The sequence below is a fragment of the Lagopus muta genome, chromosome 20, assembly GCF_023343835.1.
Source record: "Lagopus muta isolate bLagMut1 chromosome 20, bLagMut1 primary, whole genome shotgun sequence".
Taxonomy (NCBI): Eukaryota; Metazoa; Chordata; class Aves; order Galliformes; family Phasianidae; genus Lagopus; species Lagopus muta.
This window is the reverse complement of record NC_064452.1, coordinates 9,597,873-9,656,791: the sequence shown is the minus strand read 5'-3', so window position 1 is coordinate 9,656,791 and position 58,919 is coordinate 9,597,873. Positions and strand designations below refer to the sequence as shown.

Sequence of the window (58,919 nt, the reverse complement as noted above, 5' to 3'; positions counted from 1 at the left end):
CAAGGCAGGGAGGTCATCCTCCCCTCTGGTCTGCCCTGTGCAGGGAACATCCATAGCACTGTGTCCAGTTCTGCTCCTCAGCTCAGACTGGGAACTGCTGCAGAGAGCCCAGAGGAGGGCTGGTCAGGGCCTGGAGCATCTCCCTTATGAGGAAAGGCTGAGAGCCCTGGGCTGTTCACGCGGAGAAAGGCTGAGGGGCGATCAGTGCCTGTAATGGGCAGGAGTCAAACGGACGGGGCCAGGCAGGGACAGGACGAGGGTCAACGGGCGCAAAGCCACACAGCTCCACACCGACACGAGCACCAACCTCGCTGTGAAGCCGCCACCTTCCCACAATGCCCCGCGCGCCGCGGCCCCTTCAAGCGCCGCGAGGGAAGGGGGGAACGCGGGGGAGGGTAGGAGCCGAACGCGGAGGACAAAGCCCGGCGCCCGGCCGCGCCGCGGTACCCGGATAGGCGGGGGGCGGCGACGCGCCGCGATTGGCCGCCGCGGGGAGTGGGCGGGCGGATAACGGAGCCACAAAATGGCGCCGCGCTCCCCGCCACTTACATAACGCGACCTCTCACCTTCCGCGCAGCGCAAGGCAGCTTGCTGCACCGGCGGGCGGGGCGAGGAGGCGCGATTGGCGGATCCGTCGACTAATCGGAAGGCGGCGGTCCCGGCCGTCCTCCAATAGGCTATCGGGGCGGCGAGAGGGCGGGCGGCGCGGGGCGGCGGGAGGGTTGGGGTGCGCGCGGGCAGGCCGGGCCCGCCGCCCGCCCGACAGGGGGAGGGGAATCTCCCGCCATTTTTCAATCCTCCCGCCCGGGCCCGGCGTCACCGCGCGGATCCGGCGGCCGCTGCCGCCATGGCGCCGTTGCTGGGCCGCAAGCCCTTCCCGCTGGCCAAGCCGCTGCCGCCGGGGGAACCGGGGGAGCGCTTCATCGTCCCGCACACGCAGGAGGCTTTCCGCACCCGCGAGTATCCTCACGGCCGGGGCGGGCGGAGAGGGGAGGAGCGGGGCGGGCGGCTGAACGGCGGTGGGTGCGGGGGAGCACCGGGAGGTCGGGCCGGGCGGAACAAAGGAGCTGGCAGTCCTCGTGGGGCGGCGCGGGGCACAGCTGCGCTCCTGCGGGGTTTGGGGTCACGGCTGCCCCCGCCGGGGATGGAGATCCCGCAGCTCTTGGCGGTTCAGACGTTCCGTTTACGACTGAAAAAGCTGCCAGAAAAAAAACAAAAAAATGTGGGGGGAAAAAAAAAAAAAAAAAGAGCCCGCTCTCATTCTCCACGAGGAAGCGGGCGAGAAGGATCTGGAGGAGCTCAATTCCTGTCGCTGTCGGGCAGCCCCGGCCCCCGGGCGCAGCTCTGAGCGGGGCCGTAGCTCCGGCTCGTGGGGGGCAGCGGGGCTGCCGGCTCTGCGCCTTCTGGAAAGTTCACGTCGCCAGAGAGACGTCACGGGGCTAAAAAGAGAAACTAACGCCGGGTTTGTGCCGTACTCTGCTGGCGATGCGTGCGATGGAAGCTAGGCCAGAGGTGGAAGAGAGAAGAGGAGGAAGAATGCAAAGGAGTGTCGGCTGCAGGGAGGTGTTGCCCAGTGAGGGCAGCTGGGGTTCTGTTGGCCCCGGCTTTCCCAACTGGAGGAGCAGTGAATCAGCACTTGCTCTGTGCGGGCTCCTGTGGTGCACGTCCATGAGTGAGGTGTGTGCATGGCAGTGGGTTCACACAATCGGAGAACGGGTTGGAAGGGACCTCAGGGACCATGGATCTCCAACTCCCCTGCCATAGACAGGGCCACCAACCTCCACGTTTAATAGTAGACCAGGCTGCCCAGGGCCCCATCCAGCCTTGAGCACCTCCAGGGAAGGGCACAGCGCTCTGTAAGGCTCTTTAGATCTTGCAGCTGTAGAATAGGGTGAAGAAAAATAGGGGTGTTGTGGCATTGTCTGGTAAATGTGAGTAGACGCACCTGTCCTGTGACTGAGCGTTCAGGTGTCTGAGGGCACTGGGCAAGTGGGTAGAGTGGACTGGGGATTTATTTGGCTGTAGTGTTTCCTTGTGGCTTCCTTCTGCAGCCATACGCCTGCAAACTCATTAAGAGGAGCCGTGCTGCCCATGGTCCCTGGTGCCAGGTGAAGCCCACGGTGCCCAGAGTGAGCAGGCGTAGTGTGGGTGAAGTGCCAGCATCTGGAGATGGGCTCCTTGCTGCTGGAGCTCTGCAGGGACTGCTGGGATCACGTGGGCTGCAGAGCAGATAAATGCTCCCTGTGTTGTGCGTGGGATGGGCTTGTCCTGTTACTTCCTCACGCACCTGGAAAAGCCAAGTGTGTGTGTGTGTGTGTGTGTGTGTACATGTGCTGAGGGCTTCGTGTCAAAATACAGAGTTCTGTTGACCAGCTTATCTCCCTGAGCGTGTTGGCTGCTGTGTGTGACACCAGTCAGGCAGTGTGAGAGCATGTGGTCGCCAGGGCTGACCCTGAGCTGGCATGGCTGTGCTGAGCAAAGCACCCACAGGGTCTGTTCTGGGAGCACTGCTGCTTTTCTTCCCAGGCAAAACCTGCTGCTGTTGCACCCATCTTCAGTTTGTGCTGTGAGCAGCAGAGAAAAATACCGATCTGGCTGCGTTTTGTGCGCATGTTGAAGACTGTAGTTTACATCTTCAGTGCAGTATCATCCAGTTTAGATCTGGCTGAAGGATGGCAGTGCTAAAACATTACGGTGCCATGCTCAGTAATTGTAGCAGCAAGCTTTGCCTGCCGCCTTGGGAACTGTGCTTCCTAAATACACTCCTGGGAGTTTGCCCCTTTAGCTGGTACATGTGGGGCCAATTATGACACAATTAAGCTATTTTGGAGCTGGCACTCATTTCTGGGAGAGTTTCACTAACCCACGAAAGAGTGAACTGTCTGCTTAGTGCTCCTCCTGTACAGTGGCCAGCTTGTTTGCTTTAAAACATTTTTCTTTGACCCAGTCTCTTGTTTTTAATTTGGTTTTGTTCTCTGGCTTTCGACAAACATCTAAGCGATCATTGCTGTGATACAATCTGTAGATAGCTAGTTTCATGCAGCGTGTGCGTTACGGCTTTCTGGGGATTGACTGCACGGAGCTGTGTCCACAGTTGGTTATTTATGAGGTTTGTGGCAGCTCTGGCTCTGTGCTGCTGGCACATCCCACGTGTAGCCCCACGCCAGACCTGCTGCATGGTCTGAAGTGCACCGCGCTTCTTTCCAGTCCGAGTGGAAAGGGCGGGCAGTGTGCATGTAGTGGAAAGTTTGAGCTATAGCGAATTTACAAAAACATTCTGCTGCTGTTTGCCTTTGTGCTCGTCCTGTGGCAGCAGGGTGGGTGGTCATGTGCCTGCAGCGTGCAGGAGGAGCAGAGGGATGCGCAGTGCAGGAGGGAGCTGGGAGCTGCTCTGCCTCTGTTTGCATCCCTGCCAGTGAGGGCTGGGCTGGCTTTCCTTATGGGGAAGGCACAGGAAAAAGCAGAGCTATGGTGTCAAGTTGTTCATTACTAAAGCGGCCAACTGCTGTGATGCGTGCAGGGCTGTTGGTTTCCTGTTTTATTTTGGCTGTTTGGTATCACTGCAGAGAAGTGCCCAAATTCCCCTTTGATTTGGTTGTGGTGCCTTATAGGCAGGAGGCCACAGGCAGCTGGGCTCTCTGTTATGTCTGCAGCCACAGGGAACACTGGGAAACGCCATCAGTGTGGCAGCTGTGAGCTGGGCTAACTGCAGGGCTGCTCTGTGGATGTACAGCGTGCAGCAGCAGCCACCCCTGGGATGCGTCTGGGCAGCTGCCTGGCAGTGCTTACACTCCTGCACCTCCTGCTCTGACTCAGGACTGGGGAGAAATGCCCAGGGAAGTGGGCTTGTTGGAGTTGTGACTTACCTTCCTAATGCAAATTTAAAAAACAAAACAAAACCAACAAACAAAACAAAGACAAAAGCATATAGCAAATGAACAGGCTGGATGAGTAACGATTTGCACTGTTACATTTTCTGATGGTTGTTCCCGTGCAGTCTGTAGAAAGCTTCATGTATGTGTGTGACCCCATAAGGCACGGAGCAGCAGTTGCCAGTGGACGGGCAAGTGGTGAGGGTCCTTCTGTGCCTCTTCCATGTGCCTGTGGTGCCGGGGCTGCTTCCCCACAAGTCTGCCTGGGAAAGCTGGAGTCTCATCAGACCCAAGAAGTGCTCAGCCACACGTATTTCCTGGTGCATTCCTCAGCTCGGTTGATGGCGTGCAGTTTCCGTAGGGCAGCGCAGAAGAGGACAGGCTGTGGAGAGCTCTGGTAGTTCCTGGTCTGAAAGCATTCAGATTTAGTGCAGCAGAGATGCAGGGTCAAACCTTGCTGTAATGTGGCCTTTATGCGCTCAGACAGAAAGAGTCTAATTGAATAAGACTGTTTCGTGCTATTGTGGTGGTGCCTACTGCATAACTCCTGTTTTCCTGAGCTGCTGCTGCTACAGGGAGTATGAAGCGCGATTGGAGCGATACAGCGAGCGAATATGGACGTGCAAGAGCACAGGAAGCAGCCAGCTGACACACAAAGAGGCCTGGGAGGAGGAGCAGGAAGTTGCTGAGCTGTGAGTACCCTGCAGAGCTGGTATGTGCCTGTGTGTGGGCACTGGGGCAGGGCAGGGGGTGTGCAGGGAGGTGTGGGTGCTGGACGGGGAGGTGGCTGCCTTCCTGCTGCCTGGCAGTAGGTCTGGGGCTTTTGGAGTCAAAAGCAAAATATCTGAACTTGATGCTGTTGCTAAAACAGGATAGTAAGGTACTTTGCTGTAGCTTGGTGTTACTGAACTCAAATAGCTCAGTGTATGTATTTGTTGTGTTTTAAAGCTCCCTGAGTAATGGGAGTTCTTTATAGTGAGGGGAAAAAAAATCCTGATGTAAAAAATAGAGCAAGATGCTGTTGGAGCATTTTGTATCAGTGAGATCTGCAGCTGTAATTATTTTTGACAGATCTGTGGTGGAATTGGTCATTCAGCTGTTCTGGAGTAAGTGTTTGGGCATTCATTCTACTTGAAATGATAGAGAACAAAGGGAGAACAGCAAGAACAATTACTTTGTTCAGACCAATGGTGTTCCTCCTTACTCATGTGTCCCCAGCTTGCCCTTGCAGTGCTCAGCATCGCCCTGAGTCTTTGGTTGAGATCCAGCACGGCCCTAGAGCCACAGGGGAATTGTCTGTGAAGGTACTTGCCCGTGGCTGAAGTCACATCTGTGGTTTGGTACTCATGAAATAAACTGTATGAATAATGCCAGACGAAGGGCATGTTTCTCTGTTCTGCAAACTGATTACTTAAATTTGTGACTTTTTTTTTACCTGGATTCAAACAGGGCAGATAGTGGTACCACCAAGGCAGGAGAACTTCTGTGTTACTTGGCAAATAGTGCAAATTCCTGATTGGTTGGTGGAGGAGTTGATAGCTTCACCTTGAGGAGAAATGCCCCATAATTTAAGGTTTAAACACGTTCTTAAAGGCAACGAATAGGAGACCTATTTCTTGCTGGTCCTTATTTCAGTGGAGCTTGAAGTGCTGCTGTCACCTTCCTCACCTGTGTTTGTGCTCAAGAGGAGGGCGTGCAGCTGGCAAAGGTTGTGTTCTGTTGGGTGGTGAGGTTGGATTGGCTGGGCACTTTGGAGGAAAAAAAAAAAAAACCAAAAGGACCAAAGTGTGACTGAAAGGTTTGTTGATAACTCTAGCTGCAGCATCTCTGAATGTCGGCGGAAAAAAGGATTTGATGAAATTTTGTGTGTCTCTAAATGGGTCTAAAAGCTGTTCAGTGGCTGCTGACAGGAAAAAGAACGAGATTGTTTAGTTTGCTGAGGGGATCAATCTGTTGGTGGCAGTTGCAGAACAGCAAACAGCAGAGGAAGCTGAAAGGGTTTTGGAAAAAGCAGAGCATTTTGTGCCTTCTTGCAGTAACGTGGCACAGATCTGACTTTTTTGCAGCTCGGAAAGCTTTCCACAGTGCACTTCAAAGTACCCTGTCAAATCCTGGACTTGACTGGTTCAAGAATAAGTGAACTTGTAACAGTTTTTTGTCTCTGTTGAAAAAGTTGTAGAATCTTGACATGATGAAACACAGAACGTTTTCCTGTGGAAAGATGAGATTGTCTAAGCCTGCTTTAGCTTTCTTTGTTGTGTTTGGAGTGGGTAGGGCCAGGGTTTAGGAAGCAGGAAGCTCTCAGTGTTTACCAGCATCATCTTATGGTTTGTAGGAAGCAACAGTTTTGAACAGGTCCCAGAATAATGACAAGATCTTGGTGTGTATTTAACATCAGTTCAGGAGGCAATAATTACCAGCAGGAAAGGGTTTACCAGCAGTGCTGCTCTTCCCAGAACCCCCTTCAGCGTTCCTTCTGGGAAGGACAAGTACAATTAGTGTTGTCGTGCCAATTAACACTTCATGGGCTGGTCACACAGGGCAGCGCATGAAAAAACTGTCTCTGCATTCCAGTGTGGCTTCTGCCTGGAACATTGTGCTGGCTGTGGCTGCTGCTGGATTGTGAAATGGGAGACTGCTTTGCATTTTGGCTTTTATTCCCTGAATAACGAAAGCTTCTTATGCCCTCGCTCAGCTTGAAGGAGGAGTTCCCCATCTGGTATGAGAAACCGGTGCTGGAAATAGTTCACCACAACACCGTATCTTTGGAGAAGCTGGTGGATGCAGCTTGGGTGGAGATCATGACCAAATTTGCAGTGGGAGAGGAGTGTGATCTTGAGGTACGGATGTGTTTTCTATTTGATCCCCTGCTTTTGCACAGAGCCGATCTGGGATATCTAAAGGCAGGAGTGGGAAAGGATAGATCAGTCACTTGTGTTATCAGAAAGGTGGTGAGAATTTCTTTTCTGTGGAAGCCCGGGGGCAGCACTGCTCTCAAATGCAGAGCAGTTCCATAAACAGAAGTGTATGGATGCACCACACTGATGTCCTGAGAAGGACTGACTTGTGTGTGCGTGGGGAAAGTGAGGATTCCTTTGTTATCGGCTGAAGTGTGTGATGCTCTGTGTGTATATATTTAAATATATACAATAATTCGTATTTGTTTTAATTGGAAGTGGTTACAGTTCATAATCTGCTGTGACCTTTTCACGTAACGTGTTCCCAGAAGTGGGAGTCTTAAACTGGTATGGATTGAAGTCAACCGCTTGGATGTATTTAGTGATGTTCTGATAATTAGAAAAACCCCTCTGCAACAAGGATTAATGGGAAAAACTCAGGCTCATTTAAACTAGGGAAAGTGATGAAAAACAGCTTTCTGCTAACAATCTGTTTAGGACCTCTTTTGGAGCTACCAAAGTAACTCCTTCCTTAGACTGAGAAAGCAGCATTGTGAAATGCTGGAGAAACTTGTGGGTTGGCAGTTCTTGTTCTTAAGAATTTGTACAAAGTGTCCTGATAGGAGTAGGAGGGGAAAGCTTGCAGTTGTTTCATGACAGAGATGATGAGCTTCTCTCAGTCAGGCGTCCATTAAGTGTTTTGCCAAACCACAGTTTAGAAGCCCATTTATTTATTGTGAGTTGTTTGTCTATTCGGTGGGGTGACTTCTTTCTGCCTTTTCATAGCATTAGAACTCATTCGCAGGTCTTGCTCAAGCTTACTTTTTGTTGATAATCTGATGCAGGTCGGTAAGGAGAAAATGCTGCCTGTGAAAGTTGTGAAAATACATCCCCTGGAGAAAGTTGATGAAGAGGCCTCTGAAAAGAAATCTGAAGGAGCCTGTGATTCCCCATCCAGTGATAAAGAGAATTCCAGCCAGGCAGCCCAGGACAATCAGAAGGAGTCTATCCTGAAGGAGGAAGACAACAGGAAGGAAAGTATGAGTAAGTAGTAAAACAGCATGCCACCAGGGAACAGCTTGTGTAACCAGGGTCCTGAAATTGTCTTTGTTAGTGGTGGCATCAGTGCTGTTGCCTCGCTTATTTGAAAATGGAAGCCATTCTGTATTCCAAAGGTGCAGTGCAGAATGCTACGTGTGGAACGTGTAAGGTTTGAAAGTATAACAAGTGTACTGAAAAGGGTGAGGGGAACTCAGAAGTTGATGTAGAATCATAAAATTCTGCTGCCATATCCCTGTTCCATCCTTTGAAAAACCACCTCTGTCATTCTGTGATCAGATGCAAGTTCTCATTTTCTTTCTGCTATCAGAGAAGCTCTTTTTTTTCATGTCCCTATTTGACATAAAAAGCAAACATTGGGTTTTCCCCACTCCAGTTTTCAAATGATGAGCCAAAGTTCCTGCAGAAACGTACATACCAAACTCTTTTCTAAGGGTTCAAGGTAAGGTGTGCTTTCAAGTATTGTTCCCTGATCTTGTATCTGTTTCTCCTTGCTGTGGATAAAGCAGTGGATGTCCAAGTCTTGAATCTGAAAAGTTTTGACTGAAAGAAAAGAAGCAAACAAAACCAACAAAATAGTTTAATCTCCTGTATAACTTCTTGAAAGTGGAATTCTAATACTCTTTAACAGATACAGAAGTGTTTGTTAACCCAAGCCAAGAAAATCCATAGCATATTAATAATCTGGATAGGCTGAATTTTAAAGACAAAGAGATGCAATAAGCTGCTTCCTTGTTGTAAGTAGTCAGTCCAGCATCTAAGAAAGGTGTACAGCCTCCTCTGGTACAGAGTAGGGGGAGTTCAAAGGCAGCGCAGCAAGCTAGCTGTGGAATCAGGAGCAGAATACAAGTTGTTCCAAGCTCTCTTCTGGGCTTAGTAATTGTCAACTGTTTCTGATTTGTACTGGAAAAAGTTACAAACTGTTTTGATTTACAGCAGCTTTTTTGGGCTGAGATCTTTCATAAGGACCGCTGTGATAATTTGCTCAGTGGTGTGTGGTGCTCCAACCAGCTGCGTTCAGCTGCAGTCCTGTACAGGCTGGCAGTGTTGCTGTGCAGCATGGCACATCTCTGTGGTGGAGCAGGGATCCCTGCACCTTTCTCAGGCCATGGCTCATGTTTGACCTGCCTTAAGTTGCCCCCTGGTAAAGTGGGGTTGTCCTTCCCTTTCTGTAGAAGATAAACCCTGCCAGCTGTCTCATACCATAATCACTAGAAGCAGTGAGCGCTCCAACTCTTCTTGTATGTAGGCCTTTATTAAAAGGTATGTAATGCTATGCTTTTATGTCCCAGGTTGTAACAGAACATCATCCATAGGCATCAACTCATTCCGAAATATGTATCCCAGAGTCTGTTACAATAATGTTGTATTTTTACAGCATACTTTTGCAGAAGTAATGAAGACCCCACTCCTGCAGTGCTCCCTTGACTGCAGCTGCAGGAGACAGCATATAACCTCTGTGGGTCACCTCGCCATGCTTACTTGCACTTTTTCTTTCCCGTGTTACATATTTGAACCACTGTTGATGTGTGTTGAGGTCACTGAACAGGAGTGAATGGTGAGGCTTTGCGTCACTGCCTGTTGTGGGACTGTGTCGTTCTCTGAGCTCAGCAGGGGGCACAGTTAACCCAAGTGTTTCACTGATGTCAAACTTGCAGATTCTGTTGAAAGACAGCTTTGGTTTCCTTGATTGGGAGATTATGGTGCTTATGTTGGGGAAAAAAAATGCAGCTGCATACAGGAATTATTGTCAGATGTGCAGTCTAAAGTAGCTTTGTGTCTTTAGTTGCTTAGGGAGTGAAATCTGGGAAGTCTGCAGAACCGAAAGGCTAGCTTTTCCTGAACGTGGATGATGAGCTCCTGAAGGCAAGTTCTGCAGCTTGAGCTGCACATAGAGCTAATACTGCTTTGGAAAATCTAAAATAACTGATGAATAGGAGACAACAACATGTGGGTGTTTTGTAAGGTTCCAGGAGTGTGGCTGATGTAAGCTTTGTTCCAGTACAGTGCATCAAAAAATGTACTTAAGGTATGCATTTTATAAAAATAACTTCAGGAAGGAGTGTGTAGTGATTTATTGCCATCTTCTTTTGGATTTCCAGCTGCTGTTTGGTGAGCTGCAATTCAGTTATGCCTATTTCTAGAGTGTAGATATTAAATCATAGAGAGGTCACTTGCAGGCCTATTGCAGAGTGGTGTGTGTGGCCAAGTCCTTCAGAGTCAGAGCCAGGACCGAGCAGCGCCATGTCAACTGTAGGCGCAAGTCTGTCATGTGTGGTACACATCTGCAGCAGAGAGAGCACTGCCAGTTAGGACACTGAACCAGATTTCTAAAAGCAGATCCTTTACACAACTTGAAGTGTCTTGTGTGCAGCTTCCAGTGTGCTGTTGAGTGAAAAAACATGGTTTGGTGTTTGTTAACTTACCAAGACTTCTAATACAGATGCGGAACAACAGCAGGTCCAAGTCAAGGCTTGTGGGGAGCTGATGAGTCACTTTTCATGCATACTATTACAAAACTCAGGGTGCTTTTTTTGTTTACTCAGAACCTCTGTAATGAGTAGCACTTGGAACAGAATTGAACCTTCACTGTGTGGAGTACATGGCGAAGGCAGGAAGTAACTACATGTTTACATGGATGGTGTAGGCAGCCCCTGGCATCTGTGGTCTGTTACCTTACCAAGTCTCCTGATTTTTGGAGGAGATGGGTGGCAGAAATTGGTTGTGATATACATAAGCTGCAGTTTATATATACACTGCTGAAGTTTAAATGCTGTAGGACTTCCTGTGCGACAGTGATACGCAAATTAAAAAATCTGACTTAATCTAGCATCTTAGAACTTGTGTTCTGTCTATACTTAGCAGGCAATTATTTTCATCTGTCAGGCTTACTTTAGTGCTTTCATTGAGTCATAGCCACAAGTGTGAAAAGCATCTGGGGATTGCTTTGTTCAATAAGCTTGGGTTTTTGTCTTGAGTGATGAAATGTGCGACCTGAATGTGGAAACAATAGGCCTGGTGTCAGCTGGCGAGGAGATGTGATTCCTTTGTGCTCTTGCAATTACATCTCTCCTGAGAGTGATTTAGGGAAGTTGTATGAATATATTTAAAATCCACAGCTAAACTAGCTCACATGCACGGTAGCACATAGCTGGAAGTCACTTAGTGACCAGGGAAGTGAATTACTGACTTCAAATTAAACTCCTGCAATAGAATTATGCAGTAGAATTATTTGAAATATGTTATGACAGAGCCAGTTGGCTAAGCAGCAGCCAGCTAAGCAGGTTGCCAGTTAGATCATAAAACCTAGTGTCAATTTGTAAACTTCATACGACTTTTCTTCCTCTTCAGAAGTAGTTGCAGCTTGGCTTCCTTAAGGAGATGAGTTTAAGTAGTGCTAGTAGTCCTTTATGCTCCTTGAAAACAGGTGTGGTCACTGATTTCACACCTATTTTGGGATTTCCCTTTCTGCCTCTGTCTTAAGAACGTTTCTGAAAACTAATCTGGGGACTTTTAACCAAACACTGTGTGGGTGGTGAGGGTGCACAGCTCCAGTTAACATCAGAGTTCTTTAACTTCTTAGAAGTCTAGCACTGAGACACTTAGTGTCTTATCTTGGTTTATCAGATGATCGAGCACGTCGGTCTCCTCGGAAGCTTCCTACTTCTTTGAAAAAGGAAGAAAGAAAGTGGGTTCCACCAAAATTCCTGCCCCACAAGTATGATGTCAAGCTGAAAAATGAAGACAAGGTGAGATGACTGCTTGAATCCTTCCTCTTATAACATGAGCATGGAAGCTCAGTTTAATAATCTATAGGTAGTGTATGTAATATGACATAATACTTCCTGATGGAGTTGGTGTTGGAAGCAAGATGTCTGCAGTTACCAGCAGGGCTGACTAGTCTCACTGTTCCTGTATGTAGTTTGGTTTTGTGTGTGGAGACACGTGACAATCCCCTGGTACTACACAGAGCTGAGGCAGTGCTGCACTGGCTTTAGAGATGCTGCTGTTTCCTGGCTCACCTGCAATCAGGCTGTGAATGAAACATGGTGGGGGCTGGGGTGCTGATAGTTGCAAGCAGGAGCAGCTGCTTTTGTTCTAACAGAACCTCATTGAGCATCACAGGGAACTGTGCTTGTGGAAGCTCTGCGTAGCTGCATCACTGCTGCATGCTTTTTGTCATCTGTTTGCCATTTTGTTGGAGGCAGCACTGACCTCAGCTTAATGAGTACTGTTTGCAGAGTCTGGTATCAGGGCAGAAATCGGGACAAAATAAACACTAACGTGTAAAAGTTTCTAGGTTAGTAGCAAGCATGTGTGAGGAAAGGTCAGAGACTTCTGTAGTTGCCAAGTAAAGCAATGGGCTTTGGCAAGAAGTCTGTAACATAAAATAATACTTCTAAGGATTTTTTGGCTAACTGAGTCCCCTACTCATCTCTATTATGTATCTCAGTTCTGTTTCTGAGTCTTTGTGTAATAGTTTGTGGACATGAGGCAGTGTACCAGCCCGTGCTCCTTTTAGCCATGTGATGTCTGTCTGTCATGTGCCTAGATGTTAGATGCTAACAGCATGTGTGCTTATCTCCAAGATCATCAGCAACGTGCCAGCAGACAGCTTGGTCCGTACGGAGCGTCCTCCCAACAAGGAGATCCTGAGGTACTTCATCCGGCACAACGCGCTGCGTGCTGGCATCGGTGAGAACGCCCCGTGGGTGGTGGAGGATGAGCTGGTGAAGAAATATTCTCTCCCCAGCAAATTTAGTGACTTCTTGCTTGACCCGCATAAGGTAAGAGTTCCTAAAACTATCTCCTTCAGAAGGTGGGGAGTGGATGACAAAACCAGTTCTCAGCATGCTGGTTTGGTTCTGCTACTCCTGAGCTGAAATTCAAGAGGCCTACAGAGCAGATGCCCTGCTCTTGTCATCTGTGACATCTGTATGGAGTGACACGCTTTAATTGTCTAAAGCAGTGGTCCACATTAATCACAGAATCACAGAATTGTAGGGGTTGGAAGGGACCTCCAGAGATCAAGTCCAACCCCCTGCCAAAGCAGTTCCCTGCACCAGGTCGCACAGGTCGGCATCCAGGCAGGTCTTGAACATCTCCAGAGAAGGAGACTCCCCCACCTCCCTGGGCAGCCTGTTCCAGTGCTCCGTCACCTCACTGTAAAGAAGTTCTTGCACACATTGGTGCAGAACTTCCTATGCTGCAGTTTCCGGCCGTTTCCCCTTGTCCTGTCTCCACTCACCACTGAAAAGAGTCCGGCCTCGCCATTCTGCCCCCCACACCTTAGATACTGATAGACCTGGATCAGGTCCCCTCTCAGTCTTCTTTTCTCCAGGCTGAACAGACCCAGTTCACTCAGCCTTTCCTCATAGGGGAGATGCTCCAGGCCCCTCATCATCTTCATGGCCCTCTGCTGGACTCTTTCCAAGAGATTCCTGTCTTTTTTGTCCTGGGGAGCACAGAACTGGACACAGTGCTCCAGATGAGGCCTTACCAGGGCAGAGTAGAGGGAGAGGATCACCTCCCTCGACCTGCTGGCCACGCTCTTTTTAATGCATCCCAGAATGCCATTGGCCTTTTTGGCCACAAGGGCACACTGCTGGCTCATGGCCGACCTGTCGTCCACCAGGACACCCAGGTCCCTCTCTGCAGAGCTCCCCTCCAGCAGCTCATCCCCCAACCTGTACTGGTGCATGCAATTATTCCTCCCCAGATACAAGACTCTACACTTGCTTCTGTTAAACCTCATCCGATTTTTTTCTGCCCAGCTCTCCAGCCTGTCCAGCTCTTGCTGAATGGCAGCACAGCCTTCAGGCTGTCAGCCAATCCTCCCAACTTCGTATCATCACAAACTTGCTGAGGGTGGCCATTATCCCCTCATCAAGGTCATTGATGAAGATGTTGAACAAGAGTGGACCCAGCACCGACCCCTGAGGAACACCGCTGGTTACAGGCCTCCAACCGGACTCTGCACCACCAACAACGACCCTCTGCGCTCTGCCAGTCAGCCAGTTCTCAACCCACCTCACTGTCCACTCACCTATCCCACAATTCCTCAGCTTTGTTATAAGGATGTCTTGGGGGACAGTATCAAATGCCTTGCTGAAATCAAGGTAGACTACATCCACTGCTCTCCCCCCATCCACCCAGCCAGAGACAACATCATAGAAGGCTACCAGGTTGGTCAAGCACGACCTCCCCCTGGTGAACCCGTGCTGACTACTCCTGATCACCTCCTTTTCTCCCAGTTGTCTGGAGATGACATCCAGTACAAGCTGTTCCATCACCTTTCCAGGGACAGAGGTGAGGCTGACTGGCCTATAATTGCCTGGATCTTCCTTCTTGCCCTTTTTGAAGACTGGAGTGACGTTGGCTCTCCTCCAGTCTTCAGGCACCTCCCCCATCCTCCAAGACCTCTCAAAGATGACAGAAAGCGGTTCAGCAATCACCTCTGCCAGCTCCCTCAGCTCCAGTGGATGAATCCCATCGGGTCCCATGGATTTGTGAACATTGGTGTTGCCTAGGCGCTCTCGGACCACCTCTTCCCTGACAGAAGGGGGGTCTTCCATTCCCCAGATCCTCTCTCTAACCTCCAGGGTCTCGGATTCCCGAGGGGGAGCTTTTTCACTGAAGGCAGAAGCAAAGAAGGCATTCAGTATCTCTGCCTTCTCAGCATTCCCCGTTACCAGAACACCCCTGTCACTTAGCAGGGGAGCCACATTCTCCCTAGTCTTCCTTTTACTGTTAACATAATTAAAAAAGCCTTTTTTATTATCCTTCATCCCCTTTGCCAGATTTAATTCCAGACGGGCTTTAGCCTTCCTCCTTGCATCCCTGCAGGCCCTGACAACATTCCTGTATTCTTCCCAAGTAGTCAGACCCTTTTTCCACATTTCATGGGCCTTCTTTCCTTTGAGTTTGCGCACAAGCTCCTTGCTCATCCACACAGCTCTCCTGTCACCCTTTCCCCATTTCTTCCTCACAGGGACGCACCAATCCTGAGCTTGGAAGAAGAGCTGCTTAAATGCCGACCAGCTCTCACAGGCCCCCTTCCTTCTAACACCCTAGCCCATGGGATTGCTCCAAGTAGGTCTCAGAAGAGATCGCTGTTGGCTCTCCTAAAGTCCAGGATAGCAATCCTACTTTTTGCTTTACTTCTTCCACTCAGGATCTTGAACTCCACCATCTCGTGGTCACTACAACCCAAGCTGCCCCCGACCTTTACTTCCCTGACAAGCCCTTCTCTATTAGTGAGAATAAGGTCCAGCAGTACCCCTCTCCTTGTTGATTCCTCCACCACCTGCATCAGGAAGTTGTCTTCAACACATTGCGGGAACCATCTGGACCGCGCATGCCTGGCCACATTGCTTTTCCAGCAAATATCTGGATGATTGAAGTCCCCCATAAGCACCAGCGCCTGGGATCGTGACATTGCTTCCAATTGCTTGAGGAAGGCCTCATCAACCTCCTCCTCCTGATCAGGGGGCCTGTAGCACACTCCCACAACGGTGTCAGCCGTACCAGCCCGCCCCTTGATTCTTACCCACAAGCTCTCCACTGCTACGCTGCTTTCCCCCAGGTGGAGTTCAATACATTCAAGCTGCTCTCTCACATAAAGAGCGACTCCACCACCCCGCCTCACCGGCCGATCTTTCCTAAAAAGCACACAGCCCTCCATGACAACATTCCAGTCATGCCAGCTGTCCCACCACATCTCCGTGATTGCAGTGAGATCATAGCCATGCGACCGCACGCAGATCTCCAACTCTTGCTGTTTATTTCCCATACTGCGTGCATTAGTGTATAGACACTTCAGGGAAGCAGCATTCCCCTGCCACACTCCATTCCTTCAAACTCCACCCATCAAGTTCACTTTTGAACCTCGAACTACCCGCACAACCTCAGCAGCCCTCATTTTGTCCCCTTCCCCCTTCTTATCTAGTTTGAAGACCTTTCGATGAGGCCCGTCAGCTCCTGGGCTAGGATCCTTTTACCCCTTGCAGACAGGTGAGCTCCATCTGCAGCCGTCGTACCGGGAGCTGAGTAAATTGCCCCATGGTCAAAAAAACCAAAGTTCTTGTGCCTGCACCAGCCTCTAAGCCATTTATTGATGAGGAGGATTTTTTGGATCCTCTCAGTGTCCTTCCCCACCACTGAAGGGATAGAAGAGAAAACCACCTGCACTCCCTCACCATCCAGTACCCTCCCCAGACCCTTGAAGTCATTCTCGATAGCCCTTAGGCTTCTCTTGGCAGCATCATCACTGCCAACCTGAACTACCAATAAGGGGTAGTAGTCAGAAGGGCGAATAAGCCCAGGCAGCTTTCTAGAGATGTCCCTGACCCATGCCCCAGGGAGGCAGCACACTTCCCTCCAAGTGGGGTTGGGTCGACATATTGGGCCCTCAGTTCCTTTTAGAAGGGAATCTCCTGCAACTATCACCCTCCTTTCTTTACCGGAAGAGGCAGTTTTCAAGCGTGGAGCTGACCGCCTCTCCTTAGGAAATCTCAGTGCCTGTTTCACCACCTCATTCTCAGCCTCCTCACCCTCAAGTTCCAGGGTTTCAAACCTGTTACTCAGAGGCACCTGAGGAACCGAGGTTGGTCGGGAAGGGCGCCGCCTGCGTCGCTGAGATGGGACCTGCTGCCATTCCTCTTCTCTCAAGTCAGCTCTCTCGGTTTGACCACGGCAAGGGAGAGAGTCCACTACAGGCTGGAGGTTGCAGTCTCTGCTTGTTTCTCACAGAGAGTTACACTACCAGTCCATCTCCCTCTCGCAGTCTCTAATGGATCTTAACCTCTCCACCTCTTCCCTAAGCTCCACCACAAGAATTCACATTAAGAATTCAAGTTGTTCTGTACTCTAACTTGACTCTTCTTAACCTTTCCAGGTCTGCTTCTGGTGTGGGAAAAAGCACACAGCTAACATCTTCCATGTGATTTCCAGGGGCCCCTAGCTTTGTGGTTCAGGATGGCGCTTCTGCCATGTTTCCCACTCGGCACGGAGATTGAATTTTAAACCAAGAAATGATTGGAGAGCTTTTTAATCCAGTGTTCTGGCAAAGTAACTGTTGTATAACTGGCAGTTTAATACACAGCATGAGCTGTGGATCTGTTAACTTGCAGTTACGGTAACTTGTTAACACTGGATGCTTTCAATAGAGAAGTCAACACCATTTTTGTAGAATGAAGTTATGCTTGGATAAGCAGATTCAACTTTGGTGCCATCTTTAGTAAAAAAAAAAAAAGTCTCTAAACAGCTAATGAGGACTCTTAAATTGGAGTAAGGCCTTCAAGAGTGAACACGCAGAGACCAGAAAATCTGATTTTTTTTTTGACAATCTTGATTGCATGTGTGAGCTGGTTTTACCTAAGTCTGTTCTTACGAGTACCTTCCTGTGAGCTTCCATCTTTATCTATGATAACTACTGCAGAGTTTTTTATTGCTACGTAATTTTTGACTCTTCAGCTGCTGTTTTCTGGTCATTTTATCCATAACCTAAATGTCATATTCTTATAAGTGTGTAATATTTGATTTTTCACTTATTGAAATGGCTTTCTGAATTCCTGAAACTGAATTGAGTTGCTGAAATCAGTTTCTGACTCTGGGTTAAACTGTTCTATGCTGAAAGTGTGCTGTCAGGTGGATTATTTCAACAGCTTAAAAACAAAATTCTATTACATGAATTCAGAATTGAATTTTCTTTCTTCAGTTTCATTTGTGACCTCATCCTTAAAGTGCAAATGTGGATCGTGAAACTTCCAGGCAGTTCAGAGGCAGGTCTCTGAATTGCTGTTAGCCATCACCTCTGTGCTCCATCAGTTTTTACCTGGATGAGGTCAAGACTGGACCCTACAGGACTTGCTAAGAAATCTTGAAGTGAAACAGCTTCTGAAATTCACCTTTTGAGAGGAAACAGTGATTTTATGCAGTGCAGTGGAAAGCATTTAAAATCTTTTTGTGTGTGTATGCAATACTTTCTTTTACAAAGTTAAATGTTAACTTTCTGGAATGAGCTGCTAATCTCATAATCAACCTGCTGACTGCTGTGCATTGTAATGAAAGCTATTGCAGAAGCCTTTGTTACCTTAAGGTACTGTGTGCTACTTGCCCACGGGGAAGAAATATGTAAAAGCCATCTAGATCCTTCATATATCTTCCAATATTAATATAAAATCACTTTCTTTTAATCTTAGTATATGACTCTCAACCCCTCAACCAAGAGGAAGAGCTCTGGGTCGCCTGACAGAAAACCTTCCAAGAAATCCAAAACTGATGGATCATCTTTGAGTCAGCCACTGAGCCCTACCTTGTGGTGTCACGTGCATTTGGAGAAATCTATTATTGGCTCCCCACTGAAGATGAAAAACTCCAAGATCTCAAAATGTCCCAAAGAGGAGTTGGAAGAGATGATGAAAATCATGTCGCCTGGTAAACTTGATTCTAATTTTCACATTCCAAAGAGGAGCCGACTGGGAAAGGGCAGCAACAAATCCTTGGACAAAAAGCAGAGAGGCAAAAGGGTTTTAAATGGGCAGAAAACGTCCGGGAAATCAAAGTCTCCTGGGAAAGGCTTGAAGACCCCTAAGATGAAAATGAAGCAGATGACGCTCCTGGACATGGCTAAAGGTACCACCAAGGTGTCCAGGACTCCCAGGAGCTCTGGGGGCACCCCTCGGTCTTCCAGCAAACCGCAGAAGCTGCCTCCTGCAGCACTGCATCTGATTGCCTACTACAAAGAGAACAAAGACCGGGAAGACAAAAAAAGCGCACTCTCCTGCATCATCTCCAAAACAGCCAGGCTGCTCTCGAACGAGGATCGTGCCCGACTCCCTGAGGATTTACGAGGGCTGGTACAGAAGCGCTATGAGCTCCTCGAGCACAGGAAGAAATTGGCCACCATGACAGAGGAGCAGCGGAAGGAGTATCTGAAGAAGAAAAGGGAAAAGCTGAAAGAGAAACTGAAGGAGAGAGCGAAAGAGCGCAAGGAGAAGGAGATGAAGGAAAAACTGGAAAAAAACAGAAGATTTGAGGACCAAGATCTCAAGGGGAAGAACTTGCCCACATTTAAACTGGTTGATACTCCAGAAGGGCTTCCTAATACGCTCTTTGGGGATGTTGCCATGGTTGTGGAATTCCTGAGCTGTTACTCAGGGCTACTGATGCCAGATGCTCAGTATCCCATTACAGCAGTCTCCTTGATGGAAGCTCTCTGTGCAGAAAAGGGAGGCTTCCTTTACTTGAACCGGGTACTTGTCATTCTTCTGCAGACCCTGCTGCAGGATGAAATTGCTGAAGATTATGCTGAGCTAGGGATGAAGCTCTCTGAAATACCACTTACGTTGCATTCTGCTTCTGAGTTGGTCCGCCTGTGCTTACGCAAGTCGGACGTACAGGAGGAAAGCGAGGCCTCAGATAATGTAGATGAAAGCAAGGATTCGGCAACTTTTGAAGATAACGAAGTACAAGATGAGTTTCTGGAGAAGCTGGAGACGTCGGAGTTCTTCGAGTTGACTCCTGAAGAGAAATTACAGATACTCGGGGCGCTCTGCCACCGGATCCTGATGACCTACTCGGTGCAGGATCACGTAGAGGCCAAGCAGCAGGCCTCAGCCGAGCTGTGGAAGGAGCGCCTCGCTATCCTGAAGGAGGAGAACGACAAGAAGAGAGCGGAAAAACAGAAGCGGAAAGAAATGGTGGCCAAGAACAAGGAGAATGGGAAAGATGAAAATGCAATGGGGAGAAACGAGAAGAAAAAAAATGAGATTGTGAAAATTGAGCACCGGGTAGAAATAGAAGCTGATGATATGATCAGTGCTGTGAAGAGCAGACGCCTTCTTGCTATCCAAGCCAAGAAAGAAAGGGAGCAACAAGAAAGGCAAATGAGAGGTAAGAAAAAGAACGGAGACTGGGGTATTTCTGTGTTGGGGGTGGGGTGTAAGGCAGAGTACGTTAATGGACAGTCTTTCCAAAAACTTCATCTGCCTTTAAGGAATTTGCTTAAAGGAAAAAGGAAAGACACAAATATTCTTTCTTACAGGCTGAGGAAAGCTTTAGGTGTTTGTATGGTGGCTCAAAATCTGGAATGTTAAAAATGATAACTGGTTTTAGTTCTGCCTGCGGGCATCTTTTAAACAGTACCTTCTAATTCTGTCAGACTCAGGAAAGCTGAAGAACAGAAAAACTGTTTGGAGGACAGGAGAGGAGGGAGAAAAAAAACACAATGTCTAAACAGCTGTGATTCTGTGATCTTCTGACTCTGCACAGGGAAGTCTCCTGGCTAATGGCAGGCTCCTGCAGATGCTCCACGCATGTTGTCGGATTGATGCTAGCAGGCTTCTCAGAGAAGGATATGGGCAACAAACTTTTGTTCGTGGTTTCTCACTTCAAAGAAGTTGTAATGGAGTTGTATAAATGCAGGCTGTCCCCTCAAGACTCTATAAATCACCAGTTACTCTGAACTTGGGATGCCTCTATTAGCGCTTTTTGCTAAGGAGCGTGGAATATGAAGAGTGAAGCACTGCAATGTGCTTCTGGGTTTGTTTGGTGTTCTTTTGGTTGGTTTTTCGTAAACTTGGAGAGATGGAAGTGGACAGCATGACCCCACCTGGGTTATTTCCTTTGTGAAACAGTTGAGGGATGAAGATCTCGCATGGAGCCTGGTTTATGTGACCTTAGTGGAGTCTGGAAATATTTGTTCTAGAGATCGAGGATAGGTAAATTCTATGGAGTATCCCAGGGCTCTGAAGGGAAGTATCGTACTGGACACAACCCTAACTTGCACTGAAAGTAATTACACCTTTTAGATCGTCTGGTAAGGGATGCAGGTGTTGGAAGTCTCACTAGAATCAGTCATCAATCTCAGTGTCAATTAAAAACTGGTAACTATTCACTTGATGCTCAGCCAGAGGGCATTTGGTTGATGCTTGTTCACAGGTGTCACGCCTTGTGCTGCTTCCCCTGCAGATTGGTTTCTGTTTGACCAGGGGTCTCTCACTGAATACAGTACTAATAAATCTCACTGGTCTGGCTTAGATCTCTTACTCCCACATCATAGACATTCTGAATATTGTGGGTTTTGCTTTTTTTCTTCTTGTGCTGTGAGCTGTGGCTTTTACCACGCCCACAGATTTTCTGCATTTATTTATATATATGCAGATATATTATAGATGTATTTCATACAGTTAACCTCTTACTGACTGATTTTACTTTGGTTTCCCTTTTCCCATGGAGCATCTGGAACATTGTCTCACTAATGCAGAAAAACAAAGTATCAGGTGTCAAATAGACTGCAGCTGGATGGCTGCTTGGCCCTGGATCTTGTTGTGTTCCAGTTGTTTCATGGCAAGTTTGTGACAAAGCCTTACTACAAAATGAAACACAATCCAGACACTACTGCTGCTTGAGCTGCTTCATGTTGTTTTCACTTGGATAGTTTACACTAGTGAGATGTGAAGGAAAAACAATGCTGTTCTGAAGAAGATAAGATTGTGTGCTGGGTAGATTGATTCATTCCTGGAGTCCAGAAGAAAAACAAGCTCTCTCTGGCAGAGAAGGATGCACCCTTTCATCGAAGTTTGACTTCGTATTACTTCATTTCCATCCAGCAAAGTCCAACATTTCAGTTATCCAGGACTACATTTACCTGTTCAGTGGTTACTAGCAGACATAAAGATACCCTCATAGCAGCAGAGTTCTGGGTTAATGCTGATGGTGCAGTAGTTGGGCTGTGGGGTCAGTGATGCTGAGCCAATCTGCTCAGAGCTTCAGACTCTGGGGGTTGTGTCATTGGAACGTGTGAAAAACAGAGCTTCGTTCCCACTGTGGTTACCATCTCAGCATGCTCCTTCCATCAGACAGACTTTTTGTGTCTTTTGCACCCTGTCAGTTGCATTTACTTTTAATAATGGTAATGTCTTTTGGAAGTAAAGCAGTTGCAGACAAAACACCTGAGTGGTTGAGCTGGTGGATGAGTGTGTGTGTTGCAGCCAGAGGTGTCCTTGTTGCTGCTTGAGTCACATCTGTGGAGCTGCAAGCTCCAACTGCTTGAAAGTTAAGCCTATGAAGATCGCAGCCAGTACTCCTAAGATGGTCTCAACTTTAACAGAAAAGAAAGTAACGGGAGGACTCTCATGCTGCAGTTACTGAAAGTTGGTTAGTGTTGGTGTGTTATTATGTGAAAGCTGGTCAGTTGGGTTGGTGTAATAAATGCAGGGGTATGTCTTTCAGCACATCTCATTAGTCTGTTAGGGTTGGTCACGGTGGCAGGACTTCAGAAACCAAGCACATACTTACCAATCAACTGTTACCAAAGCTATTTTAATGCAGCGAATGGCTGCAAGAGAGTAGGTAGCAGCCCTGGGAAAGTTCTAGCAAGAAACTGCCTTTCTCTTTGAGTGAGCAGCTAGCGTACAACCTCTGCATGTTAGCTTTTGCCTGCCCTACAGCTCACCCCTTCCATATGCTCTCGTTCCATCTGCTCAAACTCTTTACTGTAAAGATAAGTCTTCATTATTTGGTTCTTTTTATAGAAGGCTAAAGGCCTTCAAACTTTCTCAATGCAAAAGAATATTTCCCACAGTCTCATTTGTTTAAATGCTTCTCCACAGGGTGGCATATCTGGGAAAGAACAAAATGTTAAGACTTACTCATGGTTGTGAGACACTTGTGTGTAGAGGAGGTTTCTGTTGTGCTGCATCTGTTTGCTCAGTAGGTGGACTTGCAGGAACACCATTCTTCATAGCTGCAGATGTGGAGATGCAGGTGCCTGTTGGCCATGCTCATCTCTATCATGTTCTTCCTGCTCTACTCTCAGCCTTAGAGCCGACTAGAGCAGAATTCCTTGTTCTATGTTGTGCTGTAGTTAAAGAAAGATCTTTGATTCTGTTATGTGGAATTGCATAGCAGTAATTATATAGTAATAGTCAACTTTGTTGACTTATAAGGAACGATAATGAGGAATGTTTTCTCCAGTCTGTTCTTATCCAAACTTCACTTCTTGATAATTTTTTTCTATAGTGGTGGGTGGAAGATGCTGTGAAGGGTGGATGGCTAAAGCAGTCGTAACCAAAGTTACCAATAAATGATTTTTTTTTCCTGACCAAGTGGAATGAAGGATGATACTCATATACGTATGCAATAGCAGAAAGCTAACTCTTCCACACACTAATTCCAACAGTGAGAATGGAGAAGGAAGCAGAGGAAGAAAGAATCCGGAAGCATAAAGCTGCAGCTGAGAAGACGTTCCAGGATGGGATTGCCAAAGCAAAGCTTGTGATGCGCAGAACCCCGGTTGGCACTGACCGCAATCACAACAGGTAGGAAAGGAGGTGGCCCCGTGCTGCTGGCTCTCCTCCCTCCCGTAGGAGCAGATAACAGCTTCCAAGAAGTGGTTGATGGGGAGGGTACTCTGCCTGCACTGAAGTTTGGAGGAGAGCAGAAACAAAGTTTGTGCGTACAGAATGTGGTAATTTTCGCTCATTTACGTAGTTGGCCGTTTGGAGGCTACAGCCCACGAGCCAGCAGAGCTTCAGTGCTCAAGAATCCAGTTACTGTCTTCTCCCTCTTTGTTTTGCAGGAGTGCTCTCGGAATGAATTTTAATAAGAGTTTTTCCAGTTTCTCAACTAAATGTATAGATGCACCCAGATATTAATTCTGAGAACAGATATTCCCCCACATGCAAGTAAAGATGTATGTGTGTGACAGTCACCAAACTGGTAACAGGTGGCTGCTAACGTGTGCATGTGCCTTGCCCTGCAGGTATTGGCTGTTCTCGGATGAGGTCCCTGGCTTGTTCATTGAGAAAGGTTGGGTACATGACAGTATAGACTACAGATTCATCCTTCCTCATCAGAAAAAAGAAGAAGCCAGAAAAGACTACAGCTCAGGAGGTATGATCAGCCAGCCTCTCTGTGGATCTTTCCCTTGTTGCTGTCTGATTGTTAGGATGGGTTTATGAACTTAAGGGAGAACTGGCCAGTCTTTGTGGGAGTCCTCTGTTCTCAACCTGCTGTGCACTCAGGGGAACCCTCACATGGGGAGTTTGTTCATTATGGTCTCCCTGCTGCAGATTTTGAGGCTGCAGTGTAGCACTGAAGCACCATGGGATATGATCATCTCTCTTAAAAGCAGTCAGTATCAGCTACGGAGTAACTGCTCTGTTTTACTTGGTACCTGTTTACTTACCATGTGCCAAACTTCTCGGCAAGCTAAGCTCCACCAGTGACAAATCTCACAAATTCATCTGTTTGCCACAGAGAACAAACATGCTGCTTTTTCTCTGGGAATCAGTAAGCTAAGCTGCGACCAGGTGCTGTCATTGTAGAAATCTCAAGGCCTGTTTATTACTTTTCTGTAGACCCCTCTGGGATAGTGTCAAGCAGAGAAGTCTTCTAGATACTCACAGCTTTGCTGATTGAGGCCATTTTGGCAAATAGTCACTCTTGCACATCCGCTCAGCCTGCTCTTCACCTTGTCATGAATGTGTCGATGAGGTGGAAGGATTAACCAAAGATCTGTCTCTTGCTCTGTGATTTTTGCTTTGGTGGCGTGGTGCCTGGGTGGTCAAACACTGCACTGGGAAGTGGTTAGGTGTTGTAGGTTGTGGTCAGCAGCTCTGTATCCAGGTGGAGGCCGGTCATGAGTGATATTCATGCTCTTCAGTATGTTTATCAATGACATAAGGAATGGGATTGAGCGTATCCTCAGCAAGTTTACAAACGGCATCAAGCTCAATGGTGTAATTGACACAGTAGAATAATTAAGGTTGGAAAAGTCCTCTAGACCATCTAGACTGACCTTGGTATTGATGATGTCAACCTATCATCACCACATGCCACTAAGCCCCATCCCTCAGTGCCACATTTCTGCACTTCTTGGAAACTCCTCTGCCTCCCTGGTAGCCTGTTCCAATGCATTTCCTCTCTTTTGAAGAAATTATTCCTAATATCCAATCTCAACCTCCTGTGGTGTGCCAGAAGGCTGTCATTTCTTGTCCTGGTGCTGTTACCTGGGAGCAGAGACCCTTGCCATACCAGTCAGGATGCTGCTGGCCTTCTTGGCTGCCTGGGCAAAGTGTTCATGTTGGCTGGTTCATGTTCAGCCTGCCATTGACTAATGCACTACATTGACTAATACACTTGGATCCTTTTCCTCTGCGCATCTTTCCAGTCACTCTGCCCCAAGCCTGTAGCATTGCATGGGACCAAAGTGCTGGAACCTGTACTTGGTCTTATTGAAGCTCATCCCATTGGCCTTAGTTGTCAGTAAAGATATTAAACAGATCTGCCCCCAGTGCTGACTCCTGGGGAGCACCACTGGTGACTGGCCACCTCTGGCCTGCTCTGGGCTCAGCCCTCCAGCAGAGTTTTACTCAGCAAAGTGCGCATCTGTCCCAGCTGCAGGCTGCAGCTTCCCCAGCAGAATGCTGTGGGAGGCACTGTCAGAAGCTTTACTAAATTCTGAGTAGTCTGCTGACAGCCTTTCTCTCATCCCCCCGTGCTGTAGAACAAAGTCAGGCTGGTTGGGCAGGACCTGCCCACACTGGCTGGATCTGATCTCTGGTAGTCCTGCATGTGCCTCATGATTATACTTGAGGCAGCCTCTGACCTTTCCTGATACTAAGATCAGGCTGTAGTTCCTCAGACAATTGAGAAATTGGCCCACCTGGACCAAATGTTGTTCAACAAGGAAAAATGCAAGGTGCTGTACCAGAGCAATGGCAGGTATGTGTTCAGAAGGGGGGAAGAACTCCTTGAGAGCAGCCCTGCAGAAAGGACTTGGGGTTCTGGAGCAGGGAAAGCTGACCTGAGCCAGCAGCGTGCAGCCCGGAGAGCCGCCAGCAGCCTGGGCTGCATCGGCAGAGGGGTGGCAGCGGGCAGGGAGGGGACTGTCCCCCTCTGCTCTGCCCTCGTGAGGCCCCACCTGGAGTCCTGCGTCCAGGCCCGGGGCCCCCAGCACGAGAAAGACGTGGGGCTGTTGGAGCGGGTCCAGAGGAGGGCACGAGGTGCTCAGAGGGCTGGGGCACCTCTGCTGTGGAGCCGGGCCGAGGAGCTGGGGGTGTTCTGCCTGGAGAAGAGAGGAGAGCTCACTGCAGCCTTCCAGTATAAAGGGAATTTGTATGTAGGAGAGAAGATTGACTTTATACGTGGTCTGATAGTGATGAGACAAGGGAGAGTGGCTTTAAATTAGAAGAGGAGAGATTTAGGTTAGAGGCCCTGGTTCTCTGCCTAAAGCTGCAAGTTCTCCATCTCTGGAGGTACTTAAGCCATGAATGTGGTATGGCAGCTGGCAGGGGACAACCAGATCATGGCAGGGATTGGGACTGGCTGTGCTCTAAGGTTCCTTCCACACCGTTCTAAAGTTCTGTGAAATGGTTGAAATGCTTTTCTTAATTTAATGAACGTGCTTTAGGATGTAATAATATTTTCTTGAAGAATTGCTCATCTTTGTGTTTCTGTAAGTGCTAGTACTGTGGGCTTTAGCAAAGTAATTCTGGATTGCTTTTCTCTGCCAAATGCACTGTTGATAGAAGTGTTGATTGGAAGTACTTAACTGAAGGTAGATTAGTTCTTATGAAATAAAGTATGTCTGAGAAGAAGCATGAATAAGAATTTGAGCTTGTGCTTTTTTTTTTCCAGACAAGCGGAAGAGCACAGCCGCTGATGGCAGAATGAGTGCACTTCACAGGTCTGCATGTGCTGCAGACCTCCCTGCAGAGACCACTGCACCCAAGCAAGGACAGAACTTATGGTAATACATGCTTTATAGCTGCAAAATACTCAAAGCATAAAGGTCAAGGAAACTGTACAGAGAAGTCACTCAATAGGTCCTACTGTGTACATAGTCCTCTTTCAGTATTTAACTGCTGAATTAGTTTATAGGCCTGCCAGACCTCTGTAACTGATATTACTAACAGTGAACAGTGAATGGCAGCTGATCCAAGAGACCGTAGAAACACTCTGTTTAATTTAATTAAACTTAAAGCCAATCTAAATTAACACTTTTTTGTTGTATCAATTTTACCTATTTTATAATCAGGAAAATTCTTATTTGAAAAGATTCACTGTGTCTTTTGTTGTTTTTAATTCTGCTTTCAGTATTGGCAAGCTGTATTTTGAACAAGAATCTGTGGGAGCAGTGACTTACCTGGTTGTCTAGGTTTTTGTTCATGGCTCGTCTTAACAGGCCTGAACTGTGGCTCATGGAGTCCTTCAGCAGATGAAATAGCCTCTGTATAGCTGTACATATTGCTGTCTTTGGAGCCACATGTATAGGCTGCTCGTTCTTCTATCACGTAAGACATGCAGAGCAGTCCCCCAGCTCCTTTCTTTCTTTCTAGGTTTCACAGCAAGTTGGGAGACTGCATTTGTTCTCCTATAACGCCATTATGTGGAATTGTTTTTTGTTGCTGTTGATGATTATTAGAGCTTAGCAAAATATTTTTACATGTGGACAGCCAGTTATCCCTTTAATACTTCCTAATGCCAAGCTGTAGCCACCAACGTGTCTTCAAAATGAATCAATTGCATGTGAACAGTCTACCTTTGAGCATGTTTGACCTGCTCCATTGACTGGTTCTATCAGTGTCTTTAAAGAAAGTCTATGTCAAGTGTTGCATTGGATGGTAAGGAGAAGTTAGCATTGTCCCCACGACAGAAGAAAAAATGGCCCCGCCTGTACCTACCAAATTACTTGTGAAGGACTGTGGTTATCCATAACCTTGAAAACTCACAAAGTACTGATGCCTGCAGCTCCTTTATAAGCAGTGTCTTTTTCCCCCAGTTTTCTCCTGCTGACAAGTGGGATTTCTCCATCTTTGCCAAATATCACTGGTTTGTGATTTGAGCTCCAAAGTGTAGTTCTGCTGCTGCAGGTCAGAAATCCTTTACCAAAGGTCTTCCTCCTCTCCCATCAAGAACTGCTGAGGAGACTGACATTTGTGGACATCTTCGTAATTCTCTTCCCTTGCCTTTCATTGTTAGAGGGCTGTAGGAGAAAGCAAGGATTCCCCTGTGTACCTTCACTCTGTCTAGTATTGCAGTGGGAGATCTCCACCTCTTTTCCAGTCTAAATCATTGCACATCTTGTTATGTGGCCAAAATTCAGGAAATAAGTTATTCCTAGAGCATGGGTGCTAAATAAGAGGTTGTAGATTGTATGATTCACAAGAAAGTTCGCTCAGCTCTTCCTTAACTGCCTCTTTTACTACTACTTCATTCAGCAGGGGTGGAAATACATGTTCCAGTAGAAGGACAAATTATGAAAGAAAAGCCATAGCTTAAGCTACTAGTGCACACTGCTATGAATTCAAGGTAATACAGAGCCCCTGTGAGTTTTAATTCTAGGCTGAGTTTGAAAAAGCACAGCATTTCAGACAGCACTGCTGAATTTCTCAATCAGGTTGGCAATTTTTGCTGATGTGCTGAGAGGATCGCAGGCTTACAAGGCTTTAAAGTGCTTTATGGAGTCAGGAGAGGCAGCTTTATGAACCAGGTGTTGTCTCAGGACAGAGTTATATTCTACTTTTGAAGAGCAGCTTTGTAAGACGTGACAAGAATACTGAATCTAAGCATACTATGGTGTTTAAAAAAAGAGAACAAAGTAATTAAGAATCTTAGTTTAAAAAACAAACAAACAGCCAACAAACCTCAAATTGGCACCCAGAAACCTAAAATGCTTTCAGAAACTTTCAAAGAGATCATGAAATCATAGAGTCGTTAAGGTTGGAAGGGACAGTAGTCCAACCCAACCCAGCCATGCCCACAGTCACTCAGTGCCACATCTCCACAGTTCAAGACCACCTCCAGGGATGGTGACTCCTTCACCTCAATTCTGGAGAAGAAACTATTCCTGATATCCAGCCTGAATGTCCCCTGGTGCAACTGGCCTTTCTACACCCAGGCAGATCAATTCTTCCTCCCAGCTTGGTGTCATTTGAGAACCTCCTGAGGGTGCACTCAGTCCTCTCCTCCGATCCTCACTGAAGGTATTAAACAGATGTGGTTCCAGTACCAATCCCTGGGGAGCGCCCTGGTGATGGCCGCCAGCTGGATGGACCTCCACCCAGCACTGCTCAGAGCCTGGCCCTCAGCTGTGTTTTACCCAGCAAAGTGCACATCTATCTCAGTCCCAGGACAGATGTGAGACAAAGCCTTCACTAATTTCTAGGTGGTTATGTCCAGCCATACCTTCATCCACCAGGTGAATCACCTTCATAGAAGGATTGTTTAGTTTCCATGCTAGGTAATGCCTCTTACCTTTAGGAAAGAAAGTTTTTAGGAAACTAGGGGGGTAAAAAACAACAGCAGTAAGGAAACATTCTCAATATGGCTCATTTCAGGATGAGGATTTTATTAAAAGTAAGAAGGCATGCCTAGTAACTGCAGTTGAGTCTAATGAAAGAAATGAAAAGGAGCTTAAACTGAAGTACAGACCAAGGACAAAACAATTCTTCTCAGTCGAGAGCAGTCTTGTTTCACAAGATCTGTTGTTACAGGGCCTGGCAGGAGCTGAAGTGCCTTAAGTTGAGAAGGAAGCTTTTCTCATGAGAGAGTAATTGGCTGGGAAGCAAATTACAGAAATACTGTAATGTGTCTGTGTTCAGCAGGGTGATAGCAAGTAATGTTAGTGCAGAAGGGAGAAGTCTCCTTAAAGTGCATTTTATTTTGATGCAGAAACAGGGGACCAAAAAATTAAACTAGGAAATGGCAGTTGTTGTTGTTCAAATAGAGAGGAAAGAACTACTTCAGATCTGCTGATATCCCCGACTCACTGCTCCTGGCTGCTGTGGATCTTCTCGTTTGTGCCTGTGCAGCAGTTGGAGAAGCCACTGACAGAGGAGTTTGTTGATGACTGCTAAGCACAGGCGTTCTTGTCCTGGCACTCAAGAAGGTTATGAAAGAGCAAATGCTGAAATCTGAGGGGCAGGTTTAAGAACTGTCTCTGTATGCCTGCTCTGCTCTTCTGCCACTCAGAAATAAGATGCTGGGCTAGATGACTTTTTTTGTCTGACTCTTCTGTTACATAACGTGTTTGATTTCTGTCCTATCTGATGGATGCTAGGAAGGACTGTTAAGAATCGTAGCATTTGCTGATTTTTTTTATTTTTTTATTGAATGAAGATATCTTGCCTGTGTGCACTGGTCTCACAACCAGGTTGGTAGCAAGCAGTGAAGGTGAATGGTCTGAACCAGATTTACACCTTCATGCCCTTAATTGAGCAGAGGGTACAATGGCAGTTTGCTAAAGAGCACGTAATCACTTCAGACTGAATTTTTTTCTGCACTGGCTGTATGAATTTCTCCCGACAGGACCACCAAAAGCCGTTTCCACAGAGAAACAGTAAGCTCCCTCCACTGAAAGACTTTCTTTGAAGCTCTAGAACTGCAGAGAGCCTTTCTGACAGCTATCACTACAAAAGGGAAAGCAAAGGCAACCTGAGATCTGTTACTTGAAGGGACAGCAGCAACTGCGATTTCCCTCTAGGAAATCCATATTCCTGTTACAGCATTTTGCTTTCTGGCCATCACCATTGATCTCTCCTTTCTCAAGGACTCTTATGAGTTTAGATGGTACAGAACTGTCTCCTCCTCAACTGCTTTTTCATATTGTCCTTGCATACCCTGAAAGGCCTTGAAACTGCACTGAAGTCCTTGGACATCGGTACTCCAGTATTGTTTGCATGCTATAGCTCATAATGTTGGCATGTGGTGTATAGAAAGTTTCATTTCTTTGTGTTCTGCTGCATCTTCTGCCTCTTTCCTGGTAGTGCATCTAAAATGAAATTAAGAGTAGCCTCACACTGCACATATAGCAAGGTAAAGCTACAGCTGTTCTTCATTTAGGTCTTTGAAATCAGTACCAGATTAACTCCTTGATGTGTTGTTTTTCACAGTCTTGCTCCTTCTCTCCTTGAGAATGGGAATTTACAGGACAATAGTAAGGGAAGAAATAGAATCCGTAATTCCCCAAGAGCTACAGGAACAGTACCTCATGGAAGTGGTTTTTGCTTTTGGAGTACTTTGCCCTGCAAAAGAAGAGGGCCTGCTCTCTGATCCTAGAAGTGGTGAAGCTGAATATCAGTTTCAAACCATAAAAGTCTATTTCAACTCATAAATGCATGGATGTTTGCCACTCTTCTGCCAGGAAAAGACAGAAGAACCACACTCACTGATGTTGATGCCTATTAAAATCTCCCTGTTTAAAGATTCTGGGCATTATGGTCCTTGAGAAAGTCTTGTGTCCATGCTTTAGTGCTTTGTGTGATACATGTGCACCTGTCTTTCTGACAAGAACCATGGGTTAATTGAAACCTTTCTAGTAGTACATTAGTGCACAATAGACTTTTCACTTATCCTGCTCAGGAATCCCAGGTGTGTATACAGACTGGGAGGAGCAAACCTTGAGAGCAGCCTTGCAGAGAAGGGCCTGGGGGTTCTAGTGGATGAAAAGCCAGCAGTGTGCTCCTGCAGCTTGGAAAGCAGGTGGTGTCCTGGGTTCCATCAGCAGAGGGGTGGCCAGCAGGGACAGGAAGGTGACTGTCCCTCTGTACTCTGCCTTCATGAGGACCAATCTGGGGTACTGCATCCAGATCTGGAGCCCCCAGTACAAGAAAGACAGAGCTGTTGGTGTTGGAGAGGGTCCAGAGGGAGCCACAAAGATGATCAGGGGACTGGAGCAGCTCCCCTACAGGATGAGGGAGCTGGACTTGTTCAGCCTGCAGAAAAGAAGGCTGCGGGGTGACCTCACTGCAGCCTTTCAGTATAAACAGGAGGGGAATCAACTCTTTGAAAGGATAGATAACAGCAGGATGATGGGGAATGGTTTTAAGTTGAAGGAGGGAACTTCTTTACGAAGAAAGTGGTGAGGTGCTGGAACAGCTGCCCAGAGAGGCTGTGGATGCCCCGTCCTTGGAGGCGTTCAGGACCAGGTTGGATGGGGCCCTGGGCTGGTATAAATGGGGAGGTTGATGCCCTGCCTGTAGCAGGGGGTTGGAGCTTGATGATCCTTGAGGTCCTTCTGACCCAAGCCATTCTATGATTCTATGAAAGCAGTTGCATTTTAAAAATAGTGGCATCTCTGCAGAGTAACTCCCATTGTTCTTCATCTATTAGGAATACACCATGGTATGGCGGGTCCCCTCAGCAGACAATTTGAGTTAACCATGCGTGGGTGCTGACAGACTCCATTCTCACGCCTATATTCTACAGATGGAGTTTCCCTGTTTCTACCAACCCTCCAGAGCAGGTACTGATCCTGGGCTCCTCTAGATGTTGTCCTCCTGATTTCCTCATTCCGTAGTCTGCAGTCCAGGTTTTATACCTTTCTTTCTGTCCCTTGCAGCATGAGAACAAGTGGGAATATTCAACCCAAGTGCATGTGAACAGCTCCTTTTGAGTGAATACTTGTATCACGTTCCCTCTGTTACAACTGCTGACCAGCCTGCTGGCTTGTGCTGCCAGATGTGTAAGGAGAGAATCCTGGCTGTTATTTAGGCCTTTAGCCTAGACAGATTACCCCATTTGTGGTCAGTTTGAAGGCCTCCATCTGGTCTTGGTTCTCCCACGGGCATCATTTCCATTACTTCAGATTGTGTTATTGTGTATAAGTTCTATGTCAAGCTACATGAATGGCACCAGTTACTTTCCCTTCCTACTTACTAAGAATCACAAGATCATGGACCTGTTGTCTCCTCATTTGAAATACCAGCCCTCTTTGTAGTGTCCATGCTCCCAGCCTTGTGAGCCCTAGTTGGAGGTGCAGGTGGTTCCTTTGGGGGTAGGGAGTGCATGGAGCTGGTTTGGGAAGCAGGAGCTGTAACTGCACATAGCAGCACGGTGTCACTGACCACAAGTGTGTCTTTGATGTGTTTATATTGTGTGCATTTGAGTTCAAGCTGATGTAAAACATCCTACTCCTAGACGTCCTAGTTCTTACTCATTGGGAGGATTGAGAAAACTTGAGTTTGTCTGTTGCAGGTACTCTCCTTTCCCTATTTCCTTTTCGGCAGAACAAACTTGTGCTAGTTTAGCCCGCAGGTTTCCAGCCTTTTGGCTTGCCTGAGCCACAGTTAGTGAAGAGGAATTGTCTAGGGCCACATCTACAAAGGTTGCTCTTGAACAAGTGCCTCTTAACTAGTTTCCCTGGAAACTGCAACAGATGCAGAGAACACAAGAACACTATTCAACAGAGCAAATTCTCAGCCACAGAACACTCTTTTTCAGTGTAGTCACCACTAGCTTTGTATTTTCACCAGCAGTGAGCAAGAGCCTGCATGCTGCACTCATAACAACCTGCACTGGTGGAGCTGTGACCCACTGCACTATCACCACTGCTGAAATGCACCACCCTCCTCTCACAGCGCTTGCATCCATGGTTGGGTCCATCAGCGTTCAGCAAGTGCCCATGTTTGTCAGTGGTGCCACTTTTCCCTTGTGGAGCAGTTCAGTGACAAACCTGTGCTTCATATGCGCTTCCATGTTGGATGCTGTTCTGTCAGGTGTGACGGGGCAGTGGTGGGAAGGATCAACCTCTACTGCTGTGCCACCAACAGCTTCTGGCACTGTGGGCCAACATCATAAAACAAGGCACTACCTTCAAACAGCCCTCATAAAATACATGATACTGTTAATGTATACAAGTAACAAAACTTATTTTAGTTTTTAATATATTGAATATATAAAAAAGACAAAACTTAGGCCCAGTTTCTGGGAAACTAACTTATCTTTGTGGTTTGATGAAAGTAGCTGCAATTCCCTGAGCTCTCAAGATGTTCATCAGAGGTTGTGGATGAAGTTTTACTCTTCCTGTTCTTTATCATTCAAAACAGCACAAATGTTCGTACTGCCAGAAAGCAGAGAACAAGGAGCCATTGTGAAGTGAGGGATGTTTCTCTGGTAAGAGAGGGCTTATAGAAGTCTGGCAAAGAGGCATGATCAAATTTTTGATTCCAGTTCTATACATTCCATTTGGAAATTTGCAAGTCGTGTTTTTACGTCGACTGAAAATGGAGTCACAAATAATGCAGGAAGTTGGCGATTTTGTTGGCGATCTTGAGACAGGTTTCAAATTCCTTTGTCAAAACGCCCAGCACGGCTGCAGGTTGTTCTCTGTTCACAGGACCGTGTTTATCTGAAGTCACAAAATCCATAAACTTATTTGTCATAACTTGAGTCAGCACTGCACCATGCCCTCCCCATGCCCACTTCCAGGGGCAGTAGTGCACTGGTGTTCGCTTGGTGCCCAGTGACAGTTGCACCACAGTGAAGCAATGGCCTGCATGCAGCCCATGGGTGCACGTGCCTGGATGGCCCCACCTGCCTTCCTTACAAGGATGTTCCTCACAAGGATGTTCCCTGCTTTCTCATTCTGGCCGGCAGCCTGCGTTCTTTTCCCAGACAGTGTAGTTGTAGAGTCCCAGTGCCTTATGTTAACTGTTTCCAGTGGCCTTTCGTTTCTAGCAGAGAGGAAAACTGTGCAGGAAATTCCCCTCTTAGTTGCGTAGCTTTGGAGGAAAACTGAGAAAGCTGGGGTAGAAATATCTTCTCAGATATTTCCCAAATGAATCCCATGTAAGCAGCAGTGATTTAATGCTGTTTTATCGCAACCTAGGCAACCTTCTTAACACACTGGGTATTTGTGCTCTTTGGGTATCTGCAGGATGACTGGAAGCTTGCTTCGTGCCATTCCCATGCTGTGACAAGCTCTTTCTTCTGAAACATGGTTTAGGATCAGTCCAAAGGTTTACCCCAAGGTTTTGGCAGCAAGTTGATGCTAAATAATCTTGAGGAATGTCTCTATTTAGCACAATTCCAGTAGACTTAGAAATGCCAGACTTTGTAATGATCTGTCTGTAGACCTTCAATGAATGTAGGAGTGCTGATGATGTCACTCACCACAAGTGGTATCTGCAAGAAAAAGACAGGATTTGTGTTGTTTGACATTGTTTGACATATGGTTATTATGGGATTGTGTGAATGTCTGTTGAGTCATGTGACCAGCCCTTCATTGCTTCAGAAGTGCCTGTGCCAGGCTCCAGTGGGTGAGGGATGTTTGGAGCTGCTCTGTCCTGTTCCTTGCAGGCAGAGTGTGCAGAAATGGTGGCCAAAAGATCTGATCTCTGTGTGCAAAGTGAGGATGCCCTTCAGTGTTGGGGTGTACTGAAGCAGATGATTGGCAAGGGACCATTTATTCTTCTGTTTTTAAACAATTCTGTATTTTATTAGTGTAATCAGTTTAATAAAGCAATGCAGGTTGTCAGGCTGTTCCCCTAACATAAGCATACTAGCGCTGTGAAATACTTTTTTTCCAGATGAGATACTTAGTAAGGATTTCTCCCAGGATAAGAACCCATTGCAGATACTGATATTCCAGGAGAGTCAAACAGCACCCTTCTCTATCTGTAAGTTGGTTCATCTGAGCTTGTGCCCAAGAAGAAAACTTAGATCTCAGGTCTTCTCTGTGACTGGCGAGGATCACGTCATGGTGATCACTTTGTGCTTGTTTCCATTTAAGATTTTGCTGATCCTTCAGTTCCCTTTTGTAAGGAGCAATCATCTGCTAGCTACGTGTTTGTATTTTATTTTTTTGTAAGCCCAGGTCTGCCAGTGCTCGCACCAGTACATGGTTCAGGAGATGAGGCACGGAGCCATCACAGGAAAGAACAAAAAGAAAAAGAAAGGTGCAGGTTTTCAGGATATCAGAAAGCTTAGTTTGACCATACAGCCCTGCATCATGACCAGCAGTGTGGTTGCACTCTGCAGTTGCTGAAAGTGCCTGTTTAGAGAACTGTGCAGAAGTTTTGCCCTTTTAGATTCAGCTAACTGCAGGCTACCATTGCTCTCTTGAAGGACTTTGTGAGCAGAGAGCTGATGAGAGCAGAAAGCTGATGAATGTGATTCCCAGATACTATATTTAATCTTTCAGGTTAATGCAAGCTTCTTAGAAGGGAGATCTTCTGCACTTGTGAAGGGCATGGCTTTCCATCTCACATCTGTAGCATCAGCTATCGTGGTCTAAACTGGAACATACTCTTTTTGATCTAGGGGCTGTGGGGCTTAATGAAATCAGTTGAAGGCTCTACAGAAAGAATGATTAAATTGCCATGCTATGCAGTGCATAACATGTTAATCTTTTCTAGTGCATCAAAAATGACATTCAGATTGCTTAAGCTGACTGCAATTCAGTGAATCTAATCCCTAGGGCAGATTACTAAATTCAAATGCCAGTGTTTTAATAAACTTAGTGGGAGGAGACATCTATAAATTAGTTCTGTGTTTATTTTGTTTTTGTTCTTCTTACCCTGAAATGGGCTACGTTTGGGGACCTTGAAATGAGGCAGTCTTACAGAAAAGCTGGTATAAGCATTCTGCCTAAGTTTTTCACCTCGTCCCTGGGGTTGGGATGTAGATTAATTGTCATTGCTGTCTACTAATTCTTGTGAAGTGCTTAAGAGAAGGAGCTGCTGCTGCAGAGATGGATTAGCTGATGTTGGTGAATGTTGTATCTTCCAGGTTTCTCTGTGACAGTCAGAAGGACTTGGATGAGCTGATAGACTGCCTGCATCCACAAGGAGTAAGAGAGAGCCAGCTAAAGGAGCGCTTGGAGAAAAAGTGAGCCTGCTGTTTCCCTGTGTCTCTTCTCAGCTTCACAGCACATCCTCACCATAGCAAGCTTTTCCATTCCTGTGGCAATGTTCAGCACTTCGCTTTGATTGTGCCTGTGCAGGGGCATATAACAAGAATGAGAAATTGTTCATTTGTAGACAGTAACTACAAGTATTACTCAATAAGTAATGCTCAAAATCAGGAGGAGGTTCAGTCTTAAAGGTGCTCCTCGCAGCTTGCAAAGGCAGTGCTGTTCCATCCACAGAGGCAGAGCTTTGCTTGCTTTAAAGCATCCTTCAAGGAGTGTTCTGTACTGGTGGGGCATGTGGCTGTTATTGGAAGCTGTTGTTGCCCAGCACACTGACAACTCACAGGGCACTGGTCTGCGTGCATTCAAAGGCTTTTCTTGATTTTCTAGGTATCAGGACATCACACATTCTATGCACTTGGCTCGGAAACAGAACTTGGGCCTCAAATCCTGTGATGGCAACCAGGAACTGCTGAACTACCTCCGAAGTGATCTCATTGAGGTTGCAACTCGGCTGCAGAAAGGAGGGTTGGGATACGTTGATGTGACACCAGAATTCGAAGCAAGAGTGAGTGGAAAGTCAAAGTAGTGCTAAGAAAGACAGACCTGTTGACACTGACTCTAAGGTCTTGACTCTTTGGATCGGGAAAATCAGATTTGTTGCATATGCATTCTTTGTTAACTAGTATTTCAAGACTACACAACTGCTAACTTGAGGCTGATTGGTGTAGGGGAGCTGTAGCTTTGAGGGTAAATGTCCTGCACAACTGTGCAGCTGTCCTGTTTTCTTCAGCTGTTGGAGGGGCTTCTTTATGGAACTTCAGTGGAGCTCTTTTTGGCTCCTTTTTAGCTTCTGTGTCAGAGCCAGAATGTATTGTTGAGACAGCAGTTTTCTTTTTTTTTGGTGATTTTTCATAAATTCAGACCACATTAGACTTGGAGTAATGTTTGTGCCCCACATCTAGGAGCTAAAGGTCGTTCTGTTCAGGGCTGTATCTGCTCAGTGAGCTGAATATGGCAGTGTTCTGGCTAGTTCAGCCTCGCTCACGTGAGAATTTCTGGTGCACTGTACCTCCTTAGGAGTTGATAAGCTTACCTGATATGGGTAGAGTACACACGCTTGAGACTGGTGCGTGCACCTACCAAAGGATGACGTTGTCTTGGAATGCTTAGTAACCTGTTAAACGGCATCCTCAGTCAGAACAGAGACCTCTCTGTGCAGATGCAATCGTAAGTGTTCAGAGAGTGTTCAGAGAGTGAGAGAGAAAAAGAACTTTTTCTTTTCTGCCCTGAAGCATCTTGCTTTTTTTTCCTTTTTTGAACCGACATAAGCATTCATGTGCTATGCATGCTCATCAGCCACGTGTGAGCTCCAGCAGAAGCAGCAGCAACATGCTGATCCCATAACCGAGTGTGGGACTTGGTGCACGGTAACACTGCATTAAGTATCACAGATATCCAGTGCCAGGACAGAACCTCCCTAAACAGTGCAAAGAGTGATGTCCAACTGATGTGATTGTGTACTCTTCCTAACAGGTATACTCACTGGAGAGCCTAAAGGATTTTGGAGAGTGTGTGATTGCACTCCAAGCCGGTGTTATTAAGAAGTTTCTGCAAGGTTTCATGGCCCCTAAGCAGAAGAGAAGGAAACATCAAGGAGAGGACTACATTGCCAAGGCTGAGGAGGTAGATGAAGAAAAGAAAATGGCAGAAGAAGCTAAGGTATTGCTCACCCCAGGGCTCTTTTTAGTCCTGTACTGCCTTTGAACCCCGAGTTACATTAAATTTCGTCTGGCAGTAAATCCTGTGCAGTTTCTCCCTATTGCAAGTTTAGGGTGCAGTGAGTTTGTTGTTTATGGGTCCAGATGTTCCCTGGTTACTCTGAAGTGTAAAGGTTTAGCTGAGTAAAAGTCCTGTATAGCTGCAGTTGCAGTATTCTCTCTGTAGACAGGAAAAGAGTCAAGTTGGGTATCTGACTTCCTTTGCAAAATTCCTCACCGGTGTATAAAAACACATGAATAAAAATGCATTACACAGCATTTCAGGGAACTTGTTGAGTTGTATCCATCAGAGAGAACAGGTGGGGTCTTACTGCCTTCGACCCACAAAGAAAAAGAGAGCCTTGCTGAGGTTCTGGTGAGTATAAGGCAGAGAGGTTCAGGTAAATATCAGAGTTATGCATATTATTCAGGAGGATAGAAGACTTGTTATGGATAGAAATGCCCACAGCAACGCAGGCTGGGCTACACACAGCTTGTCTGGAAAACCAGGTGGAAGAGCTGGGTGAGTCTACAGGTGTAGCCTCCCAAAAGGCATGGAGGGAAGCTGCAGGGGATTTGGTAGATTCTTCAGGCAGTTGCCCTGAACCAGCATTTCATACTGTGAGGATGTTGGTTGTTTTCTTGAGCCGAATGGGACATTGGTGACATGGGATTTTTTTTCTGTTTTTCCTCTCCCTTCAAAATGAAATGATTTGCCCTGATTGGTCACTGTCTTCGGTAGAAGTGGCAAGACCAGCATTGGAGCAGCAGGTGCATTTGACATTTCCAGACTAGAAAAGTAATAGATGTTCAACTCATTATGTTTGTGTTTTTGTTTTTGTTTTGAAACCTCTTATCAGCGTGTGCTGAGCCCTTGGGTCTTTGTTATGCGTGGCATTGCCATGTTAAGAGGATGTTTGGGTAGTCACTAGAAATTTTTCAGTCTTCAGTGTGCTGAAGTATCTAAATTTTGTTAGCTTTGTTGAATCTTCCAGTCTGCAGTGCAGTGGGAATGGAAAGCTCCTTTTTTCTCAAAGCTCTCAGCAGAATGTAGCTGTAGAAATCAGTTTCTCTGGGACAGAAAGGACGTGGATCACGGCGTTTCGCGTATCTTCAGCAGCACCACGTTGTGCTGTCGTGTTTTAAAGCTGTAGTTGGAAGTCACTCCTGCAGGGTGTGCATCCAGGGCAAACAAAGACTTACTGCAATATCTAAACTGATGTAGCAGTGAGTTCTGTATTGGAGCCCCAGCCACTTCCCTGCTCACGCTACAGCTATGTTAGACATGAAACCTGAGCTCTTAGTTGCCTGAAAAGTGAGTCATTTTGATCCTGATTAGTTTTGGCACTCTACCCATAGAGCTTTGCTCCCTTGATGACATGGCGAGGCCAGGCTTCCGTAGCATTGCTTCACCCTCACAGTTAGTTGCAGAGTTTTCAACTACATCAGCTCAGTTAGAAGATGTGCCTAGCATGGCTGAAACATCCTGATTAGTACTTTCGTCCTCCGGAAACCAGCTGGAACAGCAGTACTTCTGAATACTGCAGGATTTAAATTCAAAATGGCAATTAATTTTTGCAGTATTGCCCAGTTTCTCCAACGTGGCTGCATACCTCCTTACACAGCTCGGCCCTGTAGTGCCACGAGTGCAGGTGTCCTTATCGTCACCCTGGGCAGGTGGCGCTGCAGGTCTCCCTCTGGTGCTCTGGTTTTGGTGTCTCTGGAGCAGTAATGCAGTGCAGTGCCCTCTTTATCTTAGCTGCTCATGGTCATACAGTGAATATTGAACTCTTTGGATTTATTTTTGTGTTCTTACATAGACTTTGAAAAGCAGATCTCGAGCTGGAGTCTTTAGAGGCATAGCTGCATTGAGAGTACATATCAGGGAAAATACAATGTAGCTGAACTGGAAAAACACACTTGGTGTGCTTGAAGGCTACAGCAGAGAAATTGTGGCCCATTCTGCCTGGTCTTCCCTGTGAGAAGCAAGTTGGGGCTCAATAAGGTATCCATCTGCTGGCATAACTGTCTGCACCAAAGGCTCCTCCTGGCTCAGCTCCCCAGTTAGAGAGGCACTACTGAGTGGTAGAAGAGGGCAGTGCAGACCTGGCTTGTGACTGCTTCTGAAAAACTGTATTTTGCCTGTGTGTTTACACCTGTGTTCCCACGTGGGGAGGCAGTAGCACTGGAGCTGTGCCAGCATAGGCAGTGCATCAGCTGTGGGCCCTTTGCAGCACGAGGTGCAGCACAGCTGTCTGAGCACAGGTCGGCTGCCCACCCCTGTGCTTGCTGCTCAGGGTGGCTGTGAGGGGCTGGGTGGGGAGCAGCTCTCACTGGAGTGCCCCGATGAGGGCAGACAGCATCCCAGAGTCACAGTCAGAGAGTTATGGTTGCAGAGGTGTTTATGGTGGAAAGGCATTTCTGTCATCTTAGGATACCAGACAAGAGTTTCTTAGGTGCAGGTTTGTCATCTTTCCCAAAGCAGGAATTTTCTGTTACTCTGCAGTTGAAACGTGACTGAGGCTGCCTCTGGCAGTGTATCTGTGGGGCTTTTTTTGTTTTCCCTGCTAGAATGCTCCCTTCCCAGTGGGAGGGTATTTGACTTCCTTCAGTCTCCGTTTTTGCCTAGTTGGCAATTGGAACTCCCCTGATAATGGTCCTGCTAAAATGCCACAGTCTCATGATGCTTGGGAAGCAAGGCTAAAAATCTGTGAAATTCCACAGGCTTGGAGAGAAAAATCTAAGCATAACGTGCCAGCAGCTTTTGCAGATTTATCTTGGCCCAGCAGTTACCCAGTATGTTAACAGCAAAACCCATGGAACAGTTACTTGGAAAATCAATTACACAGTATGTGAAGCACCTCAACAATGTTCTGCAGAGAAGTAGCACGACGCTGTGTAATCTACCGCAGTAGGCAATGCAGGTTTCCATTTGTCCTGAATGTCTTGGGCTCCAGGTTGTATGCTAGCAATGGCAACAGGGATGTTGGCTTACTAGAACAGTTTGTGTGTTTTTCCAAGCATCTGATACACACTGTGCTTCTTCAAACGCAGTGGGAGGAGAATGTGCAACTCTGCAAAAGAAAAAAAAACTGGGTTTTGTTTGGCTCCCAAATTGCTGTCAGCTGCAGAGTTCAGTTTTTCCCATCTGACACTTCACTGTTTGTTTTTCATTCTCCTTGGATAGAAGACTAACTTGAGTTCTATTATGTCCCTGTCGTGTCTAGGCCATCACCTCATTGTTGTAAAGCAGAGGATTAATGATAGAGTTGGATGTGCAGTGGCTCTGGATTACTCCTCTGTTCTGGTGCATTTCCGATCTGCAGTAGTATGTTTTTTCAGAACCCCCTGGAGCTGAGTTGGAGGTTTCACATGCAGCTTACTGTGTGCAGACAGCACAAATCTCAGGCTCTCATTCTCACTTGCAGCTCATTCTGGGATCTCACATGTGCTGAGGTCATTCCATCTCAGGAGAGGGGCAGGTTTCATATCTGGGGCTGTCACATCTGATCACAGTTGATGTCACAGTCCTTTGGCAAGGAGGACGAGTGGCAGCTCCTGCTGATGGGCCCGAGCCTCCCTGCGGTATCCACTGGAGGGCAGCGCAGGCTGCTCCAATTCCCCGCACTGGAGTGATGCTGCCAGCTGCCTCCTGACTTTCATCCCACATTTTGCAGTGCTAGATTTCTACTTTTTATTTTCTTAGCCTGCTGATTATTTGGGTTAGACGTTCAGAGTAAGAATCTAGAGGAGTTCACGTTGGTTGTTCCAGCCTGGCCATAAAATGTAGCAGGACTATGAACTGTCTGATCCAGCGAGGCTGGTTATGGATAAACCACAAGTAGGGCCGCAGTGGCTATGTAGAAGGAAAGAAATACAAAGCTGGGTTTTGATTATTAAGGGCCCCGGCTAAAGGGTATAAAAACATCTTCAGACTGTAGCAAGCTGTGTCTGTGTGCTTTGTTGTAAGTTGTTAGGTCTGTCTGCAGGTTGCTTCAGCCATGGAGAAGTGGAAGACGGCAATCCGTGAGGCCCAGACCTTCTCCCGTATGCACGTGCTGCTCGGGATGCTGGATGCCTGTATCAAGTGGGATATGTCAGCAGAGAACGCCCGGTGCAAAGTGTGTCGCAAGAAAGGTACGCACTCCTGCCCGCGCCTGCCTGACAGTCGCATGCTGTCACCTCTCCGTGCCCTGCTTAGGCAACGTGCCCCTCTTGCTGTCACTCTGCCTTTGGCTGTATTTTGAGTTCTGACCGTCAGGATTTACGCGCTCAGAAGCATTGATCTCACGGAAGCGTTTGACCCTGACTCCAATAAACCATTCTGATGAAACTGGTGCGGAGTGTTGCAGAACGCTGCAGTGCTGCTGTACCCTGGATATTCGGGGTACTTGGACACAGATTGTCTGCAGATCCTGCTGCAGGAGCATTTGTGCCACTGTCTCAGTTTCATTTATGAGCTGGAATGGTCTGTGGGTCTCTGAGCCTTGTCAGTTGTTCCCATCTCCTGCAGAAGGAACAAGCAAGAAGAGGCTGGGAAGGTTAATGCACCCTGTAACTGAATAGGAGAGAGCAGTGGGATGATGCTAGTTTGGGGCTAGAGTGGGAGTGGAACTGCCTGCTGAGCTGGAAGGAGCAAGCTCTTGTTTCTTTTGTGAGAGCAGAGAAATGAAGCTGTTTGCCTTTGGTCACTGCTCTGGTAAGGCTGGGGAGTACCCAAATAGGTGACAGGAGGGACTGTATGAAGGAGGGCTTGAGAATCCTGCAGGTGGAAGGGGAAATTAGACAGTGTTACCAGTCATTGAGTACTAGTACTAGCAGAGCAAAAATTGTTCTGCCATAACCTCTCCTTTTGGATGGAAGCCTGGAGGAGAGAGCTTGGTAGCACATTCTGCCACATCATGTGCTTTTTGTCTCCTTTTCTATTTGTTGAAACACTAGCGGGAAATGAGGGCAGACAGATCTGAGGGAAAACGGAGCTGCTTTTGCTTACCAAAAGGCTGCGTTGTCCACTTCTGTAAAGAAATGAGCTGAACCGGTGCAACATCCTCCACTGTGGAGCCTCCAAACTAATATGTAAACTGTAAAAATATATAAATTGTAGGCAGATGTAGGAGAGGGATCACCTGAGACTAACAGATTATGGTTTAACAGAACTCAAGAACTGGGATGCTAGGGACATGCTGGCAAGCTCTCCACACTTCTTTTCAGTAAATGAAGTAGCTGGCTCAGGACTGCGTCTGTGTTATCTGTCATCACTGAGAAGCATGGAGAGACTAGTTCTGCTGCATGCCCTTTTTTTTCCTATGGGCTTGCTACCTTAAGTAGAAAGAAAAACACTGTGCTTCATGTTGAGGCTAGAATTGCTATGGTTATGTTCCTAGCCTCTTACTAGGCTCATGGGCATGCTAGGCTCTCTGCAGCATGCTTCTTTCCTCCTGGTCAGTTTGGCATCTACTCTGGGTGAAATGTATTTGGCGGCTTTCTACCCTTGTCTCAAATGAAATCTTTGCAGAGCAATGGACTTTGCTTTGTCTTTTCTTCAAATACTGCTTGTTTCCACTGCAGTGGAAACTGAGAAGGAAGGGTGCCCGCTATCAGAGGGCACTTTGCATCTTCCTCTCACTGCATTCTGACCTCCAGCCACGTGGCAGCTTCTGCGTCGCGGGTTGTGCAGGGCTGTGGTGCTCAGTTACAAGTAGGTTGCGCTCTCCTAGGTGAGGATGACAAGCTGATCCTGTGTGACGAGTGCAACAAAGCCTTCCACCTGTTCTGCCTGAGACCAGCACTCTATGAGATACCAGATGGAGAATGGCAGTGCCCAGCTTGTCAGCCCTCCACTGCCAGGCGCAGCTCCCGGGGCAGGTGAGTGGCACTCCTTTCCTTTGAGTTGTCACTGGTGCAGATTTTTAGCCATGTTTTCACAAGAGGATCAAAACAGCCTTAAACAAAGACCCTTGGAAAGGACCAAAATAGCCAGGTTGACTCAGTGTCTCTGAGTTTCTTTAAGTTCAGCACACTTGTGTGGTGACCCATGACATTTAATAAATAGTTTCAGTGTGGCAGTGAAAACGTACACAAAGCATCAACCAAAATTTATGCACTAGGGACTGTCTTGTTCACCTGAGCAACTAGTTGGGTTCCTTTTTCATGGCATTGTAGTGGGTAGCACTGCAACTCTAATGCCCTGGGCTAAGTTATTCTTGTGGCCTCATCTAATTAAAGCAGACACTACTCCAGGCTGCAGCTCAGCCCCTGTGTGCTACTAAAAATCAGATAATTAAATGCCACCTTGGCACTTCTTTTGGCCTGATGAACATCAGCACTTTTGTGAGGTAGGATCCATTATAGATTGTGAAGATGATATGATTTGAGGAGGAATCAAAGTTGATGTGTGCAGCAGAATTGAGTAGCTGTTTCCTGACAGCAAGGGGCTGAACTGCTTTGTGAATTGCTGTAGGCTGGAAGTTAAATGTTTGCAAAATGTATTTTTCTGCCTATATTGTAAGCTAATTGCAATGCTGCATCTCCCTGCTTGTCAGCAAGGTGAGGCTATCAAATAGCACCTGATGCATAAGCAGTCAACAGATCCTTTCATCCAGAGTAGCAGCACAATAGGAGGCGTGCAAACTTGTAGTGTACAGGTGGTGCACAGCCTTAAAAGTATTACTTAACTCCCTGGGCACCATTTAAGGATTCATCAGGCTTGTTCCAGAATGACAGGGCTTTAATGCAGCTGTTCTAGCTTGTGATCGTAGTTGCTTTGATGTGGTGGAGTCACCTGCAAGCTGCTTGGCTGCTGGATGAGAGCCATCAGGTGGGGTAACACCTGTCTTGTTACCTGCTTTCTGCTCTTGTCTTCCTAGCTCAGGCAGGGGAAAAAATGCTGGCCTGTAAAGACTTATGCCCTGCTCTACTGTGGGAGCTAATTCTTACTCCATTTACTGCTCAAGCTCCCTTGTCTCCAGAGGACCGAGACTCCCACAATAGCTTTGCCTTTGTCCCCATCTGCCTATGTGTGCTGCTTTGTTTTCCTGTGTTTATTATGGCTAGAATGCTTTAACAGACACATGCAGAAAGTTAGAACTGTCCTGGGCAGGGTCTTTGTGGCTTTGATGCCAGCACGTAAGAAGTCTGAACTGATGATTTGCTCAGTAATACGTGAAGTTTAGCTGTGAATAACACTAAACAAGGTCTGTTTCCTGTAGTGACAGGGGAAAGCAATAACGGGGAAATACTCCAGCAGGAGCCGAAGGGGAAAAAAACAGCCCAAAGTAAAACCATTGTGAAACTCCTCAAGCGAGGCTTGCAAACCAGGGTAAAACAGCAGCACTTGTTCACAGAGGGGAGAATTGTGCAGCAGTCTCATTGTCAAAATCTATTATCACATGGTTATCTAGAACAGGAGTGGGGGAAAAGGGAGAAAAGACACAGATTCAGCTGTTGGGGTGTTCCAGCTGTAGTCCGAGAAGTGTTCTTTTAGCTGTAGCTACAACTTGGTCCTCTGCAAATACACTGGATCACTTCAGTTTGAGTCGGGATGTTTATTTTACACACTGAGGTGGTCAAGTCTGTGTGTGAGCAAACAGTACGGGGGGCCCAGGGCTCCTCATTCCCAGGTCCTGGTACAACACATGTGTTTACCTGCCGTGCTCTAGGAACTACACAGAGGATTCTGCTGAAGATGAAGGTGAAGAAGGTGAGGAAGCTTCTGATGAGCAAGATGCTGAGGAAGAAGAAGAGGAAGAAGAAGATTATGAAGTCGCTGGATTGAAACGTAAGGCTTTGACCATGCAGGAAATTAACAGAGAATATTAAGACTATGACTTCAGTGTTCAAAGAATTGATCCAATTTTAGACTTGTGCTTTCACATGAAACAGGTTCTTACTAGGAAATAGGGAATTGCACAAGGGAAGTCTGTGATTGTGTTTTCCCTGGGGAGCTGGAGTGAACTCCCTTCCCTTTGTGACAAAGATAGCGCTTCTGTGAACTGTTGTTCTCCTGGGAACACTGCAGACACCCGTTCAGCATCAGCAGAAGCTGCAGCAGGGAAGGTCTAGGGAACAGCATTACCTGTAATTGGTACTGGCAGTCTGTGCCTGCAGTGCGTCTTGGAAAACTGGAGCTTTGGCCACAACACTCTACTGCTCTTGCTTTCTCCCTTCCTAGCACAAGCTCGTAGCACCTTACATGCAGGATTTCTAGTGGAAAGGGGCCATTTTTAAGTAGTCAGACCAGGACCTCATCTGTTGGTTCCCGTGGGAAGGCACAGTAGTCAAAGTGCAGCAGGGCCTGGGCAGCCAGCACCTGTTGGTTGCATAGAGACCACTCAGGATACACAGCTGACTCACTCCTGAGCAGAGTGAAATAACATTTTCTAGACTCATCAGTGACTACTTGCCTACCCCAGCGTGCAGTGCAATTTCTGGTATGCATGTTGACTTTGTTTTTAAGGGAGTTTGACTCTGTCTTGTTTGGGCAACTTGGTGCAATGAGCAGCTCACTCTCAGAACAGCACACAGCCAGCTTTTGCTTTCTGTCAAAATGTCCTTGACTGACATAAAATTAGCTTCAGCCTGTCCTAACCAGGGCAGATGGTGAAATTCAGAGACCAGGACCCCAAGGATTATCCTGTATTCTTTCAGGGGTTTCCATCCGGGTCTATCAGTCTCGATTCGCCTGCTTTATTCTGGTTTCAGGGGTGTTCACTGATACCCTGGCTATGCGTGCTGCTTGTTGTTCTGTGGTGTATCCATGTCCACACTTGGAGTATGTTCAGCCGATGTTGCGCAGCCAAGTCAGGAGCAAAGCCAAGGTTTCCAAACAATAGCATAAGGGTTACAGTCACTAAAAATAAAGCACTAAATGCAACCCCGTGGTTTTAAAGAGCATTAACGTGGAAAGGTCACTGTGGAAAACTTTTGTTTTAATAGAGAAGTCCCATTAATCCTCATGGCGTTTATCCTGAGGGATATAACCTAGAATGTTGGATTGTCAGACATCTAACACATGCCTCACGCTTGACACACAAGCAGGAGTGACAGCAGGCAGGCGGCCCGCTGCCCTGACACGCGCTGCTCCCGCAGGGGGGCTGGGAGGGATGATTTATTGGGCAGGGCTGGATTAGAGGCTGCAGATGGAGCGCTGCAGCACGCTGGATGCAGCTTGCTCAGACCCTTCTGACCAGATGGAAGGAGCTTGGCTGGGGAGGAAGACCTACACGTTCCCTTGGTACAGAGAGAAACTTAAGGCGAGGGCCTTCAACGCCGTGCTTGTCTCCATGGGTGCAGCGCTCTGACAGGCAGACTCGCACACAGAGCGCTTCTGTGGGACGCAACGCAGCAGCTCCTGTCTTGGGGAATAAAATCCCATTGTTTCCCACTCGCAGCTCCACGCTGCAGTAACACGACACTCCCTCTGCACGCAGTTCACTTTTCAGGGGGGCTTAGCAACTGGCTTACCCTCTGTGTGGGCCACTTGTAAGCGCTTGGCAGAGCACCCTGAGGGGCAGTGGGAACCCGAAGGAGGTCTGCAGGTTCCTGCACCCGATGCTTTCTGAAAGGATGTTGCAGTCACGTTTAAAACAAATGTCTGTCCCTCACCATCCTTCAAGTCTGGATACAGCAGGGTTTCAGCGCTTCATTCTGCAGGTCTTTACTGCAACGCTCAGACAGAAGGCAAAGCTTTGGGGCAGAGCAGCTGAAAGCCTCCAGATGTCCTGCAGAAGCTGGGGTCTGCTGGAAGCTGGCATGCATGACCACCCTTAGAAAGCTGCTGCCAGACAGCAGTGGCCTTTTTTTGGATGTGGGCTGTTACCAGCATAGCTCATCTGGAGAGGGTATAGAGCACAGCTGACAGGGGCGTGTGCTGAGTGAGGATGGTGACAGAAAGCCGGGTCACCGCCATCATCCCTGCGTTCGCTGTGCTGTGAGTGAGGCTGCCTGGCGCTGCCGCTGTGCAAAGGGCTTGTGATCTCTGCTTCCAGGTTAACCCATTCCTCTAAGCCACTGGCTTATGTGTTTCAGTGAGACCCAGAAAGGCCGCCCGCGGCAAGCAGAGCACAGCCATGTACTCCTCGAGGCAGGGAAGGCACCAAAGGAAGAAGCAGTCACTGCACCCTGCCAGGGGACCCCGGCAGCGGGCTGCACCTGTCAACAGCGCAGACATTGATGAGCTGGTAAGAGCCAAATTGCTCCCCGGGGGCTGCTCACATCATGAGTTATAAACGAAACAGGTGTCACACTTCCTCCCCTCCCCTTCCCAAAGAAATGCCCTGAATTGTACTGTGAAACCTGTGCTGGGCTGCGGGTGGGTTAACAAAGGAGGCATATCCTTAAGGGCCCGGTGCACATGGAGCAGAGATATGCCAGGCATCTTTCCCCAGCCGCTTTCACACATTGTCCCCCTTGATTAGCAGGCAGCCTGCAGCTTGTTAAAGGGTTTTAAATAGCATCCATATGTCTCTGCAGAGAGGTGGGGGGATCGAGGAGGTCCTGGATGGTCAGAGAATGCCAGCAATGTAGGACCCTCACTCCCTAGCCTTGGCCATTTTCTGACAGTTGTTGTGCGTATGGTCACTCTCCAACCTCCAGGACATAATTCAGCTGGCTTAGGTTTCACTTGACATTTAAAGAATAAAACCTTCTGTTCCTGAACAGAGCAATCTTGTGCGTGCGTGCTGTGCTGGTTGTCCTGGGGAGGGCCACACTGCAGCACATACGTGAGGATACCAGAGCTGCGCGGGCTGCGTCACAGCTCCTGCTCCATCTGCCATCTGTCTGCTGAGCAGCAGTGGTGGTGCTGCCTGTGTACCCTGCCACTCTTCTTGAGTGGTTCGATCATGTCTTCAAGCTTCTTGTGCTGATCATGAGTGGGCTGGCTGCCGGATCTGCAGCATCCTTCAGTCTGGTCCATGTTACAGAGTGGAGGACAACCAAACCAGCAAGCTCATCACGGGCTCCCCCTGTGAGCATAGTGAGCACAGTGAAATACTCAGGTGGGGAAAAATGTTAGGGAGCAGCTGGGTCAGGAGCTCTGAAAAACTGCCCAGGGCTCTTCCATGAACTGTTTGTCCTGTGAAGAGATGAAAGCTGTTCAGGAACGTCTCCATGTGTTTTGGAGCCTTCCCATCACAGACATACCTCAAGCAGTGCAATGCCTTGTGAGCCGTGTGGCAGAGCCGAGGAGATCTCCCTGTGCTGACCTACAGCTCTGCAGGCAAACGACTGACCTTGTGTCACTCCTGTGTACAGGACAGCAATCCGGAGGCATCAGCTGCTCTCTGGTATTTAAGATGGCAGAGTAGGCTCTACGATGGGCCTGTCAGTACAGCAACACAAGTGCTGTCCCCCTCTGCCTCTCACATGCTGTCCGCCAGGGGCTCATAGAGGGAATTTACACTCTGCATTTGCTGTCTGTATTCTTTGGCTGCTTGCTTTGACCATGTTGTCTTTGAACCTATCTTGAAAAAGCTTGCTGCCCCCAGTGAGAAGAGAGGCTGCTTGTGATCTATTCCCATCAGAGCTTCTGTATGGGGCTCCCATTTTGTAACTCAGGCCCCCACCACATGTCTTGGCTGTTGCTATCAAAGGTCCCACAGCAGAGCACTTTCGATTATTGTGGAAGATGGCTACATTTGAAAGACCAGAAGTTTTTTCCTGCAGTACTTCTGTATATTCCCACACCATGAAGCGCTGGCTTGTGAGCAAAAGGATTGAAAAGAAAAGCTCTGCTAGGAACTAGCTGCTTCACCCTAGATATTGTTTGCTGAACGCTGAAGCTCATGGTGGTTCCCCTCCTTTTAACAGCATCCCTCCTTTGTGTGGGCAGGTCCTTCAAACAAGGAAGACGGCGCGTCGCCAGAGCCTCGAGCTGCAGAAGTGTGAGGAAATCCTCAGCAAGCTGATCAAGTACCGCTTCAGCTGGCCCTTCAGGTGAGGGGAGGCGGCCTCCTGCGTGCACACAGGACTGTGGGGCGCCATGCTGTGGTCCTGCTGGATCCACTGGCTGGTTGTGAATTGTGCATCCTGTGTTAGGTGTAGCAAGTGACACTTGGGGAGAAGTGCTCCATTAGAAGTTGCTCCAATAGAAATCACCGTGGTCTCAGTTCTCTGCTGGAATGGAGACCTGGGGTTCCTCTGGTGCAGGATAGCAATGCAATCGGTTGTGGGACAAGGGCAGGAGGCTGGGATCGGTTTTCAGCAGCCCCCGGGTTTGTGGGCAGTGGTGCACAGAGCCGTCGAGCCGCGCGCCGCTCCCTGCACCGCCCTCCTTCCTGTTATCAGTGCTGCGCCCGCTGCAGGGCTGACCTGTCTGCTGCTCTCGAGGCGTGTGGTTTGCGATGGCACTGTGGTGGGGTGTGCTGGGGCTGCTGCTCACGCTTGGCAGCTCTGCACTGTGCAGGGCCAGAGCTGCTCATTTCCTTCCTCTTTGTGGCTCTCCATTCATCAGGGAGCCAGTGACCACAGAAGACGCCGAAGATTACTGTGAGGTCATCAGCAACCCCATGGACTTCCAGACTATGCAGAGCAAGTGCTCTTGTGGCAATTACCGCTCGGTGCAGGAGTTTCTCTCTGACATGAAGCAGGTGTTCTCCAACGCCGAGCGCTACAACCAGAACGGGAGTCACGTACTGTCCTGCCTGGAGAAGACGGAACAGTGTTTGATCGACATGGTGCACAAGCACCTGCCTGGCCACACCTACGCACGCAGAAAACGCAAGAAGCTCTCTGCTGGTTGCCAGGGACTGGAGGAGCAGGAAGGAGACAGTGAGTCCGAGCCCCTCGAGCATTCCCGGGGCCGGAGAAGGAAGAAGTGAGGGATGGCGGGGGGGCGACGGGGACCAGGGGGAGAGCCAGAGCTGGAGCAGGCCTTCTGGTGCTGCTGGGCAGCAGGATGGGGTGTCTGGAGGGAGTAAAGAAGCAGCAGGGCACTTTGCTATTAATCCAGCCTTTCCTTTGGCCCATCTTAACTTTAATTTTTCTGCAGTTTCCTCAAATATTTTGTCATCCGTTGAGCGAGCAGAGATGACTTAACTGCTTCCTGCAAATTACACAGAGATGATACGTGTCTGTCCTTCCAGGAGGGGAAGGCGGGAGGGCAAAGGAAAGGCCTGGCCAAAGCCTGACTGGGCAGGGGAGCACGAAGCCTACTCCAGCTCCAGCCCTGCCGCTGCCTCGGGCTCTGCTGCCTGCACTGTGAGATCGGCCCCGAGCTGTGCAGGGAGGGATTGTGTTGCTCCACAGACAGACTGGGTGCGACCAGGCCAACGGGCTGCTAGTTCTTGTATGTATATATTTATATGGTGTTAATTTTGAGCCCCTGCTGCAGGGCCGCGTAGCGAGCAAGCACTTACGTTTATGGAGACACAGCTTTCACCAGCATCCTAACACAATTGGCTTCGAGGTGCTCTCGCTTTTCCCCCCTCTCTTCTTGGGGAGCGATCTCTGGAGTTGTTGTGCTCCAGAGGGGTCTTCCGAGCTCAGCTCTGTGCCGAGCTGGCAGAGTAGGCAGCAGGTTTCCCTGCTCACCTTGACCAGCACGCAGTCGTAGCCCTTTGGATGAACCGAGTGCCAGAAGCATACGGGAGAGCATGGTTTTCTGCACACCCCTGGGGAGCTCAAGGGCAAGGGGAGCAGCAGAAACATGTTACGTTTAACTTTTTAAATTAATTTTCTAGTAATTGAAAGTGGCTTGTTTCTAGCTGTGATCTTGTATAAAGAACACCTGTAAGATACCGTTGTCTTGCTTTGGCACATGTACAGTTTATATCAAATGGTGTTTGCTGTATATTTTCCCCCTCTGAAAACTCATTTTCCTATCAGTAGCTGGGGACGCACCAGGGCACTCGTGAGGGTCCCCAGTCCCTCTCCAGCCGTGCTCTCATCTCCTGCAGTCACACCTCCCTTAGCTCACCTCCCTCGCGCCCCCGGTGCCTCAGGCTGCCCCGCGCTGGCCGTGTCCCAGCAGTGGGTTCTGCCATTCGGCACACCGGCTTTTCTCTAAGAAAAGAGTGTTCTTTAATCACCTCTCCATCATGACAGATTTTGATCATACAATCAGGGCTTGAACTTTTTATTATGGAGTTCTGCAGTTTGGAACAAACTAGCCACAGGGCTGCTCTGTCCCAGCTTTGTGACACGGAAAAACGTAAGCAGCAGTTGCAGCTCCTGTGATTTGAGAATAAAAGGATCCTCGGTGACAAGTTGCAGCCTAGTTTTGTGGAGTTTTTGGTTTGTTGTTTTGTTAACAGGTATTTGTTTCAGTTCTGACTGCTGAAGGCTGCAGCCACAAGACACATTTCCAGCCACCTCCCCCCACCCCAGCCTCAGCTCCTGCCCCACGGAGTAGCACTGACGTTTGTATCTCGCACGTCCCCATCAGAGGCCATGTTTTGTCCTGTTAATAGAGAACATTTTCTGCAGGTCCTACGCAGTGAAACCTTTGGAACCGTACGTTTTTTAAAAATAAATGTCATTTGTGGGGGGAGGGGGGTTTCTCCTAAGGGCTGTACTTGTAATAAGTTGGAAAATGAAAAATAAACATTATGTACTTGTGTTTGTAAAGCCGGCTCGCAGCGCGTCCTTTGTGGTATCCTCTGCTCCTGCAGCACGGTGGCCTCGCGCCTGCTGGAGCTCCCACCAAGAGGCCCAGAGGAGCACTGAGCTGCGTCAGGCCAGCTCACAGCTCTGCACTTCTGGGCCAAACGCTGCTCAGGTTGGGTGGCAGCGGCCCCTGGCCGTGCCTCTGCTCCAGGCGGTGGAAATGGCTGGGGCCACGTTCACGCAAAGCTGGTGCGAAGCTGCGCTGACAGCAGGTTAATGTGCAGCATGGAGCTGTGTGCCCTGCACTGGCATTTTGCAACCATGGCTGTCTTTGCTGCAGTCCTGAGATGGCCAAGGCCTGTTCTGTGTGTCTGACCAAACAGCCATCAGATCCCTTACCAGCAGGGCTGGGATGCTGCTCTGCTGAGCTTCAGAAGCAGGGGAAGGAGCTGGTGCTGATGTACGCCCAGCAGCTCTCAAGTGAGGGTGTTTGCCAGAGTTTTCCTGCACTTGTCCCAGTGCCACAGGAACAAGAGGGTGGTGCTTTCCTGGGTAGCGCTGTCACGCTGCAGCACCGAGCGCAGCCCCCCGAGCTGCGGTGGGGTCTGGCAGTTGGGCAGAGTGAGGCTGAGGAGCCCCGCTGGGTCTGGGCGCTTCAATGTTACAGGCAGCGGATAAACGTTGTTTGCATAGAGAAACCTCACGGCCGTGCCGCAAGCAGGGGTTCACTGCTGGGTGTGCAACAGGACCCGGGCAAACCGGAGCGTGATCCAGGCTGGGATGTTTCCAGGCCTCGGCGTGGAGTCCTCACATCAGCATCTGCTGCGAGACCTTTTCCAAGCCCTGCTTTTTATAGCAGCCCTGCATGGCATTACCGCCCCGTGAGACCCTATTAATAGCCGTCACTCAGCCAGTGGGCGGCCGTGGCACCCGCTGCACCCACTGCAACGCTGGGCTGGGCCTGGGACACAACAGGGCTGAGCCACGGTGGCCAGCGGGACCGCACCGAGCTCCTGGGGCTGCGGAGGAGCCGCCCGGGCCGCCGGGGCTGATAGCGGGCAGTGGACAGGCGCTGGTCAGGCGCCGGCGGCCCCGTGCTGCTGATAGTTGGGGCCCGGCGGGACGAGCTTATCTGGGCGAGTGCCTGAGAGGCAGCGAGGCTTGGCAAGAGGCAGGGTGCTCAAGGGCGGGCTGTCCCAACGGGCTCCGAGAGCCACGCGGGAGCTGGACGACCGCAGGGATGCAAGCAGGACACAGAGCTGCCCCCAGCCATCACTGCCGTGTGTCTGTGCTCGGGCCCACAGAGCAGCGCGATCTGGGGCTCAGTGTAGCTCAGGGCTCAGCCCCAAAGAGGCTTCGAGTGCAGAGTGCCGGGGCCTGGGTCACCGGCCCTGGCCCAGGTGAGTGGCTCCTGCCCAGCCCGCCTTGCACCGGACTTTGGAGTCTATCCCTGAGCCAATATTGACTCTCCCAACCCCGGTCTCGGCCCCGTTATCTGCCCACACCGCCCCTCCATGGCAGCTGGGAGGCCGCAACCCCTTGGCCCAGCAACGGGGCACCAGGCAGAGATCCCTGCCCAGGGATGGGGCTGACCGCTGGAGCGCCCAGTACCATTGCATAGTGCCCCCGCAGCGACTCACTGGGCACCAACGGCCGCCGTGATGCCACAGAGCTCCTGCACAGCGCTGCATGCCCACTGCTGCCCCTCCATGTTGCTGCTGCTCCGCTCTGTGCGCTGCCGCCAGCGCTGCTCCCGGGGGAGCAGAGGGTTTCTCAGATCCATCGCTCAACTTCTCCCCACGTCCCAACACCCCCAGGGGCGGTGGAGAGCGGATTAAAGGCGCTTCCCAACATCAATCGCGGCGGCGATGTGCACACAAAGCCTCGCTCAGCGCTGCGGTGCAGCACTGAAGGGCTGCGTCCCATCCCAGCTGCGGGCAGGGCTGGGCTCACAGCCCAACTGTGGGCCTCCACTGTTGCCCCTTCGTGGCCGCGTGATGCTGCAGTGCCCCCAGCACAGCCTGTGCGACTTCTCCAGCCCCATGGCAAATGTCTGCTGGGCACCAACAAGCTGGGAGCAACCTGGGCAGCACGGGGTGCTCGGTGCGGATGTTCACCGTGGCGCCAGCCCGGCCTGCCGGCAGCAGCTGGGGCTGGGGGCACACAGAGGACACGGCCCCTACAGGACACACCTTGAGCCTGCAGCTCTTACTAGGGCTCTGGGCCACCAGGACTGGTGCCAAGGAATGGTGGGCACCAACCTGTGTGTGCCAAGGCAGCTGCACACAGATGATGAGGGACAAGCAGGCCGCGTGCTGCTCACTAGCTAGAAATGAGAGGACAGAGACTTCCATCCCATCCCGCAACCCCTGCCCACTGCAGGGCTGGGCCCATGGGCTGGCACTGGGAGCCCATAGGCTGTAGCCAGGCACAGGCACCCCACAGCCACAGCTCTCCCTGGCTCCCTGGGCAGCTCCACCAGAGCCGCACAGCTCCTGCCCCGGCCCGGCAGCACCAGCTGAGGGTTGAGTTTCCCCTGGGACAATGGGGAAGGCAAGATGGGATTGTAACCGGAGCAGGGGATAAATAAAGCTGCCCAGAAGTTTCCATGACCCGCACCTCAAGCTGCTGCTTGGCACACCGAGGCCAAACCCTGTCCCCCAGCCCAGCACTGGGCTCCCGGCCCCGCACTGCACCAAGACTGCGATGGCACAGCAGCCCCACAGCTCCAACCAACACCACTCAGCATCGAGCACTGAGCGGAAAACATTATTCACTACATGAGGATCTGTGCTGGTGGATCAGTTGGGATGCAGCACTGGGGTTAGGGCTGTCCTGACTCCTCTGGGCGCTGCTCCCCATCGCCCAGCCAGGTCAGCCCTGCATGCTGCCTGCACCACAGCACTGGTGAGCTCTGCACGGCCACCCTCAGCCCCTCTGTTCCTGCACACAGCACGAGGCTCGGTTGAAATAACACATCCAGGGTTTATTGTTTTTTCCATTCCTCGCAGCTAATGATTAAAAAAAAAAAAAAAAATCTAAAATAAATTACAGAATTAAATAAACACGAACTGGATTATTCCCCTTCCTGCCCCGGCCCCAGCCGCCCCCCCAAAGAAAGCGTTAGAACAGTCACTGGATTTGGCAACAGCAACAACGGAACGATCCCTAGGAAAAGCAGCGAGCTGCTTGGGCCGGGCACTGCAGTGGGCAGCCCAAACCCATGCGCCCCCCATTCCACCCCACAGCGGCCCCGGGGCTCAGCCCTTACCCACAGCACTCTCCCGGTGCCACGCGGAGCAGCAGCCCCACGCTAGACGTGTGTCGGGTTGTCCAGGTACGGGTCCGTCTTGGTCATGTGCAGCATGACGGTGGGTGCCTTGTAGTGGCAGTGCACCCCGCCGCAGCTCACCCCACTGCAGGGCTTGCCCCTCGTCCTCACGCCCAGCTTCCTGTTGCACAGGCTCTGCCAGGTCTGCAGCGTCTTGGAGCTCCACACCCACACCCCACTGGTGATGCCCACCACCAACGACATGAAAATCTTTAGCATAAAGACAGCCACGGTGGGCACCGAGGCCTCCAGCGAGCAGTTGGCCGCACGTCGGCCGGGCAGCGGTACGCAGCCGCGCTCCAGGGCACGGAGGTTCCAGTAATCCACGTTCAGGCGCTCGTAGAAGTAGCAGACGATGACGCAGGTGGCCGGGACGGTGTAGAGGATGGAGAAGACCCCAATCTTCACCATCAGCTTCTCCAGTTTCTCCGTGTTGGTGCCGCCCGTCTTCATGATCTTCCGGATGTGGAAGAGGGCGACGAAGCCGGTGAGGATGAAGGAGGTGCCCACCACCAGGTAGCAGGAGAGCGGGATGAGGACGAAGCCGGTCAGCGCGCTGACGTCCATGCTGCCCACATAGCACAGCCCCGTCAGCTCGTCCCCCGCCACCTTCCGCATGGTGAGGATCACGATGGTCTTCATGGCCGGGATGCCCCAGGCGGCCATGTGGAAATAGCTGCTGTGGGCCTCGATGGCCTCGTGCCCCCACTTCTTGCCGGCAGCCAGGAACCAGGTGAGGGTGAGCACGACCCACCAGAGCGAGCTGGCCATGCCGAAGTAGTAGAGGATGAGGAAGACGATGGTGCAGCCCGTGCTCTCCAGCCCCTCCTGGATGATGTAGAGCTCGCCGTTCTCCCGGTCACAGGCGATGTTCTCAGCCCCTGCCACCGAGCGGATGATGAAGGCCACTGAGTAGACGTTGTAGCACATGGAGAGGAAGATGATGGGTCTCTCGGGGTACTGGAAGCGGTGCGGGTCGAGCAGGAAGGTGAGCACAGTGAAGGCGGTGGAGACAAAGCAGAGGGTGGACCACACAGCCATCCAGACGAAGGCAAAGTCCTTGTCCTCACGGGACCAGTAGACGTCCACGCCGGGCGAGCAGCGGGGTGCGCAGGACAGGCTCTTCTCCACGTACTGGAACTTCTCGGGGTTGTCGCAGGCTCCCAGCCCGTTGGGGCCACGGCCCTCTGCAGAGCCTGGAGGCCACGGCCGGGGCGCGACCGGCAGCATGCCCTGGCCCTTGTGCGGCTCCGCGGCCGAAGCGTTCTCGGGGGCCTCCATGCAGAGGGCGTTGGGGTCGTTCTTGGTGGGCAGCCGGCCGCAGTCAAGCGACTCGGGCCAGCCGAAATTGAACTGCTCCATGATGGGGACGCACTTGTGGCGCGCCTGCTCGCACATGGGGCGGCAGGCGGGGATGCTGGCGCTCACCTGGTCGGTGCACATGGGCGCGTAGAGCGAGCAGAGGAAGAAGCGCAGGTGGACGTGGCAGCCGTACTCCACCAGCGGCGCGAACTCGTGCAGCTTCAGGGCGGCCTCGCGCTGGCTCTCGTGGCCCAGCAGGTTGGGCATGCGGGTCAGGTTGTACCCGATGCCGCGGCACATGGGGATGTCCACGGGCTGGCACCGCGCCGCCCGGCCCCGCGCCGCCTCCAGCGCGCCCAGCTCCAGCCCGCGGCCGGCGGCCGCCAACTGCCACAGCAGCGACAGCGCGAGCCGCAGCCGCAGCGCCGCCATGGCCCGACCCGCGGCTACAGCGCCGCCATGGCCCGGCGCGCCCGCGCCCCCGCGCGCCCCCGCGCCCCCGCGCTCCGCGGCGGCCCCGCGCCGGGGCAGCGCCCGCCGCCCTCCGCCGCGCCGCGCTCCATGCGGCCCCGCGCCGCGCCGAGCCCCGCCGAGCCCCGCGCAGGGCCCGGCACCGCGCCCGCCCCGCGCCGCGCCGCCACGCCCCCGGGGCGGAGTAAGGGCGGGGACGGCCCCGCCGGCGGCCGCGGTTCGGAAGTTCGGCGGTTCGGCGCGTGCGGCCGCTCGTCGGTCGCGGGAAATCGCGGCGCCGCAGCTCCCTGCCGCCGCGGGGCTGTGCGGGTGTCCCGGGGCTGCGGCGAAGCGCCGCCCCTCGTGCGTGCGCTGCGGGCCGCGCTGGGGGCGAACCCCAGCCGTGGGCGCTGCTGCGGGCCCGGCGGGGAGGTGGGCGCTCCGTCCGGCCCTCGCCCCTCCCGTCCCGCTGCCGCTGGGGCCCCGCACGCTCCTGCCACAGCGCCGCACGAGCGGCCGCCCGGCAGTGCCCGCAACTCCCGGTGCCTCCGGGCCGCGAAGGGTTAATGAGGGGCGAACTCGCAAATAAATGTCTTTTAATTTAATTTTGCTTTAATATGTAAAACTGTTGCTCTTGGCAGGGGGTGCCGCAGCCCGGCCAAAAGCAACACGTGGATTTTCGGAGTCAAGGGGCTCCTTTCAACGTAGAGGAGCGGCGGTGGCTCACCTCCGTCCCGCGCCCTCGGCCGCCCCGTGGGATGCCCAGGCCCCGCCCGGGGCGCACGGCGGGGGGTCCGGCGGTCCTCAGCACGTCAGCCCCGCGGAACAGCCGGGGGAGCGCCGGGGCGGCCGTGGGGGAGCGCGCCCGGATTGCCGTGCCCGCGGCACCGTGGCTGCGCACAGAAGCTGAGGTCTCCGGCGGGTCTGGAAGCCTCACAGTGAAAACAAGAACAGCAGGTAGAGCAACGCGGCAGATTTATGGCTTTGGAAGTGTCCCTGGGCTGGGAATCCAATATCAATAGCTTGAATAAAGAAATCACAGAGGCTGCACAGAAATCTGCCCGC

The 58,919-nt window shown here is 49.5% G+C and overlaps 2 protein-coding genes across 2 annotated transcripts; one reads left to right on the top strand and one right to left on the bottom strand.

Annotated features, from left to right (window-relative positions):
- The first annotated feature begins 713 nt into the window (after positions 1–713).
- Positions 714–52,791, top strand: BAZ1B (bromodomain adjacent to zinc finger domain 1B). The gene is made up of 19 exons (XM_048966649.1): positions 714–960; positions 4,448–4,564; positions 6,568–6,712; positions 7,615–7,813; positions 11,456–11,577; positions 12,418–12,615; positions 18,031–19,723; positions 23,013–23,151; positions 23,595–23,725; positions 26,474–26,585; positions 36,347–36,445; positions 36,858–37,035; positions 38,004–38,189; positions 42,217–42,364; positions 43,945–44,092; positions 45,886–46,004; positions 48,254–48,405; positions 50,058–50,161; positions 50,679–52,791. The coding sequence occupies exons 1-19, from the start codon at positions 848–850 to the stop codon at positions 51,043–51,045; spliced, it is 4,470 nt and encodes a 1,489-aa protein (XP_048822606.1). The 5' UTR covers positions 714–847; the 3' UTR covers positions 51,046–52,791.
- Positions 52,792–55,756: 2,965 nt separating this feature from the next.
- FZD9 (frizzled class receptor 9) lies at positions 55,757–57,870 on the bottom strand. The gene has a single exon (XM_048966693.1). It carries the CDS (start codon positions 57,834–57,836, stop codon positions 56,085–56,087), a length of 1,752 nt encoding a protein of 583 aa, XP_048822650.1. The 5' UTR covers positions 57,837–57,870; the 3' UTR covers positions 55,757–56,084.
- Positions 57,871–58,919: the final 1,049 nt, after the last annotated feature.

Coding starts and splice junctions, on each gene's coding strand:
- BAZ1B (XM_048966649.1), top strand. CDS start 848: ATGGCGCCGTTGCTGGGCCGCAAGCCCTTCCCGCTGGCCAAGCCGCTG. Junction 6,713..7,614: donor GAGAGGAGTGTGATCTTGAG/GTACGGATGTGT, acceptor AATCTGATGCAG/GTCGGTAAGGAGAAAATGCT. Junction 12,616..18,030: donor TCTTGCTTGACCCGCATAAG/GTAAGAGTTCCT, acceptor TTTTAATCTTAG/TATATGACTCTCAACCCCTC.
- FZD9 (XM_048966693.1), bottom strand. CDS start 57,836: ATGGCGGCGCTGCGGCTGCGGCTCGCGCTGTCGCTGCTGTGGCAGTTG.